Below are 72,089 nucleotides of genomic sequence, written 5' to 3'. Positions count from 1 at the left end.
CTTTCAACTTTCTACCTTTACACACATTCCCAAACTCATCCACTAACCTTTGCAATTTTTCTTTAGAATCTCCCATAAGCACAGTATCATCAGCAAAAAGTAACTGTGTCAATTCCCATTTTGAATTTGATTCCCCAAAATTTAATCCCACCCCTCTCCCGAACACCCTAGCATTTACTTCCTTTACAACCCCATCTATAAATATATTAAACAACCATGGTGACATTACACATCCCTGTCTAAGACCTACTTTTACCGGGAAGTAGTCTCCCTCTCTTCTACACACCCTAACCTGAGCCTCACTATCCTCATAAAAACTCTTTACAGCATTTAATAACTTACCACCTATTCCATATACTTGCAACATCTGCCACATTGCTCCTCTATCCACTCTATCATATGCCTTTTCTAAATCCATAAATGCAATAAAAACTTCCCTACCTTTATCTAAATACTGTTCACATATATGCTTCAATGTAAACACTTGATCTACACATCCCCTACCCACTCTGAAACCTCCTTGCTCATCCGCAATCCTACATTCTGTCTTGCCTCTAATTCTTTCAATTATAACCCTACCGTACACTTTTCCTGGTATACTCAGTAAACTATCTATATCTATCTATCTATATACGTATATATTTTTTAAGTGTACGTATATTTAAAGAGTAGATTGTGGCTATTTGTTTTCAAGAGATACTTGTTAGTTGTACTGAAGATACATGGACATCTGAATCTTGTATTAATGTTGATAGAATAACCAACAATATGTTAGGTAAAAGGACACAAGTTCAACTACTGTGACATTTTATTGTGGTAGTGTTTAGCTCTCCAGGAGCTTTATCAAGCCATTTCAAACAATACATGGACACACAGGGTATATATAGGTTTAGTGAGGTGTAATACTAGTGGTGCTGGTAGTAGTAATATTAGTTGTTGTTGTAATGTTAGTTGTAGTAGTAGTAGTAATACAGTGTGGTAGAACAATCAACTTGCACATGAGTAAAAGGTTATAAAAGCAATTATACTTGGGTAGCTTAATAATAAGTTAGATGTATTGTTTGTAACGGCTTGATAAAGCTCATGGAGAGCGAAATATTGCCACAATAAAATGTCACATTAGTTGCATGTGTCCTTTTACTTAACATTCTGCATCTTGTTTAATTTAATTATTTTAGGTCTTTCACATATGCATTCTGTACAATCCTTGTGCCAAACAAAGAATTGATATTTATATAAACATTCTATAAGATTCTCATCCTCTCAATCATTAACCCTGTGATTGGCCATCACATCGATTTATATAATTGAGGCCAGGATCCCTCATTTAGATCTATGTTTTGAGCACAGCTCCCTCAGATATGCTGTGAGCTTTAAATTTTGGCCTGGATATAAGAGAGTGGGTCTGTGTGGTGAGTGTGCATGAAATAAAACAAATCCTGCCCTGTGTTTTGCATGATTGGCATGATTTGCATGATTGAGGTGTTTTATTGGCTCTTCATATTTGATAGTGGAAGATATACTACTGAAATGGAGACAATTTTGGTTGGTTTCAGAGCTTAAAGTAGCTTGAAATTAGGCTTAATTCGTTTATTTAACTAATTGTTAAAGATGTTTTGATAAATGGTTTGAATCTGTTTAAAATTTAAAGTTGCTCAGTTTATTTTTTTTATTAGGCAAAGTATTAAAAATAAATGGCAAAAGCTGTGCCTCTGCTAATATACAGCTGATGACAGTTCTTTTGGTTGAATCTGGGAGAGGTTGCAACAGTTTGTGGAGGATTATAGGAAGGTATGTAAAACAAGGAAATTAAAAGTTAACAGAAATGAACAAGGTGATGAGAGTAGCAAAAAAGTCTAGGCAGTGAAGGATTAAATTTCAGATTTGAGTATGGAGGAGGTGAATGCATTCAGATATTTGGGAGCGGATATGTCAGATGATGGGTCTCAGATGAAGTGAACAAAGGGGTGAGGCATCTGTGGAGGCAAAAGAGGGATTGTATGAAAGCATAGTAGTACCATCACTTGTATATGGGCACTAAACCCAGAGGGATTGTATTGTGCCTAGGAGATAAAGTATTTAGGCTCGAAGTAAGAAATTGAAGAATAGGCCCAACTTCTTAGATCAAGACCTCCCTTGCCAACTTTGGAGCCTTACAGCTTTTTTCATTTTATGAGGCTATGCAATTTTATTGTTATATAAGACATAAGGGCTCAATGCCCACATCTCCAGATTAAAAAAAAAAAAAAAATTCTATTTCCTTGCACAACATAAGGAATATGATATACTGTACATTAAAATTTTGTGGGTAAAATTTTCCCAAAGAATGCAAGAATTATTTATCTTCTGATTAAAATTTTAAACACCACCTTAACAGTGAGCAAGGAAATTTTTGGTAAAATGTATTTGTATAGTTTCCTTTGTTTCTTTCAGTGTCTTTGGGCTTTAAACTTGTTATCACTGTATATTAAGAGTTCGTTTTCATTCCCTGCAACCACAACTGCATTTTATTCCTTCTCTTATACTTTTTTTCTCAACATGTTGGCCGTCTCTCACCAAGACAGGGTGACTCCAAAAAAGAAACGCTTTCACCATCATTCACACACAATTACTGTCTTTGCAAAGGCACCCAGATAATACACTTCAGATGTCACTCCAAACAGCCAGTATCCCAAACCCCTCCTTTAAAGTGCAAGCGTTGTACTTCTCACCTCCAGGGCTCAAGTCCAGCTAACCAGTTTTCCTGACTCCCTTCACAAAATATTACCCTGCTCACACTTCACTCTTATACTTCTAACAAAAATATTTTATACTGTACTGTACAAAAAATCGTGTCAGCCATAAAAATGGCTAGTTGACATGCATTGTTAAACACTAATTGCCAAAATGTCCTTTCCTCAGTACTTCTCTCTTTACCATCTCTTTCACCACCTGATGTAGCGTTGTGGACAGCCAGTATACTGTACTGAGAAGGGAAAGTAAAATTGCATCTATTTTGAGATAGGTCTCATTTCAGCACTAGGAAAATAAAAATAAAGATTGTTTGCCCAAGGCTACTAGTAGACTTGGAGGGAAGATTTAAAAATAATAGTTGGACAGCCTATTTTAGGTAAAGAAAAATTGAAGGTTTACAGAATGGAAAAATATTTCAGGCATATGAAGTACAGAAAAATGTCAGCTCGTACTTATAATTGCATTTTTATATTCTATAGTGTGCCATCAGGGAAAACAAAGCATTCAGAGATATGTGTAGTATATCAGGTTTAGATTTTTTTTTTAATCTCCATGGCCATCTCCCACGAAGGCAAGGTGATCCAGTGAAAGACTCGTTCATCATCAGTCATTGAATTGGTGTTGTCAGAAGTGTGCTGGTATCACAATCAGGGCTGTGGAATCTGCACATAAAACTTTCGACGCTGACTCCTTTATTCATGGCACCTCCGACTCCTTTAATTATACATTGATATAGGGAATAAATTATAAATACAGCCTCTCCTCACTTAGCAATATACACATACTTGTTTACTGACGACTCTGACTTATGATGGGGGTCTGACCTGTGTGCATTCTTAGATAATGTATATTAGAGCTGATTTTCTCTATTCAGTTTATTACAGTATACAGTACACTACTGTATGAACATTTAAAAACATACTAAAAATGTTATAAATGGTGCAAAGACGACATTCAAACAATATCATTATAGTATGCTCCTTGCTTAGCGATGAATTCCTTTACTGACGTGGTCTTAGGAACGAAACCTCCGTTGTTAAGTGGGGAGAGGCTGTACGTATTAATTATGTATTTCCTATATGGATTGCAAGCATGCCACATACAAGCTCGGTAACCTGTTAAAGCCCGAGTCTAAATGCTGTAGCTATGCCATTCTGGCTTTTTTTTTTTATTTTATTAAAGAAATTACAAACATTCAGTAACCTTATAGTTGAACAAAGGACAAAACTTGAAAACTGGGAACAGTGAGGTTATATTTTTATAAAAAGACTATAAAGTAATAGGATGTAAAAGAAAAACTATAACTACTAGTTCAAAAAATCTGAAGTACATCCTTTGATATTACTAAAAAGAACTCAAAGTTAAAACTACAAAAAAGTAAAAAGCAATTGAACACCTAAAACAACTAATAAATAACCATTTTAAAAGAAATGAACTCAGGTGCATAACCCTTCCTTTTGAGATTAAAGTATTGTTTAATTTATATTCTGTGCCATTTAAATTTATTAGGAGTTGGTACATTTTTACCAACTCGACAACCCAAGAATTGCTTGTGACTCACTCCACAGCAGTGATCACAATACAGGATACCCTCCAACTGCAACATCTCCACCCCTCCTTCAGAGTTAAGGCAGTGCCCTATCAATCTCCAAGACTCGGTGCAGCTAATTGGTTTCCCTTGACTCCTCCATTTACTCCTGTCCAACGCATTCACACAAGCTTGCCGAATGCCCAAGCCCCTAAAAATTAAAGCCTCTTCTACTTGCTTCCTCCAGCAGTTGCTGAGATGACCCTTACCCCTCCTACCTTTCAATCTAGTTTTTTTTTTTTCCATCCTTTCTATATCCATCCTCTGTACATATCTAAACCACCACCATCTTTTAATTTCTTTGCTTGAGTTCTCTGCGTGATATTCAGACAACACATTTCTCAAACAAAACATTTCCACTGTCTGTGGTCTCCTCATTGCAGTGTTTAAACCCTGTGCTTCACACCCATTCAGGCATAGGTATAGCTGTACTCTGGTATATTCCCTTATTTTGCCTCCATAGATAAACTTTCAATAGATGCCTCAACCCCACCCACCTTCACCCCTCCCTTTTATCTGTACTGTGGCTCACCTCATCTTTCATAGACCCATCTGCTGACACATCCATGCTCAGATATCTAAGTACATCCACTTCCAATCTGATATTCTATCATTGTCTGTTCTTTTTTATTATGCTCTTCACTTTGCTCTTCTCGATATTCACTTTCAATGTCCTTTGTTTTATATACCTTCCTGAAATTTGTCCAATAACCTTAGCAACTTGTCTTCAGAATCCCCCAAAAGAACTGTCATCAGCAAAGAGCAGCTCTAATGTACCACTTTTTATCATGTAAAAGGTTTTTTAATCCCACACCTCTAACATAATAGTATTCACTTCATTGTAATTATGTAATAATTTTCTCTTTGCAGTGTTAGCAGAGGATGCCATCAAAGCTGCTTTGAGTGATTACCGTATTAAACAGTCTTCTAAGGAAATGAAGGAAAAAAATTAAGACATTAATCAGGTTTATATCTAAATTTTTTTTAGAGGTTAGAGCTAATTTTTTTTAGACCTTTACTGTAATTATTTTTTTCTCATTATTGGCAAGTGTCTTACCCTTTACCCCCCCCCCCCCCCATCTTCATTCTAAAAATATTTTCTTACGTTAAATATTTTATATAAAGAAATTGTGTTAAATATAAAGATATTATTTTGAAATTTTTCAGTTTTGCTTAAATATATTTGATGTATACTGTACAGTGAAGTCCTGTATGTCTGAAAGTTTATGGACTTAAATTCTCAAATTTTTCTAGTATTTTTTGCTTGACTAAATTAGCTACCCAGTAATCAAATATTGATTAATTCTTTGTGTATTACAAAATCAAATTGAAATTTTGTTAGTATGATCTATGAAATGGAAAACTTTAAATCTGTATGCTTCGAGATTCACCTTGGACCAATTTGTTGCAAGGTATGGAATATGCTGCACCAATTCAGAAGAAAATTCTCCAGTCAACAAAGCATTTCTTGTATTGTGTGACCCATAAAAGTGTGTAGAGTATAGGTTTAATATGATAACCCAGTTATAATCTGTGTGTGGATCTGATCTAGTCCATTCTGGGTTTAGCATTGATTTTATGTATCTGATTTTTCTCTGGATTTTTACCAGAAAATGCCAGGACACACTATTTAAGGGCATATTCTAGTTAAACAAGGTTTTGGTGTAGTAGTTTACACATTTACAAGATACTGTATGATGTATACTGAAAGCTGTAATTACTATTTTTAGCTCGTTGACCATAAGGCTGTCCTCCAAATTCATTTACAGTGAAAAAAACAGAAAGAGCTTACCAACAATAATTAATAGACTGGGCACCTTTGCTGAGTTTTTTGCACCAAGTAATATTTTTAACTTTCTGCATCCTTATTTTCTTGAAAATAGTCTACCTAGATATTCACTACATTATAAGGAGACTAGCAGCATATATCCCATTTTTTTTATGTATCCTAAGGAAAATGCAGCTTGTGGATTTTTTTTTTCTTATTTTGGTTTGGTATGAGTAACCTAACATATAAGTTAAGGATAAGAAGGTATTGAACCTAGATCTTTATAAACTGTTACAAAATTTTGCTTGCTATATAGTCTTCATTTTATTTATATTTTAGATCTGATATACATTCATGTAGTACCAGACGAGTCAGAAAACACTGTCAAGCATAATTTTAATATTGTTTCAGGCTTTGTTTTAATGAATACTGTAATTCTTTAAACACAGTGCTCTACTGAGAATTATTGATAAATTTAGAAAAGTACTGTCTGTTGCTTTTAGGTATCTTCCACAAAGGTATCAACATATGAAAATTTTCATAAAATTACATTGTAATTTTTTAATTTAACAAATTTAACATTATATACCTTTTTTGAAGTAAAAAAAAAAAAAAAAAAGCCAAATTATTTACACTTCATAAATGAAGTGGTTTATCTACCTAATTATGATTAAGTGTCTAGAATTTCAAGAGTTGTAGTGTTATGTACAGTTTCAAGCATTGTACATAAGTTGTATATTGATAATGTATGCACATGTAGAATAAAATAAAAGTAAACAAAGTCTTACCCTCCCTTATTTACATTATTATTATTACAATCAAAACCAAGTGCTAAACCCACAAGGATCATGGTCAAGTTTGTGTGAAAGTCAGATGTACCGAAAGGGTTGGTTGGAACCTCATTACCGGAGTTGGGCAACAAGGTACTATCTGAAGGTATAATCAGGTTCTTGGAAAGATCTGTTGACACCCTGGAGTCATGAGAGGAGCTCATGGATGTCTTTAAGGTGGAGGGGAATGTGGGTGTTATAGCTCTGAAAAGCAGATCGTATATCCCCCTCAGTATCCAAGAGGTCCCTCGGCAAGGCTGGTAGTGCAGATGCTGCAGGGAACCTGTGCATTACCCTACCCTTCATGCCAGTAAACCTGCAATCCAGGATAGCAACCTTGCATCCACCAAGCCATCTTGGCAGACAAAAGAGGGCAGGCAGAAATCCAACACAAGACCACCACCTGAACTCTGATCCACCCTCTGGAATTCCAGGGGTTGGATCAGCACACCCCTAGATAATCCAGATTCCACTTCAAACACCACCACTAAGGGCCTCGACAGAATGGGATGGACAGTTTTACCCCTTGACCCAAGTTGTCATCACTCTAATGCACTTACTTTGTCTTCCCTCCTTGCTGACGGACCCACCTTTGACTTGCTCTCTCCTTGACTTTTTGACAGCAACTGATTTACTACACAAACTTTGATACTGCCTCTTGCACTTCTTACAGCCCTTTCTACCTTGCTACTCTATACCCCTGCTGTGCTGTGCTGTATGACCCTTGCAGGTTTATTTTTTTTTTTTTAAATCCTTGACTCAAGAGCTGTAATTCCTCAGGAAAAATCCCCAAAGGCTGAATGCAGGAATGAGAGGAGTGGCAGAAAGGAAGTGGGATGGGAATGATAGGGTGGGGAAGGGGGGAATGAGGACAGGGGAAATTAGGTTTGGTCTGAAGACAAAGGTCCCGTTCCCTAGATCAAGAACCTCTTTGCCACTTCTAAGAACCCCCAGTTGAAGACACCTTACATACATACTAGGCTGGAGCATGTGGGATAAAGTAGGGGATTTTTATAGTGAAGAGGTCAAGATCATTATTATAATCGAAACCAAGAGCTAAACCCACTAGGGTCACAGCACTGCAGAGCACAGGGAAGAGGATAAAAGGTTGAGTTAGAAAGTGCTGTGAGGAGTGCTCAATGAAGTATTGTCAAAGTTTGTGTATAATCAGTTGCTGTCAAAGAGGGAGTCTGAGTCAAAGGCGAGGCTGTCAGCAAATTGGGAAGATGAAATAAGGGTGTTAGTGGTGATGACGGAGGTAAATTATTCTTGTTCATTGAAAGACGGGGCAGTTCAACAGAATGTGGCAAACTGAAATTGGAACCTGACGATTCTGAGTGGAACAGGGTGCCTCTCTGTGAGATACCCACAAGTAAGACTGGTGTGCCCAATGCAAAGACGGAAGTGTAGTCTTCCAGCCTCAGCATTGATGATAAGAAGGCCAGAAACCTAAATTTAGCCTGACAGAATATTTCGTTAAGAGTCATATCGGACCAACGGTTGCAATGGTGGTTAGAGATTATAACAAAATAGTCTGAGAATGGAATACCTCTATATGAAACTTGGAGGCCATGTACCACTGACCATGCAGCAAAGTCTCCCTGTCCATTGCCCCAAACATCAACATGACCAGGGACCCAGCAGAAAATGATTACTTTGGTTGCGCTGTATTTCTAGCAAAAACAAAGTTGTATGTTAAGAACTAGGGGATGAGGCAAATCTAATGTTTTAATAGCTTACAAAGCACTAGTCTGAGACTACTACAGTTGTTGAGGTAGGCATAAATTCAGTACGAATAATTGCAATGAAAAAAATTGCAGAGTTCAACTGTAAAAATGCTAGCACAACGCTGTCTCGGAACACTGCTGCAAACCCAAGACTGTCAGAGACTGACAAATTGTTTTTCATCAAGCTCGATTAAGTTCCTAACCATCTTTCCCTAGCTGTTGCACATAAGAAGCCACACTCATGATTATGACCCCACAAGGGAGGTTCCTTTATACTGGCGAGGGGCTCTTGATCTAGGAATTGGATCTGTGCTCCAGTTCCCTGAATACCTTCCACCCCTCCCACATGTGCTGTATGATCCTACGGGTTTAGCACTCCCCCATTAGAATAATCCTTGATGCTGGTGAGGGGCTCTTGATCTAGGGAATTGGATCTGTGCTTCAGTTCCCTGAATTAAGCCTGAATACCTTCCAGCCCCCCCACAGGCACTGTAGAATCCTATGGGTTTAGTGCTTCCCCATGATTATAATAATCATGATTACGAATGGCAAACAACTTGCATAAGTACTGCATGAAGAAATGAGTAGTGCCTCTGAGGACTGCCAAATCGAGCTACTGATTTGCTGTATCTCAAAAGACTTCGACTGTGTCTGTTAGACAACACAGAATTCACTTTTGACGTCAAAACCTCACATCTAAAGTACTGTGTGTCCCATTTTAGTTTGATTCTTGTTTTCTGAATAATAAAACTAATATAATCAAGGGGAAGTGCTAAATCCAAAGGGGTCATGTAGAGCTTAGGGAATGGGAGACAATCAGGTTCAATCCAAGGAAAGGAAGAACAGGTCCAGCTCCTTAGTTCAAGTCTCTCTTGCCAGCTCCGAGTAGCACCAAGGCACTCCTTTAGATACTGTTGTAGCTTTTATGTAAATTTTTTTCAACACTTCGGCCGTTTCTCACCAAGGCAGGGTGTCCCAAAAAAGAAAAACCCAAAAAGAAAAAACTTTAATAATCACTCACCATCAACACTTTCACCATCACTCATACATAATCACTGTCTTTGCAGGGGCACTCAGATACGACAGCTTAGACATCCCTCTAAACTGCCAATATCCCAAACCCCTCCTTGAAAGTGCAGGCACTGTACTTCCCATTTCCAGGACTCAAGTCTGGCTAACCAGTTTCCCTGAATCCCATCACAAAATATTACCCTGCTCACACTCCAACAGCTTGTCAGGTTCTAAAAACAATTCGCTTCCATTCACTCCTATCTAACATGCTCACACACACTTGCTGCAATTCCAGGCCCCTCGCCCACAAAACCTCCTTTACTCCCTCCCTTTAACCTTTTCAGTGATGACCCCTACCCCGCCTTCCTTTCCCTACAGATTTATACAATCTCCAAGTCATTCTACTTTGATCCACCTTTCTAAATGGCCAAACCACCTCAACAGCCCCTCTTCAGCCCTCTGACTAATTTCCACACTACGAATTTTCTGCATAATATTAGACACAACATCTCGCACTGCCTCCAGCCACCTTCTCGCTGCAGCATTTACAACCCATGCTTCACACCCATATAAAGAGTGTTGGTACCACTACACTTTCATACATTCCCTTCTTTGCCTCCATGGATAATGTTCTTTGTCTGCACAGATACTTCAATGCACCACTCACCTTTTTTCTTTCGTCAATTGTATGGTTAACTTCATCCTTCATAAATCCATCAGGTGACATGATAGCTCTCAAATATCTGAAAACATTCACTTCTTCCATACTCCTTCCCTCCAATGCAATATCCAATTTTCCTTTATCTAAATCATTTGATACCCTCATCACCTTACTCTGATCTATGTTCACCTTCAACTTTCTACCTTTACACACCCTCCCAAACTTGTCCAATAACCTTTGCAACTTTTTTTTTTTTTCAACAAGTCGGCCGTCTCCCACCAAGGCAGGGTGACCCAAAGAGAAAGAAAATCCCAAAAAAGAAAATACTTTCATCATTCAACACTTTCACCTCACTCACACATAATCACTGTTTTTGCAGAGGTGCCCAGAATACAACAGTTTAGAAGAATATACGTATAAAAATACACAATATATCTCTCCAAACTGCCAATATCCCAAACCCTTCCTTTAGAGTGCAGGCATTGTACTTCCCATTTCCAGGACTCTAAGTCCGGTTATATAAAATAACCGGTTTCCCTGAATCCCTTCACTAAATACTACCCTGCTCACACTCCAACAGATCGTCAGGTCCCAAATACCATTTGTCTCCATTCACTCCTTTCTAACACGCTCACGCACGCTTGCTGGAAGTCCAAACCCCTCGCCCACAACACCTTTACCCCCTCCCTCCAACCTTTTCGAGGACGACCCCTACCCCGCCTTCCTTCCCCTACAGATTTATACGCTCTCCATGTCATTCTACTTTGATCCATTCTCTCTAAATGACCAAACCACCTCAACAAACCCTCTTCAGCCCTCTAATACTTTTATTAACTCCACACCTTCTCCTAATTTCCACACTCCGAATTTTCTGCATAATATTTACACCACACATTGCTCTTAGACAGGACATCTCCACTGCCTCCAACCGCCTCCTTGCTGCAGCATTTACAACCCAAGCTTCACACCCATATAAGAGTGTTGGTACTACTATACTTTCATACATTCCCTTCTTTGCCTTCACAGATAACATTTTTTGCCTCCTCATATACCTCAATGCACCACTCACCTTTTTTCCTTCATCAATTCTATGATTAACCTCATCCTTCATAAATCCATCTGCTGACACATCAACTCCCAAATATCTGAAAACATTCACTTCTTCCATACTATTCTTTAGAATCCTCCAACATCACAGCATCATCAGCAAAAAGTAACTGAGTCAACTCCCATTTAGTATTTGATTCTCCATAATTTAATCCTACTCCTCTCCCCAACACTGTAGCATCTACTTCTTTTACAACCCCATCTATAAACATGTTAAACAACCATGGTGACATTACACATCCCTGTCTAAGACCTACTTTTACTGGGAAGTAATCTCCCCCTCTCCTGCACACCCTAACCTGAGCCTCACTATCCTCATAAAAACTCTTTATAGCATTTAGTATTATTATTATTATAATCATGGGGAAGTGCTTAACCCGTAGGTTTATACAACAGCTGTGGGAAGTGGGGGGGGGGGATGGAAGGTATTTAGGCTTAATTCAGGAAACTGGAGCAGAAATTCAATTCCCTAGATCAAGAGCCCCTCACCAGCATCAAGGAACCTCCTTTGACAGGATAGGATTTAGTAACTTACTACCTATTCCATACACTCTAAATACTGTTCACATATATGCTTCAATGTAAACACCTGATCTACACATCCTCTATCCATTCTAAAGCCTCCTTGCTCATCTGCAATCCTGCTCTCTGTCTTCCCACTAATTTTTTCAATAATAACCCTACTGTACACTTTACCTTGTATACTCTGTAAAAATTATAGGGGAATAAGTTTACTATCTCTTTGTCCCCTTACCTTTATACACTCTCTCTACCAATCCCTAGGTACCTTCCCCTCTTTCATACATTTCTTAAACAAAAATACCAATCACTCCAACACTATCTCCCCCTGCTTTTACCATTTCTGTCATGATCTTGTCAGTTCCAGCTACTTTACCCCCTTTCATTCTATGTAATGCCTCATGCACCTCCCCCACACTCGCATCTTGCTCCTCTTCACTCTTAAAAGATGCTATACCTCCCTGACCAGTGCATGAAATTACTGCCTCCCTTTCTTCATCGACATTTAAAAGTTCCTCAAAATATTCTCGCCATCTACCCAATAAATTTAGTTCCCCAACAATTAATTACCCTACTCTGTTTTTAACTAACAAATCCTTTCATTCTCTAGGTTTTCTTGTTTATCTCACTCCAAAAATTTATCTTATTCTCAGCAAAATTTCTTGACAGTGGCTCTCCCACTTTATCATTTGCTCTCCTGCACTCTTTCACCACTCTCTTCACCTTTCTTTTACTCTCCATATACTCTGCCCTTCTTATATCACCTCTGCTTTGTAAAAACCTCTCATAGGCTACCTTTTTCTATTTTATCGCGCAATTTACCGTATCATTCCACCAATCACTCCTCTTTCCTCCTGCACCCATCCTCCTATAGCCACAGATTTCTGCCCCACATTCTAATACTGTATTTTTAAAACTATCCCAGCTCTCTTCACCCCCCCTCCCCACTACCCATACTTGCACTAGCCACTTTCCTGTCAACAGTTGCTTATATCTCACTGTAACTTCCTCCTCTCTTAAAAGTTACCATTTTCATTTTGTCCCATCTACCTGTAACTGTAGCTACAACTAGATAATGATCTGATATATCAGTTGCCCCTCTACAAACATGTACATCCTGAAGCCTACCCATCAACCTTTAATCCACCAATACATAATCTAACAAACTACTTTCATTACATGCTATATCATATCCTGTATACTTATGTATCCTCTTTTTCATAAAATATGTATTATTACAAAACCTCTTTCCACACATAGTTCAATTAAAGGCTCCCCATTTTCATTTACTCCTGGGACCCCAAATTTAATTACTACTCCCTCTACAACATTTTTACCCACTTTAGCATTGTGATCCTCAACCACAAGTACTCTCTCACTTGGTTCAAAACTTCCCATGCACTCACTCAACATTTCCCAAAATCTCTCTCTCTCGTCTACACCTCAAATCTCCAGGTATATATATATGTACTATAACCCACTTTTCACATCCAACCCTTACTGTACTCCATATAATCCTTGAATTTATACATTTATATTTCTTCTTTTCCTGCCATAACTTGTCCTTCAACATAATTGATACTCCTTCCTTAGCTCTAACTCTATTAGAACCCCCTGACCTAATCCCATTTATTTCTCCCCACTGAAACTCTCCTACCCCTTTCAGCTTTGTTTCACTTAGAGCCAGGACATCCAGCTTTTCATTCATAACATCCACAATCATCTCTTTCTTATCATTCTTACTACAACCACACACATTCAAACATCCCACTTTGATGGTTTTCTTCTTTTTCTTTTTAGTAGGCTATACAGGAAAAGAGGTTACTAACCCATTGCTTCCTGCATTTTAGTTGACTTTTACAATATTTATGGTTTACAGAGGAAAGATTCTTATTCCTCTTCCCCATGGTTATGAAAGGAAAAGCAAAAAGAACAAGAACTATTAAGATAAAATCAATGAAAACTTATTGTAATAAAGTTGGTAGATTTACCGACAATATATAAAGTAAAAGGACACAAGTGCAACTAATGTGACATTTTATTGTGGCAACGTTTCGCTCTCCAGGAGCTTTATCAAGCCATTACAAACAATACATGGACACAGAGGGTATATAAAGGCTCAGAGTGAGGTGCAATACTAATGAGGTACCATTTCGATGTTCACTAGTGGTAGTAGTAGTAGTAGTAGTGACAAAAGTAATACAATATGGTAGAGCAATTAATTCGTACATGAGTAAAAGGATATAAAAACTATTACTTGGGTAACATAAAAATAGGTTGGACAAATATAGACTGGAAAGAGGCAGCTTGTTTCAGTGTTCACTCTCTGTAATGTGCTTTGTGTAGTATAACAGGAGAGACTATGTGATGGCAGGGTTTACTGTTTTCGGGAGGATTCTTGCTAAGACTTCGGAGATGGTGAAGCTGCCATTGTTTTGTTTAATTGTATTCAAAACAGCGATCAGTGCTGATTCGAGGCACTTGCGTCTGTGGAAATTAGTTTCTTTAATCACTAATTGGGCGTCTCTGAATTTCATCGAGATGATTGGTGGAATTTCGGTGTTGTACACAGGCGTTGTTCAAGTTATCATTCCTACATGCGTAAATGTATTCATTGAGGCGGGTGTCGAGGTTTCTTGCTGTTTCACCTACGTAAATCTTGTCACAGCCTCCACAGGGTATAGTGTAAACTCCTGCATTGACTGGTTCGTGATGCTTGGATTTTGTCCTGGTTAGATTTTTTTGGAAGTGCTAGAAGCGATGGCGACTCTGGTGTTAGCTTGTGAAAGTACTTTTGAGACGTTCAGTGCAACCTGGCTGTTGGGAAGAATTATAACTTTGTTGGGAGTGGTGTTGATGTGTGGAGAATTAATGATCTGAAGAGCTCTTTTCTTGCAGTCTTTGATGAAAAAAGAAGGAAAATGTAACTCAGTGAATGTTTGGTGAATGTATGTATATTCCTCATCAAGAAACTGCAAGAAAAGAGCTCTTCAGATCATTAATTCTCCACGCATCAACACCACTCCCAACAAAGTTATAATTCTTCCCAACAGCCAGGTTGCACTGAACGTCTCAAAAGTACTTTCACGAGCCAACACCAGAGTCACCATCGCTTCTAGCACTTCAGTAAAGGATCTTAACCAGGACAAAATCCAAGCACCACGAACCAGTCAATGCAGGAGTTTACACTATACCCTGTGGAGGCTGTGACAAGATTTACGTAGGTGAAACAGCAAGAAACCTCGACACCCGCCTCAATGAACACATTTACGCATGTAGGAACGATAACTTGAACAATGCCTGTGTACAACACCGAAATTCCACCAATCATCTCATGAAATTCAGAGATGCCCAATTAGTGATCAAAGAAACTAATTTCCGCAGACGCAAGTGCCTCGAATCAGCACTGATCGCTGTTTCGAATAAAATTAAACAAAACAACGGCAGCTTCACCATCTCCGAAGTCTTAGCAAGAATCCTCCTGAAAACAGTAAACCCTGCCATCACATAGTCTCTCCTGTTATACTACACAAAGCACATTACAGAGTGAATACTGAAACAAGCTGCCTCTTTCCAGTCTATATTTGTCCAACCTAGTTATATGTTACCCAAGTAATAGCTTTTATATCCTTTTACTCATGTACGAATTAATTGCTCTACCATATTGTATTACTTTTGTCACTACTACTACTACTACTACTACTACTACTACCATTAGTGAACATCGAAATGGTACCTCACTAGTATTGCACCTCACTCTGAGCCTTTATATACCCTGTGTCCATGTATTGTTTGTAATGGCTTAATAAAGCTCCTGGAGAGCGAAACGTTGCCACAATAAAATGTCACATTAGTTGCACTTGTGTCTTTTTACTTTAATGAAAACTTAGATGAGTGTGTATACATAAATGTATACATGCATTTGTAATGTGACCTAAGTGTAAATAGAAGTAGCAAGACATACCTGAAATCTTGCATGTTTATTAAACAGAAAAAAAAGACACCAGAAATCCTACCATCACGTAAAATAAGTACAGGCTTCTGTTTTACACTCACTTCGTAGTACAGTAGTACCTCCCTGGGCAGTTGTCTACCAACCTCCTACCTACTAAAAAAAAAAAACCCTGATGTGTTACCAAAATTTTCATTGATCTTAGCACAAATCTGACAAAAAATATAAGCCAATAACTACTTGACTACAACAATAAAATGAAAAAAATTGGGGGTAGAATGATGCACATTATATTTCGATTAACCCTTACACTGTCCAAACGTAGATATATGTTTGCTTGTGTAGCACTCTGAACGTAGATCAATGTTTTATTTTTCATTCCTTCAAAAATGGGGCGATAGGCTTGAGTCGCCTAGATACGAGAGAATGGGTCTTAACATTTGGTGTGCACAGTATTAAAAAAAAATCTGGGACCACTTAGTATCTTGTGGGAGCACCAGTTCAATTGAGCACCAGCTAGAGCAAATAGAGTGGTAAACACCAGGAATTCACTGATGTCATGTCACATTAACACTCCCCTTTGAAGAGGAAAGTAAAACTAAGTTAGATAAATACATGAGTGGGTGTGAGTTGGACCTGACTAGCTTGTGCTACTAGGTCTGATGCCATGCTCCTTCCTTCAGTGGATGTGACCTGACTAGGACAGGACTCACAGCAATGGTTTTAAATTGGAAAAATTCAGATTCTGGAAGGATATAGGTAAGCACTGGTTTGGTGATAGAGTTGTGGATGAGTGGAACAAACTCCCGAGTACAGTGGAACCTCAAATTTTGAACATATCACTTATCGAACGTTTCAAAAATAGAACCCTTTTCTCGAACCAACTTTGTCCCTATTATTGAACGCACCCCTATTTTCAAACCGCCGGGTACCGGATCTGTCCACCAGCCCGCTCTGTCCGCATCCCTGTGCAGGCGCCTTGAACCAGTCTGGCTTTGTTGATGCTTGAGTGAACACTAACCTGTGCTCTGATTCAAACATTTTACGAATATATTTCATTGTGTTTAATGCTTGTGGAACTGTGAAATAAGCTACCATGGGCCCAAAGAAACTTGCTAGTTGTACCCCTGTGGTAAAGAAAGTGAGAAACACCAAAGATATGAAGAAGGAAATAATACAGAAGTATCAGATTGGTATGAGACTTGCTGAGCTTGCCAGGATGTATGGGAAAAACAAGTCGACCATCGGTTCTATCCTAGCAAAGAAAGAACAAATCAAGGAAGCTGATGTTGCAAAAGGTGTTAATATGCTAACCAAAAAAAAAGTCCACAAATAGTTGAAGAGGTTGAGAAGTTGTTGCTGGTGTGGATTAAGAATAAAGAGATAGCAGGTGATAGTGTTTCAGAGACGATTATTTGCGAAAAGGCAAGGAAGTTGCATGCCAATCTGGTACAGAAAACTCCTGGAACCAGTTCAGTGACAGAACCATGTCCCATTTTAGGGAAATGTTAAAGAGGTGCCAGAAACAGAGGACTGTGGACAGTTATTTTGTGAAACAGGGGTCCAGTGACTCTCAAGCTGGTCCTAGTGGCATTAAAAGACAGAGTAGGGAAGTAACCCCAGAGAGGGCTTTACCTGAAGTCCTCATGGAGGGGGATTCTCCTTCCAAACACTAACCCCAACTCCCTCTCTCCTCCTCCCTATCTTCCAGATGCCATCACCAATCTTCAATAACGGTAAGTAAAAATGTTATTTTATATTTATATACATAATTGAACACTATAGTATTTGTTGTGTATAAGTAAAACTGTAATTAATCTCTATAAAATGTATTTTTTTGTGAATATTTTTGGGTTTCTGGAACGGATTAATTGTATTTCCATTATTTCTTATGGGAAATATTGCTTCGATTTTCAGACTTTTCGAATTTAGAACTAGCTCCTGGAACGGATTAAGTTTGATATTTGAGGTTCCACTGTACTGTCATAGAAGCTAAGACGTTGTGTAGCTTTAAAAATAGGTTGGATAAATACATGAGTGGGTGTGAGTTGGACCTAACTAGCTTGTGCTACTAGGTTGGATGCTGTGCTCCTCCCTTAAGTGGGAGAATTGGACCTGCCTCGCATAGCCCAGTAGGCCTGTTGCAGTGTTCTTTCTGATGTTCTTATGTTTTTAAGCTGGAGGGGTGACATGGACCTGCCTTGTATGGGTCAGTAGGCCTACTGCAGTGTTCCTTCTTTCTTATGTTCTTATGTATTCGCCCGGCTGCCTGGCTTTGGCTGTCTCTGGCTGCCTGTCTGTATATCTCTGTCTGTGTATATATATATATATATATATCTCTCTCTCACATGTACACATTAGTACAGTTTTTATACAAAGTGTAAATTACCTAGGATAACCCAAAATTTACAGGCAAAGTGCTATACTGTGCTTGTAGTTTTTTTTTTTTTTCAACAAGTCGGCCGTCTCCCACCGAGGCAGGGTGACCCAAAAAAGAAAGAAAATCCCCAAAAAGAAAATACTTTCATCATCATTCAACACTTTCACCACACTCGCACATTATCACTGTTTTTGCAGAGGTGCTCAGAATACAACAGTTTAGAAGCATACACATATAAAGATACACAACATATCCCTCCAAACTGCCAATATCCCAAACCCCTCCTTTAAAGTGCAGGCATTGTACTTCCCATTTCCAGGACTCAAGTCCGACTATATGAAAATAACCGGTTTCCCTGAATCTCTTCACTAAATATTACCCTGCTCACACTCCAACAGATCGTCAGGTCCCAAGTACCATTCGTCTCCATTCACTCCTATCTAACACGCTCACGCACGCTTGCTGGAAGGCCAAGCCCCTTGCCCACAAAACCTCCTTTACCTCCTCTCCAACCCTTTCGAGGACGACCCCTACCCCGCCTTCCTTCCCCTATAGATTTATATGCTTTCCATGTCATTCTACTTTGATCCATTCTCTCTAAATGACCAAACCACCTCAACAACCCCTCTTCTGCCCTCTGACTAATACTTTTATTAACTCCACACCTTTTCCTAATTTCCACACTCCAAATTTTCTGCATAATATTTACACCACACATTGCCCTTAAACAGGACATCTCCACTGCCTCCAACCGTCTCCTCGCTGCTGCATTTACCACCCAAGCTTCGCACCCATATAAGAGTGTTGGTACTACTATACTTTCATACATTCCCTTCTTTGCCTCCATAGATAACGTTTTTTGACTCCACATATACCTCAACGCACCACTCACCTTTTTTCCCTCATCAATTCTATGATTAACCTCATCCTTCATAAATCCATCCGCCGACACGTCAACTCCCAAGTATCTGAAAACATTCACTTCTTCCATACTCCTCCCTAATTTGATATCCAATTTTTCTTTATCTAAATCATTTGACACCCTCATCACCTTACTCTTTTCTATGTTCACTTTCAACTTTCTACCTTTACACACATTCCCAAACTCATCCACTAACCTTTGCAATTTTCCTTTAGAATCTCCCATAAGCACAGTATCATCAGCAAAAAGTAACTGTGTCAATTCCCATTTTGAATTTGATTCCCCAAAATTTAATCCCACCCCTCTCCCGAACACTTTACTTCCTTTACAACCCCATCTATAAATATATTAAACAACCATGGTGACATTACACATCCCTGTCTAAGACCTACTTTTACCGGGAAGTAGTCTCCCTCTCTTCTACACACCCTAACTTGAGCCTCACTATCCTCATAAAAACTCTTTACAGCATTTAATAACTTACCACCTATTCCATATACTTGCAACATCTGCCACATTGCTCCTCTATCCACTCTATCATATGCCTTTTCTAAATCCATAAATGCAATAAAAACTTCCCTACCTTTATCTAAATACTGTTCACATATATGCTTCAATGTAAACACTTGATCTACACATCCCCTACCCACTCTGAAACCTCCTTGCTCATCCGCAATCCTACATTCTGTCTTACCTCTAATTCTTTCAATTATAACCCTACCGTACACTTTTCCTGGTATACTCAGTAAACTTATTCCTCTATAATTTTTACAGTCTCTTTTGTCCCCTTTCCCTTTATATAAAGGGACTATACATGCTCTCCGCCAATCCCTAGGTACCTTCCCCTCTTTCATACATTTATTAAACAAAAGTACCAACCACTCCAACACTATATCCCCCCCTGCTTTTAACATTTCTGTCATGATCCCATCAGTTCCAGCTGCTTTACCCCCTTTCATTTTACGTAATGCCTCACGTACCTCCCCCACACTTACATTCTGCTCTTCTTCACTCCTAAAAGATGGTATACCTCCCTGACCAGTGCATGAAATTACTGCCTCTGTTTCTTCCTTAACATTTAAAAGTTCCTCAAAATATTCTCGCCATCTACCTAATACCTCCATCTCCCCATCTACTAACTCCCCTACTCTGTTTTTAACTGACAAATCCATACTTTCCCTAGGCTTTCTTAACTTGTTTAACTCACTCCAAAATTTTTTCTTATTTTCATTAAAATTTCTTGACAGTGCCTCTCCCACTCTATCATCTGCTCTCCTTTTGCATTCTCTCACCACTCTCTTTACCTTTCTTTTACTCTCCATATACTCTGCTCTTCTTATAACACTTCTGCTTTGTAAAAACCTCTCATAAGCTACCTTTTTCTCTTTTATCACACCCTTTACTTCATCATTCCACCAATCACTCCTCTTTCCTCCTGCCCCCACCCTCCTATAACCACAAACTTCTGCCCCACATTCTAATACTGCATTTTTAAAACTATTCCAACCCTCTTCAACACCCCCACTACTCATCTTTGCACTAGCCGACCTTTCTGCCAATAGTCGCTTATATCTCACCCGAACTTCCTCCTCCCTTAGTTTATACACTTTCACCTCCCTCTTACTTGTTGTTGCCTCCTTCCTCTTTTCCCATCTACCTCTTACTCTAACTGTAGCTACAACTAAATAATGATCCGATATATCAGTTGCCCCTCTATAAACATGTACATCCTGGAGCCTACCCATCGACCTTTTATCCACCAATACATAATCTAATAATCTACTTTCATTACGTGCTACATCATACCTTGTATATTTATTTATCCTCTTTTTCATAAAATATGTATTACTTATTACCAAATCTCTTTCTACACATAGCTCAATTAAATCTCCCCATTTACATTTACCCCTGGCACCCCAAATTTACCTACTACTCCCTCCATAACATTTTTACCCACTTTAGCATTGAAATCCCCAACCACCATTACTCTCACACTTGATTCAAAACTCCCCATGCATTCACTCAACATTTCCCAAAATCTCTCTCTCTCCTCTACACTTCTCTCTTCTCCAGGTGCATACACGCTTATTATAACCCACTTTTCACATCCAATCTTTAGATGTAAGACATAGATATAAGACTGTAGATATAAGACATAAATAACTATGATGCAATATGCATTTTTACTTGCTCAGGGATCAGGAAGCGGCTCGTAAAGCAACAGTTTTACAGCCACTCCCTGAGACAGAGACAACAGACAGAAAGACAGACACACACAGGCAGACAGAAAGACAGATATGCACAGCTAGACAGACAGACAGATAGATAGATAGATAGATAGATAGACAAACAGATATGTTTGTGTTCCCTGCAGCAGTGCCCATTTATCAAGTGTCAGTGGGCTGTCAATAGTTTACCGACACTTGTCAAAACACCATTCTTCAAGGAGTTTCATATATACTCCAGGCAGACAGAAAGACAGATAAGTAGAGCTAGACAGACAGATAAGCAGAAACAGACATACAGACAAACATACAGACAGGCAGATAGACAGACATGTTTGTGTGTAACAGTGAAAACAAAAAGCAGAGTTCCCTGAGTGCACATTCATCAGGTGTCACTGCCTGTCAACAGTTTACTGACACTTGTCATAACACCATACTTCAAGGTATACTCCAGGTGTCTAAAACATTGCTGGGACCTATAAATACTTTGTATACATTTCCAGACAATAGTACATGACCCAGGCAGGTGAAAATGTTCACCTGTCAGTGTGATTGTGACTATTTGAGTACTATTTCAGTACCTAATATTAGTGTCAGAACAAAGATTGGCTATGAAATCAGAAGAACTATTATAAATTGTAATTATCAGAACATAAGGGTAAGGGAGGTTTTGTGGGCGAGGGGCTTGGACTTCCAGCAAGCATGCGTGAGCGTGTTAGATAGGAGTGAATGGAGACGAATGGTAATTGGGACCTGATTATCTGTTGGAGTGTGAGCAGGGTAATATTTAGTGAAGGGATTCAGGGAAACCGGTTATTTTCATATAGTCGGACTTGAGTCCTGGAAATGGGAAGTACAATGCCTGCACTTTAAAGGAGGGATTTGGGATATTGGCAGTTTGGAGGGATATGTTGTGTATCTTTATACGTACATGCTTCTAAACTGTTGTATTCTGAGCACCTCTGCAAAAACAGTGATAATTTGTGAGTGTGGTGAAAGTGTTGAATGATGATGAAAGTATTTTCTTTTTGGGGATTTTCTTTCTTTTTTGGGTCACCCTGCCTCGGTGGGAGACGGCCGACTTGTTGAAAAAAAAAAAAAATATATAAATTAAAATAAAACAAGAAAACAAGGTATATCGGCAACACTTCTGCAAGCGGCAGGAGTCGATGTTGCTGTCATGTGAACATCCAGCGCCCACTTCATAGGCTTATATCTAAGTAATTACTGACCCTAAATTTTTTATCCTATAACATATAGAAAAATGCACTCTTCATTTAAAAAAAAAAAAAAAAAAAAATCCAAAATATTCTGAGAGTGAACATGGATCTACATTTGGATAGTTTAAGGGTTAAAAACTGAAATAAGAAAGCTGGCATAATCTTCCACATAAATTTGTATGCATGTTTCTGATGCTGCTCTTCTTCTCTCCTTTCTTGTCTCAAACCATTTAACCCCTGTTCTGCAGGCAATGTATGATCCCTATGAGTTGTAATGCTTCCCCATGACTAATAATTCAGCATGCACCAATTGCATTCTTTGCTAAAATAAAATACTGTATATTAATAAAAGCATATAATTTATTTAAAAGTCTTTATACAAAACCCTAAGAGGCTAAAGGACTAAGCTAAGTACCAACATGAGGCGGGATTTGCACATAGGATAGGGTTGGATCACGGTGAGCTGTCATGACTGTAGTGAGATAGTGCCTCTTCTCTTCCCCACCAAGAATACCAAATTCTGCCAACACTTCATCCACACTAACATTGTGCCAGCCCTCATCATCCACTTCACTGTTGTAGTCCAATGACAACTCCTCCAACACCTAAAACAGGTAAAAAAATTATGGGGGAATAAGCCTGTTGAGTATACCAGGTAAAGTGTATGGTAGAGTTATTATTGAAAGAATTAAGGGCACAATAGAGAGCAGGACTGCAGATGAACAAGGGGGCTTTAGGAAGGGTAAGGGATAAATAGACCAAGTATTTATGTTGAAGTGAACAATATTTAGGTAAATATAAGGAAGGTTTTGTTGCATTCATAGATTTAGAAAAGGCATATGACAGGATGGAAAGGGAAGCAATATGGCAAATGTTGCAAGTGCATGGAATACGTGGTAAGTTACTGAAGGCAGTTAAGAGTTTTTACGAGGATGGTGAGGCTCATGTTAGGGCATGTAAGAGAGAGGAAGATTATTTTACAGTAAAAGTAGGCCTTAGAAGAGAAGTTACAAAGGTTGGTGGACGAATTTGGAAGGGTACGTAAAAGAAGGAAAGAGTAAGGTAATAAGGGTAACAAATGATTTAGGTAATGAAAGATTGGATATCAGACTGGAAGGAAGTGAATGTGTTCAAATATTTGGGAGTGGACTTATTGGCCGACAAGTCTATGAAAAACAAGGTGAACCATATAACTGATGAGGGGGGAAAAGATGTGTGTTGCATTGAGGCATCTGTTTTGAGGCATAGTTTTTCAAGTAGATATTAAATTATTGAAAAATTGGAAGATACAAATGTGAAATTTTTATTGCCATATACATAGTTACCGGTAATTATATGTCTGTATAATGCTTGGACAACATAATACTGGTAGACTCCTATACTAGGAGATCACCCCTATACTAAATAAGCAAAATGCTGAGAGAAAATCATGTTACTAGTGAAGCAGACACTTACTGTTTCATCTTCATGCATAAGAGCAATGTTGTGAAGAATACAAGCAGCCCTTATATACTTTCTGTTGCTTTCAACATGGCGATCCAACCGTTGCATGCGTTTAAACCTTGATTTGAATATGGTCATCACATTAGCTGCTAACTTGAGGGCTTCTCTATGATTATCATTATATAATATCTCCTGGAAGTAAAAAATAAATGTGTACAGAATATTATATAGAGTATACTTTTTATATTCTCATTCTCTCTCTCTCTCTCTCTGTCTTCTTTCAACAAACTGGCAGTAACCCACCGAAGCAGGGTGGCGCCCAAAAAGAAAAACAAAAGTTTCTCTTTTTAACTTTAGTAACGTATACAGGAGAAAGGGTTACTAGCCCCTTGCTCCTGACATTTTAGTCGCCTCTTACGACACGCATAGCTTACAGAGGAAGAATTCTGTTCCACTTCCCCATGGAGACAATAGGAAATAAACAAGAACAAGAACTAGTAAGAAAATGGAAGAAAACCCAGAGGGGTGTGTATATATATGCTTGTACATACATGTTTCTGAGACAGAAAAAAAATGACACCAGCAATGCTACCATCATGTAAAACAATTACAGGCTTCTGTTTTACACAAAAGTTTATCTTATATGGGAGAGGCACAAGTTTTGAATGCTGCAGTGAAGAGGCTAGAGGCAGTAAAACTGTCATATTCAAGAGCATTTTTTTTTTTCAACAAACCGGCCGTATCCCATCAAGGCAGGGTGGCCCAAAAAGAAAAATGAAAGTTTCTCTTTTTAAATTTAGAAATTTATACAGGAGAAGGGGTTACTAGGCTCTTGCTCCCGGCATTTTAGTCGCCTCTTACAACACGCATGGCTTACGGAGGAAGAACTCTGTTCCACTTCCCCATGGAGATAAGAGGAAATAAACAAGAACAAGAACTAGAAAGAAAATAGAGGAAATCCCAGTGGGGTGTGTATATATATGCTTGTACATGTATGTGTGGTGTGACCTAAGTGTAAGTAGAAGTAGCAAGATGTACCTGAAATCTTGCATGTTTAAGAGACAGAAAAAAGACACCAGCAATGCTACCATATTGTAAAACAATTACAGGCTTCTGTTTTACACAAAAGTTTATCTTATATGGGAGAGGCACAAGTTTTGAATGCTGCAGTGAAGAGGCTAGAGGCAGTAAAACTGCCATATTTGAGAGCAATTTGTGGTGTGAATATTATGCAGAGAATTTTGAGCACAAATTAAAAAGTGATGTGGGTTCATCAAGGGCATAATTCATAGGACCAAGGAGGAGTTGTTGAGGTGGTTTGGGCATGTAGAGAGGATAGAGAGGGATAGGATGACATCTGTCTTAATCTGGAGTGGAAGGTAGGAGGGTTAGAAGTTGTCCCATGAATGGTTGGAAAGAGTGGGCTAAAGAGGCTTTGAGTTTTAGGAGCTTGAGCATTTAGCAGGCATATGTGAGCCTGTTAGATAGGAGTGAATAGAGAGGAATGGTTTCTAATGGACATACTTTTGGAGTGTGAGCAAGGTAGCTTTTATAAAGAGATTCAAGGAAATTTGTTGGAATGGCAGTGCATGCACTCTGAATGATGGGTGCGGGAAGTTGTAGCTGAAGGGTAAACTGAACTGTGATGTCAGTACACTTCTGGAAAGGCAGTGACTGAATGATAGTTAATGTGTTTTCTTCTTTGGGTCACCTGCCTTAGTGGACATTGGCTGTTACAGTAAAAAAAAAAAATATGTATACACACATACATTCAGGATATCAATAAAACTCACTCACATGTATATGGTGAAAAAGTTGTATACTACTGTGCATATTATTAGTCAGTTAGCTTTCATTATCAATTTCTGTACTGTTTCTCCAAGATCTGATAAAGTTGGAGCTTTTAATTCCCTAGAGAAAATGGACTCTTACCTGGTATGATAATTCTTCTAGCATATGAGGGGTCATGATGGCTGGTGCCAGTGGATATACACCTGGGGCAACAATGTGTGTTTCTGAACTTGTAAGACTCTGCAGGTGAAACCAAGCACCTGATTCCTGGAAAAAGTACACCAGATGAAGAATTTTTTATTTTAACATTATTCATTTTTTTTTACGTAAGTATTTGCATGTACTTTAAGGTGACACTCAATCCTGTCATTACTACACATTCAAGAAAATGCTATAACAAAAATTTCTGATAACAAAGATGTTTTACAGTTTGCTAAACAGAAGTGTACTGGCCATAGCTAATTTAAGTCGATAAGCGTGAAGATTACCTGAAACACCTGACTGCGTGTGCCAGTGCTGGGAGCATCCAAATGAATATCACGAAAATGTAGCCTATGGTCCACTATGAATTGCATGACAAAAGCACACTTGGACCCTGAAGCAGTTTTAGTATAGCAATACTGCTGTTCCTCCTGACTTAGTGGTGTCCGCATGTGAATAAGAGCTGCATCCATAGCGCCAAAGACCCCGGGGAATCCTGAATCATGCTTGATTACCTCAGCTATTGTTATCCTGGTAACAAAAATATAGGATAACAATGCCATTTTTTTTGTCGCAATACCACAAATAGCTTTACTATTTTGTGAAACAATTATATACTGTGTCAATCAGGTATATAAAGAATATTCAAAGTATATAGAGTAGTGTAAGACACTGATGATCACATCTTACTGTCGAAAAAATGTGCTAAGCAGCTTTGAACGCTAATCTGAGTAGTGATTTCTTTCTCAAGGTATGTATGTATATGTATGCAGAACAACCACTTTGAAAAAATAAGTGAAATTCCAAGTGCTTTTCTGACTTCTCATATTATTAATGTGATAATGTGAGAAGTCATAAAGTGCTTGGAATTTCACTATTTTTTCACAGTGGTTGTTCTGCACATTGTCATATCTCCTGTTTACTGTGATCTTATTGCATGTGTATGTATGTATGTATTTTTTTTTTTCAACAAGCCGGCCGTCTCCCACCAAGGCAGGGTGACCCAAAAAGAAAAAAAATCCCCAAAAAGAAAATACTTTCATCATCATTCAACACTTTCACCTCACTCACACATAATCACTGTATAAATATAATTACACCCACCAAGACAGCCAGGAACAGTAGACCAGCTAGACAAGACCAAGCTGTCCCCCAACGTGGCCACCTAGGTGAGGTTACAAAGTTATCTCTTCTGAGAAACAGCACTCGTTCCTTGCAATGACCTCTTGTACCCCTCGTTTTCCATCTGTTTTACCTGATTTTTCTTTTTAGTAGGCTATACAGGGAAAGGGGTTACTAGCCCATTGTTCCCGGCATTTTAGTTGACTTTTACAACATGCATGGCTTATGGAGGAAAGATTCTTATTGCACTTCCCCATTTATATAAAAGGAAAAGCAATAAAAACAAGAACTATTAAGATAAAATCAAAGAAAACTCAGATTAGTGTGTATACATAAACATGTACATGTATGTGTGGTGTGCTGAAGTGTAAGTAGAAGTAGCAAGACATACCTGAAATCTTGCATGTTTATGAGACAGAAAAAAGACACCAGCAATCCTACCATCATGTAAAACAATTACAGGCTTTCATTTTACACTCACTTGGCAGGACGGTTGTACCTCCCTGGGCGGTTGCTATCTACCAACCTACAACCTATAATGTATGTATGTTTTTTTTTTTTCAACAAACTGGCTGTATCCCACAGAGGCAGGGTGGCCCAAAAAGAAAAACAAAAGTTTCTCTTTTCAAATTTAGTAATTTATACAGGAGAAGGGGTTACTAGCCCCTTGCTCCCAGCATTTTAGTTGTCTCTTACAACATACATGGCTTACAGAGGAAGAATTCTGTTCCACTTCCCCATGGAGATAAGAGGAAATAAACAAGAACAAGAACTAGAAAGAAAATAGCAGAAAACCCAGAGGGGTGTGTATATATATGCTTGTACATGTATGTGTAGTGTGACCTAAGTGTAAGTAGAAGTAGCAAGACGTACCTGAAATCTTGCATGTTTATGAGACAGAAAAAAGACACCAGCAATCCTACCATCATGTAAAACAATTACAGGCTTTCATTTTACACTCACTTGGCAGGACGGTAGTACCTCCCTGGGTGGTTGCTATCTACCAACCTACAACCTATAATGTATGTATGTATGTATCTTTCTTTCAACACACCGGCCGTATCCCACTGAGGCGGGGTGGCCCAAAAGGAAAAACGAAAGTTTCTCCTTTTACATTTAGTAATATATACAGGAGAAGAGGTTACTAGCCCCTTGCTCCCAGCATTTTAGTTGCCTCTTACAACACGCATGGCTTACGGAGGAAGAATTCTGTTCCACTTCCCCATGGAGGTAAGAGGAAATAAACAAGAACAAGAACTAGTAAGAAAAATAGAAGAAAACCCAGAGGGGTGTGCATATACGTATATGCTTGTACATGTATGTGTAGTGTGACCTAAGTGTAAGTAGAAGTAGCAAGACATACCTGAAACCTTGCATGTTTATGAGACAGAAAAATGGACACCAGCAATCCTACCATCATGTAAAACAATTACAGGCTTTCATTTTACACTCACTTGGCAGGACGGTAGTACCTCACTGGGTGGTTGCTATCTACCAACCTACAACCTATAATGTATGTATGTATGTATATATATATATATTTTTTTTTTTCAACAAACTGGCCGTATCCCACCAAGGCAGGGTGGCCCAAAAAGAAAAATGAAAGATGTATATATATAGATACATATACTACATATATTTTTTTTTCAAGCTTATATCTTTTCTTTAATACCTGACATCTCCCATCAAAGCAGGGCGACTCAAAAACAAACATTCACCATCATTCATTCAATGGCAGTCTTGCCAGAAGTGCGCTGACATCACAAGTCAAATGACCCTATGTATTACAATATCCCCACCTCTTCTTCAGAGCACAGGCACTGTGTTTTCCATTTCCAGGACTCAAATACAGCTAACCAGTTTCACCAGATCCCTTCATAAATATTACCTTGCTTGCACTCCAACAGCATGTCATGCCAAAAAGTACTTGTTTCCACTCTGCTCTAATATGTTTACACCCCTATCAAAACTCTTTTTACCATGCCTTCCAACCCTTCCTGGGATGATCCTTTCTCCTCCTTCCACTCGATTTATATACCCTTTTGATCATCCAAGAGGATATACATCTCTTTATTTGAAAATAGAGATTCAATAGTCAGATTTTATCCAGGACTCATGGTTACTATTTTAACAATAGTGAGGATGGGAAAGCTTAATATGCCTACTCTACATCTTGGATGTTATATTAAGTTGAATACAAGGCTATTATTGAAACAAAATTACAGCAATAATGGTGATAAAAAATGAGGCCAACATTAAAAAGTAAGCATGACAAGAATTTTGAGCAGTGAAGTATAGGCAGTACATATGAATATACTATGTATATACACAATGCATAATGCATAATATACCTAGTCTCCTATCCCATTAGATTTTATTATTATTATGATGCATATCTCTCCATATATTTTTTTTGTGTGTGGGGGGGCAAGACAACTACAAGGTAATAAATGGAGTGCATTTGTTATGAATGTATAACATAAGCACAGAATGGTATCATATCATCTGTCAGATATTATCAAGTAAATACTGTACTAGGTAAATTTATCCCAGGTATTCTGATGACGATTGTATAGATCCTCTCTGAAAAGAAGTAAAAATATTTTATGAACATACTGCACATACAGTAAGTGCAGGAGTATGAAATATATACAGGTCTCCCTCAACATTCGCGAGGGTTAGGGGATCAAGAGCCTCGCAAATGTTGAAAAACCGTGAATGTTTGGTGCCCCAATATATTGTAGGGAAATATATTACAATACTGCTTCCTTAACTTGTTGAACCATGAATAATCATAAAATACATGAAAACGTCGTAAATTGTACTAAATATATACATGTTATGCTTTAATAACGTATGTTATTTAATAACATGTATGTTATTAAATACCACAGACTCTACCACTGCCTCCACCACTTCCTCAACCACTGCGAGTCCCTACTACCCTCCCTCCGACCCCCGCAACTGGCAGCCAGCCCTCCCACAACTCAGTGTGGCGAGTGTTTTGTTTGTTCATTATTTGCTATTAAACTACAGTATAAATAATGTAAACCCATTCATGACTGCATATTAGAATGGCTATTAGGAAAGGTATTAGACGGTGACATCATGTGTTTATTCGCTCTCCAGGAGCTTTATCAAGCCACTTGATAAAGCTTGATAAAGCTCCTGGAGAGCGAAACGTTGCCACAATAAATGTCACATTAGTTGCACTTGTGTCCTTTTACTTTACAAATACGATATAATTGAAGAAGGAAATTGTACAAAAATACAAGGGAGTGGTTGACACATCGTCAGTGTGACTTTGTTTATGCTGGAGTGAACATTAGTCTCCCTGCTCTTCCAAACATTTCACAATAATTCAGCAGTTGAGGCAGTGGTATTTAATAACATATATGTTATAAATAATAATAGTACATGTTAATATTAATAACATGTATTATTATTAACATGTATGTATTTAATAACATATATGTTATAAATAATAATAGTACATGTTATTAATAACATGTATTATTATTTGTATTATTATTATTTGCAAGTATATGGAATAGGTGGTAAGTTATTAAATGCTGTAAAGAGTTTTTATGAGGATAGTGAGGCTCAGGTTAGGGTGTGTAGAAGAGAGGGAGACTACTTCCCGGTAAAAGTAGGTCTTAGACAGGGATGTGTAATGTCACCATGGTTGTTTAATATATTTATAGATGGGGTTGTAAAGGAAGTAAATGCTAGGGTGTTTGGGAGAGGGGTGGGATTAAATTATGGGGAATCAAATTCAAAATGGGAATTGACACAGTTACTTTTTGCTGATGATACTGTGCTTATGGGAGATTCTAAAGAAAAATTGCAAAGGTTAGTGGATGAGTTTGGGAATGTGTGTAAAGGTAGAAAGTTGAAAGTGAACATAGAAAAGAGTAAGGTGATGAGGGTGTCAAATGATTTAGATAAAGAAAAATTGGATATCAAATTGGGGAGGAGGAGTATGGAAGAAGTGAATGTTTTCAGATACTTGGGAGTTGACGTGTCGGCGGATGGATTTATGAAGGATGAGGTTAATCATAGAATTGATGAGGGAAAAAAGGTGAGTGGTGCGTTGAGGTATATGTGGAGTCAAAAAACGTTATCTATGGAGGCAAAGAAGGGAATGTATGAAAGTATAGTAGTACCAACACTCTTATATGGGTGTGAAGATTGGGTGGTAAATGCAGCAGCGAGGAGACGGTTGGAGGCAGTGGAGATGTCCTGTTTAAGGGCAATGTGTGGTGTAAATATTATGCAGAAAATTCGGAGTGTGGAAATTAGGAGAAGGTGTGGAGTTAATAAAAGTATTAGTCAGAGGGCAGAAGAGGGGTTGTTGAGGTGGTTTGGTCATTTAGAGAGAATGGATCAAAGTAGAATGACATGGAAAGCATATAAATCTATAGGGGAAGGAAGGCGGGGTAGGGGTCGTCCTCGAAAGGGTTGGAGAGAGGGGGTAAAGGAGGTTTTGTGGGTAAGGGGCTTGGACTTCCAGCAAGCGTGCATGAGCGTGTTAGATAGGAGTGAATGGAGACGAATGGTACTTGGGACCTGACGATCTGTTGGAGTGTGAGCAGGGTAATATTTAGTGAAGGGATTCAGGGAAACCGGTTATTTTCATATAGTCGGACTTGAGTCCTGGAAATGGGAAGTACAATGCCTGCACTTTAAAGGAGGGGTTTGGGATATTGGCAGTTTGGAGGGATATGTTGTGTATCTTTATATGTGTATGCTTCTAGACTGTTGTATTCTGAACACCTCTGCAAAAACAGTGATAATGTGCGAGTGTGGTGAAAGTGTTGAATGATGATGAAAGTATTTTCTTTTTGGGGATTTTCTTTCTTTTTTGGGTCACCCTGCCTCGGTGGGAGACGGCCGACTTGTTGAAAAAAAAAAAAAAAAAAATTATTAACATGTATGTTATTAATACCATTGCCTCAATCACTGCCTCTACCACTCCAGTCACACTCAATCTACAAGCACCAAACAATGACTTATTGTGAAATGTTTGGAAGAGCAGGGAGACTAATGTTCACTCCAGCATAAACAAAGTCACACTGACGATGTGTCAACCACTCCCTCGTATTTTTGTACAATTTCCTTCTTCAATTATATCATATTTATTATTATTATTATTATTATTATTATTATTATTATTATTATTATTATTACTATTGTTATTATTAGCTGTAGCAGAAATGTTTAATTCTTTGCAGTGTTCAAGAGTAAACACATGATGTCACCGTCTAATACCTGTCCGAATAGCCATTCCAATATGCAGTCATGAATGGGTTTACATTATTTATACTGTAGTTTAATAGCAAATAATGAACAAACAAAACACTCACCACACTGAGTGGTGGGAGGGCTGGCTGCCAGTTGCGGGGGTCGGAGGGAGGGTAGTAGGGACTCGCAGGTGGTGGGAAACTTAAATATGATTTGGCGGCTGGAAATTTGGTGGCTGGGAATTTGGCGGTTGAGAATTCGCGAATGTGTGAAGCCCGTGAAAGTTGAAAACGTGAATGTTGAGGGAGACCTGTAATTCAGAAGACTGGGCATTTTTCTTTTTTGAGATGGTTGGATCATTTAGGAGGATTGAGCAGAATAGGTTGACCAAGAGGATATATAAATCCAAAGTGGATGGGAGGGGAAGCAGGGGTCATCCCAGGAAGGATTGAAGGGAGGGGGGTGAAAGAGGTTAGAGCAGTGGTCATTGAGCATCCACCAGGCTTTTGCAAGCATGTTTGTTAGGAGTGAGTGGAGACAAGTATACTTTTTATTTAGCGTGTTGTTAAAGTATAAGCACGATAATATTTATGAAGGGTTTCAGAAAACATTTTTTTTTAACGAACCAGCCATAACCAACCAAAGAAGGGTATCTGGAGGTGGTTTCAGGAGCCAATGCCCCTGCAGCCCAGTCCATGACCAAGTCTTGTGGTTGATCAGGGACTGATTAACCAGGCTGTTACTGCTGGTTGCATGAAAACCAATATACAAGCCACAGTCTGGCTGGTCAGGAACTGACTTCAGGTACCTGTCCATTGCTTTCTTTAAGGCAGTCAGGGATTTATTGGTAATCCCCCTTATGTATGCTGGGAGGCAGCTGAACTGTCTTTGGCCCCTGACACTTATTGTGTTTTCTCTTAGCATACACTTGGGGGATGTTGCATCTCCTGCTGAATCTTTTGCTTTCTTAAGGAGTGATTTTCGTGTGCAGATTTGGGACTAGTTCCTCTAGGATTTTCCAAGTGTATATTGTATCTTTCTCACCTGTGTTTCAGGGAGTACAAATCAAGGGACTTCAAATATTCCCAGTAATTTAGGCCTTTTATTGTACTTATACATGCCATGAAAGTTCTCTGTATATTCTCCAGGTCTGCAATTTTGCTTGCATTGAAAGTGTCCACTAGTGAACAGCAATATTCCAGCCTAGAGAGAACAAGCAATTTGAAAAGAATCATCATGGGAATGGCATACCTAGTTTTGAAGGTTCTCATTATCCATCCTATCATGTTGTGATCTTCGAAAGTGAGATCCTCTGACATTATCGCTCCCAGGTCCTTCACATCAGTTTTTTGTTCTATTGTGTGGTAGGAATTTGTTTTAAACTCTGATACAGTTTTGATTTCCTAGAATTTTTCATGGCAAAGTAATTGAAATTTGTCTTCAATGAACTTCATATTGTTTTCTGCGGCCCATTTAAAGATTTGGTTGATGTCCACTTGGAGACTTGCGTTGTCTGACAGATGACACTGTTATGCAAATTCGGGTGTCATCTGCAAAGGATGACACAGTACTGTGGTTTACATTTCTGTCTATGTCAGATATGAGGATGAGGAACAGGATGGGAGTGAGTACTGTAACTTGTGGGACAGAGCTCCTCACTGTAGCTGCCTCCGACTTTATTTACTATTACTCTTTGTGTTCTATTTGTTTGGAAGTTGTAGCTCCATCTACTAATTTTTCCCGTTATCCCTTTATCGCGCATTTTGTGTGCTATTACACCATGATCGCACTTGTCGAAAGCTTTCGCAAAGTCTGTATACTACATCTGTATTTTGTTTGTCCTCCAGTGCATTCAAGACCATGTCACAGTGGTCCAAAAGTTGGGACAGGCAGAAGCAACCTGCTCTAAACCCATGCTGACCTGGATTGTGTAACTGATGGGTATCTAAGTGGGTGGCGATCTTGCTTCTTAGAACCCACTGAAAGATTTTTATGATGTGAAACGTTAATGCTATTGGTCTGTAATTCTTTGCAATTGCTTTACTACCTCCTTTGTGGAGTGGGGCTATGTCTGTTGTTTTTAGTGACTGTGGGATGACCCCTGTGTCCATGCTCCCTCTCTATAGAATGTTTAAGGCATGTGAAAGGAGCTTCTTGCAGTTCTTTATGAACATGGGGCTGCAGGAGTCTGGACCTGGGGCAGAGTGCATGGGCATGTCATTTTTCAAAGTGTTGTGGTCTTAGGATATCAAAAATTTTTTAATTAACCAAGTTTTGAGACTCGATCATAAAAAATTCCATTTAGATTGTCGACTCAGTCTGAATGCTGAGTCATACTGGGACTTCAGTATCTCACTCGTTTCTTTGCTGTCATCTGTGTAAGTCCCTTCTTGTCTAAGCAAGGGTCCAATACTGGATATTGATTTTGCCCTAGATTTGGCATACAACAAGAAGTATGTATTTTGGGTTTTCTTTCAATTTCATTTATAGCTTCAAGTTGTCCTTGTGTTTCTTGCCTCCTATATGATTCCTTAAGCTGAAGTTCGATATTTGCTATTTCTCTGATCAGGGCCTCCTTTCCTATTTCTGATATACTGGCCCCTTTCAGCAGCTCTGTGATTCTTTGCCTTCGCGTGTATAGGGAGCATCTCTCTCTCTTTCTACTTAACATCATCTCTCCTTTTTTCTTAACCCCTTCAGGGTCCAAGGCCCAAATCTGAAGTGGTGCCCCAGTGTCCAAGAATTTTCCAAAAAAAAATTTGTTATTTTTTCTTATGAAATGGTAGAGAATCTTTTTGCGAAGGTAATAAAACAAAAAGTACGAAATTTGATGGAAAATTGACGAAATTATGCTCTCGCGAATTTTGATGTGTCAGCGATATTTACGAATCGGCGATTTTGCCGACTTTGACTTCCATTTTAGGCCAATTACATCATTCCAGTCGACCAAATTCTTAGCTATTTTACTAGTACTACTTCTATTCTATCGATTGAGCACAAGAAATCACCAAGTCAACTGTTTCAACTACAAAATAAAGTGATCGGAAATTGGTAATTTGGCCAATTTAACACAAAGTTCAAAATATTCCAATTTCAAAATAGCATCCAGAATAAACAATGTAGGCATTCCTGGCACTAAACTAACATTTCCTTGGTTCATTAGTTATGTTTTGAGGCTTTACAAATAAATCCCATTTTTATTTTTTATTTACATAATGAATTTTTATTCACACCAAAAAATAGAAGATTTACTGTTATGCAATATTGTAATAATTGTATAAATATCATCACCACATTTGTGAATGTGTATTAGATCCACCAGCTGGCGTGTATTAGACGTGTGAGGTCGTTTGTTTACTCTTGAACATCGACAAAAATTTAACATTTCTGCTACTTTGAGCTCAGTTTCAAGCCATTTCCGGTGCTAAAACAAATCAAAATCATCTCTATTTCTGTAATATGTCTTCCATTCTATCAAATGAGACCAAGAAATTGCAAATACAACTATAAAAACATACGAAAAAACACTGCAAAGTTGCTGTTTTAATCGAAAATCTTGGTTTCAGTTTTTTTTCTCTCATTATACACAGTGTGCTGCAGGATTTGTTTTATGTGGTGCACACATACCACATAGATGTATTCTCTCATATCTAGGCCCAAGTGTACCACTCACAGTTTATCAGAGTGAGCTGAGCTCATGACGTAGATCTACGGTTTGGACACTGAACGCAAAGCCGTAGATCTACGGGAAGGACCCTGAAAGGGTTAAAGGACCTAAAAAGAAAAACAATTTTTTTTTTTACTAAACTTAAACAGAAACACAAACGTTTTTCTTTTTAAGTTTAGTAATTTATACAGAGGAAGGAGTTACCAGACCCTTGCTCCCAGCATTTCAGTCGTGTCTTATGACAAGCATGGAGAAAACCCATTTATCTGGAATTAAATCCTTTAAAGAATGGGTAGGCATGTTGCATTTCTGGGGTTCACAAAATTATCTGTGATGTCTATGCACTTCTGGTGAAATGAATGAATGATGGTTATTTGTTTCCTTTGGGTGATCCTATACTGGTGGGAGATGAATGATATGGTAAGAAACGGCTGACCTGTTAAAAATAAATAAATGAAGTTTTAAGTATACGTGAAGCAGCACATTCAGTATAATGTCAAGTAATGCAGCAACAGAGCTAAACTATTAAGTATATTCATAAATGATCCACAGTTTAGTGAGGGTACTTTAGATCAAATTGCAGTCTATCCTGAACCATTATTGTTATAATGGGTTAGGACAGACCTATATGTTGTCTAAAGTTTCTTCTCCAAATTGCTGGTCAGTTGCAGATTGTTGCAGTCATGTTATTGTGACATTCTATCTGTATTAAGTACTGTATCTCTACTACAGGGTGTCTCAAAGGTCTCCATACATATGGACATTTAGCAATTTTAGCATAATGTAACTTTATTTACAGAATATTTTCTATATGATCACCATTTCTTTGTAAACACACATGGATGCACCTCTCCCACTCGTAGTGAACTCATGTTAACACATTTGGTCTACAACACTTCCAGCCTTTTTGAATTTTGCAATAACTAAGATGGCAAACACATTACATATGACACTGTTGTCAAGCTTATTGAAAAATGTGTTAAAACAAGTTTACTATGAGTGGGAGAAGCACATCTGCATGTGCTTACAAAGAAATGGGAATCGTGTAGAGAATAATCTGTAAATAAAGTTACATTTTGCTAAAACTGTTGACAGTCCCTATGTATGGAGACCTTTGGGACATCCTGTATAATATCTAACACAGAAGTATTAGTTTTATAAAACTCCTCTATTTGTTGCAGCTTATACTCTGCAATGAATTCTGCCTACCTTTCATGAGAGTATATAGATGCTAAAGAGCTCTTAGTCCAAGGAACTGAGACTTTTGTTTACTTCCTCAGATCAAACCTAATTTCCTCGTATTCTCCATGCGCTGTATGACTGATTAATTTTGTGGCTTCCCATGAATATAATAATACAGTGGTCCCTTAAGTTATGATATTAATCCATTCCAGAAGACGTATTGTACCTCAAAACTTTTTTAACTCATACCTCAAAACATATGGTTTTTATGGTAATTCATTCCAAAATACCAGAAGACAGCCAACCTGCTCTTGTTTTTTAACCCTCTTGGATTTTCTGAGTGGTAAACAAGCACAGACTCTAGCTTGCAATCTCCAGAGGCACTGACAGAGCAGGCAGGCACTGTAGGCAAGGCAGGATGGGGCATGTAGTGCAGGCAGGGCAGGGAAGAGATTCATAAAGGTACCATCTCCCTTCTTCCTCAGCCTGCCTTCCTCCCTCCCATTTACCTCCAACACTCCCTCCACTTTCACTTCATTTAAGACCTTTTCATCCTCTCTTGTCTCTGGGTTGATGCCCACCCACACCAGTCCGGTCATCGAATATATATTGTATCTCATCAAATTTTCCATCTTAACTCAAAACTAAATTCCTTTATGAGAGTATATCATAACTCAAGGGACTACTGTATTAGGTAATGTATCTAATGTATCCAAAGGTAACAGGTGATAAAATTCAAATTCAGTATCAACTTCAATACATATATGAAAATTACATACAACATATTAGGAGCATGGATTATGACACTATAGTACATTTATGACAGAGATTTACAAACAGTACAATTATAAATAGGATACAGTTTCACTGGTATTTCTTACTAACCTCTCCTCTAGTGTTGGCAAGCTCAGATACTTTTCTTGTTGTCTTATGAGAAAGTCGGAAAATTTGAGAACAGTATCCAGGAAATCAATAGTCTTCATCTTGAACCTGTTAAAAAAAATTAGCATTATTAAAAAACCTAAGATGGCAAAAAGGGTTTTAATGGCTAGACCAACATAATTATGACATCACTGAAAGTTAGTGTTTTGATTATCCAAGTGTTTGGCCCAGAATATCTAATTCAGTCCAATACCTGGAAATTTTAGCCTAAGACATCCTCTTGTATAGTGTATACTATATATACACTAGACCATATATGTATATTTTTTTTTTTCAACAAACCGGCCATATCCCACCGAAGCAGGGTGGCTCACAAAGAAAAACAAAAGTCTCTCTTTATAACTTTGGTAATGTATACAGGAGAAAGGGTTACTAGCCCCTTGCTCCCAGCATGTTAGTTGCTTCTTACAACATACATAGAGATAAGAGGAAATAAACAAGAACAAAAACTGGTAAGACAGAAGAAAACCCAGAGGGGGTGCATATATATACTTGTACATGCATGTGCAGTGTGATCTAAGTGTAAGTAGAAGTAGCAGGACGTACCTGAAATCTTGCATGTTTGTGAGACAGAAAAAAAGACACCAGTAATCCTACCATCATGTAAAACGATTACAGGCTTCCATTTTACACTCACTTGGTAGGACGGTAGTACCTCCCTGGGTGGCTGCTGTCTACCAACCTACTACCTAAATAAATATACACACCATTAATAATTTTGCAACAGCAAAAAATTATGACAGAAAACTACTATTAACAAAGACCTGCATCAGTGTGCTTAAACATGTGGCCCCTTCAGCTAGAATTAGTCAAGAAAAGAGAAGCGTCACCAAGGTGCCACCAAGGTGCCACCTAGGTGCCACCTAGTGAATTAAGTGGTGTTGCTGGGTTTGAGGAGGTAGAGAGAATGAAACAGCATCTTGTTGACCCAGCTTTAGGAGAACTAAGCCCACAGATGGCAGCACCCAGCCTAGGCAGCATGACAAGAAATACAATACCTGACAGGGGTCACATAGAGACCTGCCCTACAAATGATTGTAGATTAACAAGTATAACTTGGCACCAAGTGTTTTGTGGAGATTACTACAGGCTGGGTGCACTTAGGTCAATAGCAATCAATGCAAAGCACTTGGAAGTTAGGTCACTCTTGAAAATCAAGTTTCAATTAGAGTTCAATTCCTGACACACCTTGATGGCACATTGCTAGTCTGATCATTCCAGCTCAAGAAAACAAAGAACATGGTGCAATGATATTAGGGTCAGATCTGTGCTAACAGTAGCTTTCTAGAGACTCATAAGTATACTATAATCTGTCACAACTCACCTTGAAGATGATGTGGCTAAATTTTCACTAGAGCCAAAATAGTACAATGAAGCCAAAACATATTGTTCATACTGCTTTAGCTCAGCCACAGGCAGTCCAGCTTCCACCATCTTCTCTACAACTTCCTTCTGCCACTCTCCTACTAAAAACTATTAAAAACAAATATTAATAACATGATGTTTAAGACTGCAGGTAAGTTTTTTTTTTTTTTTACATGGCTGTCCAGCACCTATTAAGCCTTTATGTTGTTAGATCTTTTGTTCCTCTTTGGAATTAATTGACTGATACCACCTTCTTCTAGACTGCAAAGCTCATTGTATAGCTGTTTCGTATCTATCCTTTGCAATATTCTAATTCAGTTCTCTGGAATACTGTCTCAGTATCCACAAAGAAACCCATCATTGGAACCAATTAATTACTTATGAACAAGTTACATACTCTTCTGATAATTGGACCACTATATTTCTTCTTTCTTTCTTTCAACGCACCAGCCGTATCCCACCGAGGTGGGGTGGCCCAAAAGGACAAACGAAAGTTTCTCCTTTTAAATTTAGTAATATATACAGGAGAAGGGGTTACTAGCCCCTTGCTCCAGGCATTTTAGTCGCCTCTTATGACACACATGGCTTACGGAGGAAGAATTCTGTTCCATTTCCCCATGGAAAACCACTATATTTACCTACTGTTTTTTCATAAGAAAGATATTTTCTCATTAGTTTCTTACTATATGCATTCAGATTATTCATTTATGTATAGGGCTCATAACTGCTTGGCAGTGACTGGTAAAAAACTGTGGATTTACTATGTTCAATGGTAGTTGCTACCACTACTAATGTGTGTGAGGTACATCAGCAGGTGAGGTGTGAGGGCAGCTGGAGCTCTCCCCTGTACATCTTTCACTCCACACCACATTCAATCACAACAGAGAGGAAGTGGAGAGAAAATGAAAAGAGTATTGAGCATTGTAGCTCTGCTCTGTTTAATTAATATGATTTGTTCTTTAGGTAGTAGGTTGGTAGACAGCAACCACCCAGGAAGATACTACTGTCCTGCCAAGTAAGTGTAAAACAGAAGCCTGTAATTGTTGTACATAATGGGACTGCTGGTGTTTTCTTCTTGTTTAATAAACATGCAAGATTTCAGGTACATCTTGCTACTTCTACTTAGGTCACACTACACTTGGATGCACAAGCATATATATATACACACCTCTCTGGGTTTTCTTCTATTTTCTTAATAGTTCTTGTTCTTGTTTATTGCCTCTTATCTCCATGGGGAAGTGGAACAGAATTCTTCCTCCGTAAGCCATGTGTGTAGTACGAGGCAACTAAAATGCCGGGAGCAAGGGGCTAGTAACCCCTTCTCCTGTATACATTACTAAATTTAAAAAGATAACTTTTGTTTTTCTTTTTGGGCCACCTTGCTTCAGTGGAATATGGCCAGTTTGTTGAAAGAAGAAGAATTGTATCCATTAATTAAACAATTTAAGTCACAAAGAACAGTGCTGAATGTAAAATATCAAATAAAAAGCCTTTGGGAAAAAGACTGTTTACTTGGAATCAATTTTCCCATAGGTTTCTAGGGTAAAATCAGTTCCAAGCACTGAATTTTCAGGAACACATTAACATTATATGCTGGGGCTCCAACTGTATGTTTTTTTTTTTTTTCAACAAGTCGGCCGTCTCCCACCGAGGCAGGGTGACCCAAAAAAGAAAGAAAATCCCCAAAAAGAAAATACTTTCATCATCATTGAACACTTTCACCACACTCACACATTATCACTGCTTTTGCAGAGGTGCTCAGAATACAACAATTTAGAAGCATATACATATAAAGATACACAACATATCCCTCCAAACTGCCAATATCCCAAACCCCTCCTGTATGTATATTTTTTTATTACTACTGGTCTTTTCATACCTGTATTTGTCACCCCTACCTGTCTGATTAATTATTTTTATGATAGTAAATGTCAGATTGATACTTAACTCTCAGGTCTGGCTTTACCTGGAGTTTACCTGGAGAGAGTTCCGGGGGTCAACGCCCCCGCGGCCCGGTCTGAGACCAGGCCTCCTGGTGGATCAGAGCCTGATCAACCAGGCTGTTGCTGCTGGCTGCACGCAAACCAACATACGAGCCACAGCCCGGCTGATCCGGAACTGACTTTAGGTGCTTGTCCAGTGCCAGCTTGAAGACTGCCAGGGGTCTGTTGGTAATCCCCCTTATGTGTGCTGGGAGGCAGTTGAACAGTCTCGGGCCCCTGACACTTATTGTATGGTCTCTTAACGTGCTAGTGACACCCCTGCTTTTCATTGGGGGGATGGTGCATCGTCTGCCAAGTCTTTTGCTTTCGTAGTGGGTGATTTTCGTGTGCAAGTTCGGTACTAGTCCCTCTAGGATTTTCCAGGTGTATATAATCATGTATCTCTCCCTCCTGCGTTCCAGGGAATACAGGTTTAGGAACCTCAAGCGCTCCCAATAATTGAGGTGTTTTATCTCCGTTATGCGCGCCGTGAAAGTTCTCTGTACATTTTCTAGGTCGGCAATTTCACCTGCCTTGAAAGGTGCTGTTAGTGTGCAGCAATATTCCAGCCTAGATAGAACAAGTGACCTGAAGAGTGTCATCATGGGCTTGGCCTCCCTAGTTTTGAAGGTTCTCATTATCCATCCTGTCATTTTTCTAGCAGATGCGATTGATACAATGTTATGGTCCTTGAAGGTGAGATCCTCCGACATGATCACTCCCAGGTCTTTGACGTTGGTGTTTCGCTCTATTTTGTGGCCAGAATTTGTTTTGTACTCTGATGAAGATTTAATTTCCTCATGTTTACCATATCTGAGTAATTGAAATTTCTCATCGTTGAACTTCATATTGTTTTCTGCAGCCCACTGAAAGATTTGGTTGATGTCTGCCTGGAGCTTTGCAGTGTCTGCAATGGAAGACACTGTCATGCAGATTCGGGTGTCATCTGCAAAGGAAGACACGGTGCTGTGGCTGACATCCTTGTCTATGTCGGATATAAGGATGAGGAACAAGATGGGAGCGAGTACTGTGCCTTGTGGAACAGAGCTTTTCACCGTAGCTGCCTCGGACTTTACTCTGTTGACGACTACTCTCTGTGTTCTGTTAGTGAGGAAATTATAGATCCATCGACCGACTTTTCCTGTTATTCCTTTAGCACGCATTTTGTGCGCTATTACGCCATGGTCACACTTGTCGAAGGCTTTTGCAAAGTCTGTATATATTACATCTGCATTCTTTTTGTCTTCTAGTGCATTTAGGACCTTGTCGTAGTGGTCCAATAGTTGAGACAGACAGGAGCGACCTGTTCTAAACCCATGTTGCCCTGGGTTGTGTAACTGATGGGTTTCTAGATGGGTGGTGATCTTGCTTCTTAGGACCCTTTCAAAGATTTTTATGATATGGGATGTTAGTGCTATTGGTCTGTAGTTCTTTGCTGTTGCTTTACTGCCCCCTTTGTGGAGTGGGGCTATGTCTGTTGTTTTTAGTAACTGTGGGACGACCCCCGTGTCCATGCTCCCTCTCCATAGGATGGAAAAGGCTCGTGATAGGGGCTTCTTGCAGTTCTTGATGAACACAGAGTTCCATGAGTCTGGCCCTGGGGCAGAGTGCATGGGCATGTCATTTATCGCCTGTTCGAAGTCATTTGGCGTCAGGATAACATCGGATAGGCTTGTGTTAATCAAATTTTGTGGCTCTCTCATAAAAAATTCATTTTGATCTTCGACTCTCAGTCTGGTTAGCGGCTTCCTAAAAACTGAGTCATATTGGGACTTGAGTAGCTCACTCATTTCCTTGTTGTCATCTGTGTAGGACCCATCTTGTTTAAGTAGGGGCCCAATACTGGACGTTGTTCTCGATTTTGATTTGGCATAGGAGAAGAAATACTTTGGGTTTCTTTCGATTTCATTTATGGCTTTTAGTTCTTCCCGCGATTCCTGACTCCTAAAGGATTCTTTTAGCTTAAGTTCGATGCTTGCTATTTCTCTGACCAGTGTCTCCCTACGCATTTCAGATATATTGACCTCTTTTAGCCGCTCTGTTATTCTTTTCCGTCGCCTGTAAAGGGAGCGCCTGTCTCTTTCTGTTTTACATCTACTCCTCCTTTTTCTTAGAGGAATAAGCCTTGTGCATACATCGAGTGCTACCGAGTTAATCTGTTCTAGGCATAAGTTGGGGTCTGTGTTGCTTAGTATATCTTCCCAGCTTATATCGGTTAGGACTTGGTTTACTTGGTCCCACTTTATGTTTTTGTTATTGAAGTTGAATTTGGTGAATGCTCCCTCGTGACTAATCTCATTATGTCGGTCTGGGGCTCCGCGCATACATGACTGAACCTCAATTATGTTGTGATCTGAGTATATTGTTTTTGATATGGTGATATTTCTTATCAGATCATCATTGTTAGTGAAGATGAGGTCTAGTGTATTCTCCAGTCTAGTAGGCTCTATTATTTGCTGGTTTAAATTGAATTTTGTGCAGAGATTTAAAAGCTCGCGTGAGTGTGAGTTTTCATCAGAGGTGCCTCCTGGTGTTATTACTGCAACAATATTATTTGCTATATTCCTCCATTTTAGGTGCCTTAAGTTGAAATCCCCCAGGAGCAAGATGTTGGGTGCAGGAGCTGGAAGGTTTTCCAGACAGTGGTCAATTTTTAACAGCTGTTCCTGGAATTGCTGGGATGTTGCATCCGGAGGCTTGTAGACTATCACAATGACTAGGTTTTGGTTCTCGACCTTTACTGCTAAAACTTCCACTACATCATTTGAGGCATTTAGCAGTTCTGTGCAAACAAGTGACTCTGCAATGTACAGGCCAACCCCCCCCCTTTTGCCTGTTCACTCTGTCACATCTGTATAGGTTGTAACCTGGGATCCATATTTCGTTGTCCAAGTGATCCTTTATGTGGGTCTCAGTGAAAGCCGCGAACATTGCCTTTGCCTCTGCAAGCAGTCCACGGATGAAAGGTATTTTGTTGTTTGTTGCTGGCTTTAGACCCTGTATATTTGCAAAGAAGAATGTTATCGGACTGGTGGTATTGTTGGTACTGGGGGGGGATTTTTTTTCCGGCATTAGTATCTGTATCTGTTGGTTTGGAGTGGAGGCCATCGACTGTGGTTCCACTCCAGGAATGACTGGATTTGGTGTACGATTTCTGCCATTTCCTGCCAGTTTTTTTTCCTTCCTGGCACTAAAAAAACTCTCCCTCTTGAGTGGCTGTGGCTACCCAGGTTTTCCCATGGCCTGGATGTTTTGTATCTTTTTGTCCCCTTTAGATGGTATGCCTGGCAATTTAAGTTATAGCATAGTCTTTCCTGTACTGAAGAGGTACACAGTTCAGGGTGAAAAAGCTTACAGGAAGGGAGTTTGCATTTTCCTGTTGTCATATGGGCATGGCATTTCCTAGGGTGGTCATAGTTGCACGTCCCATCAGTTTTTCCAGATTTCCCATGCCAGCAGATACCGAGTGCATAGTATGTGCACAGGCTTGGTTTCCGTTTGCCTTGGGTTTCTGTGACTGTATTCCCTGTTGGTGCATGTTTCCCTGTCTTACTTCTATCCTCCCTAGCACCAACAATGGAGCTCCCACCATTTGTTTTTGGTAATATATCCTCACTATTGCTAGTGGAGTCCTCTTGTTTGCTATTTCCTGCGGTATTTCTAGTTTGCAATATTGGTTTTATCTTATCTTTGACTACACTTGTTTCCCTACTATGGCTCCTGTCCCCTATGAGGTCATTCATATGTATTCCTTCCTGCGTATAATTCCCGACTACCTGGACAAAATCTCCAGCTTCACCATTACTGTCTCCCAGGACAGCATCTCCAGCTTCCCCATTACTGTCTCCCAGGACAGCATCTCCAGCTTCACCATTACTGTCTCCCAGGACAGCACCTCCAGCTTCACCATTACTGTCTCCCAGGACAGCACCTCCAGCTTCCCCATTACTGTCTCCCAGGACAGCACTATCAGCCCCCCATTTACTGACTACCAGGACATCATCTCCAGCCTTACAGTTTGTGACTTCATGGCCAGTATCAAGGGCAGTACCATTCAGCCCGGACTTTTTATGTTCCCATCTGTTGTAGAAAGCTTCCAGGTTTTCTATGAAAGCAGCTTTGATGTTGACCTCTTTTAATACCCTTGTGATTTTAGTCCACAGATTTATCTCATTTGGGCATACCCAAAAACACTTCCCTGTTTTAATACTGCTTGTAGCTAGTTCTTGGATATCTGCACAAGGGGCGTGACACCAATTTCCACAGAAATGACAATTTATGCATGTGGAAGCCCGTTTGTTTGACTGACCACAGACTACACACAGCTTCATAATGATTTGAATGGTTGATTTACTGCAATTCTACTAGCAACCTCTTGAATATTCTATTAATAACCTGCTAGGTGGTGCACAACGAAACCGTTTGAAACCAGTCCAGGGTTCGGACCAGTCAAGGGTTCGGACCAGTCAAGGGTTCGGACCAGTCAAGGGTTCGGACCAGTCAAGGGTTCGGACCAGTCTATCTGATCTGATCAGTGGGTCACTTATTTAAACCATACTGGTCGGTGAATTGAGCTAACACATGAAGGATCTACTGGAAATTATCTACCCGAGTAATATGTGATTTGATTGATACAAAAGTATAACTTGCGTGTTGAAGAGCCGGTGACTGCTGGCACTCCTACAATGACGAACGGTCGAGCCTCCACCTTTGTTTATCAATCGCTGTATCTAGCTTCTCTATTTTTTTTTTTTTTCGGCTCCACCACAATAAATGCTATATTATCACTATAGTTGACTGGTGCAAATTTTGGAGGAAGGGCGCTTTTTCTGTAGTAATAATTGCTTCTCGTTGTGTATATTGCGACCGCTGGTAACTACAGGTTATATGAAATTCACAGTAACGTCTGGTATTTCAAGAAAAAGAAACTAATGAAAGTCACTCCACTCCACTAAGTACCATTATAATACTGGTTAGTTGCTACTACAACACTGTATTCTGCTATTCACTGGTATCACTAGATTATATGCGAGTACACTAGCAGGCCAGGAAGATTTTAATTAAAAACAGCTGACCTGTGGTAAGTTTCTGGCGACTTCTGGCACCTGCCTCTATAGGCTTATCACTTCATTTACAAATTCACCTGTTTTCAAATGACACTTTAGCCTTTATCATCAATATACTAGGGAGCCACTGTAGTATACACTATACACTATGTATACTCAATGCTTTCAGGGAGACTTTCTTTCCTCTGACACAAAGTTCAATATTATTATTTTTCCACACGGGACAGGCCTATGCTTTAGATTTGCAACCTTTTATTTTTAATGTTGCAGTGCAGGTAACTAAGGTTTGCAGGTTTTTAAGTTCCTTACTATTAATAATAATCTGATATATTCACTGAACCATCCATAGGAATATACCAAAAGATGAGTTGCATGAATACCAAAGCCATGAACAATTAAGTTTACCTGTACAGCACCTCAATACATTTTAACATCTTCCATATACAGTAGTGTAGTATAATACTTTAACAAACAGGTAGTAAAACCTTACCTGATACAGAGATTTTGTGACTCTGAAGGTTTGAGTAAACTGAGAGTCGCTCAACTCTGTATTTAATTCAAGAGGAGGCTCGGTCTTGGAATTATCTTTCAATTTTCTTAGTCTCCGAGGTCTCTTGCTATTCTAAAATTGAAAATAATAATGAATTTAAGAGAGTAACACAGTATGAATAGCATGTATGAATTTGGAAGTAAACATCATTAAGCTGACTTACTAAGGTGGATGCATGCTTCCTCTCCTAATTAGAGAAAGAATGAAATTTTCTACCTGTTTTGGTAGAGGGAATAGAGTAATATGCCTCATGGTGTCTCCTAACATATAAGAGAGACACTAGATTCCTGAGTTGAGGAATCTTTATATGGACTTTGAGGCAAAACGGTAAAACAAACAACAGGGTCTTTGTTTACATAACTAAACACCTGTCAAAGAATTTAAATGCCTTCACACTAAACAACAACAAAGAGAAAATGAGTGAATTGATAAAGAGAAAGACAAAATTAAAACAAAATTAGACAAGACAGGAAAGACTGAAAGACAAACTGAAAAAAAAGAAAATTAAATCTGAAGGGTGAAATAGACATTAATATAGAGTTCTCAACATACAGAAAACACTACAAAAAGTTAGCTGATATTATAAACAAAATACAGATGAACGAAGACTCGGTAAAGAATGCAGTTAATTTTTTTTTTTAACACACCGACCATCTTCCACTAAGGCAGGGTGACCCCAAAAAGAAACACTTTCACCATCATTCATTTTACTGTATACAGCATTCTGCATTTTTGTTATTTATAAAAACATGAACACCTTCAAAATGTATATTCAACAAAGTAATGCAAATGACCTGCCTATAGTGGGTCAGCAGGTTTGCTGTAGTGTTCCTCTACTCTATGCTTATGATCTTGTGTATACCTGACTATAATGTGCTACATTCCTCTATCCTGCCTATATATTGTACTATCACCAGGAAGGATCTATTAGACCTGAAAAGGCCTGATGTGCAGACAAAACATTGTCTAAATAGTTTCCAATTACTGCTTGTGTGTCTTTGTCATCTGCAACATGTAAGGTTATAGAAAGATATGAAAGAATAAATAGAGATGTTTTAGTACCTTCAACATGGTTAACAAGAGGTCACAGATATAAATTAAAAAAATAAAGTTGAAGAGATACTAGGAAACATTTTTTTACAAATACAGTGGACCCCCGGTTAACGAACTTTTTTCATTCCAGTAGTATGTTCAGGTGCCAGTACTGACCGAATTTTTTCCCATAAGGAATATTGTGAAGTAGATTAGTCCATTTCAGACCCCCAAACATACACGTACAAACGCACTTACATAAATACACTTACATAATTGGTCGCATTTGGAGGTGATCGTTAAGCGGGGGTCCACTGTAGTGGTGGAAGAACGGAATAACTTGAAATAGTAGGTAGTAAGTGCTACAACCACTGAAAATTTTCAAAAATTATATTCAATTCAATTCAATTCAATTCAATTCAATTCAATTCAATTCAAAGTTTATGCTCTATAAGGATTACAATGCCAAGTTTACAGAATTTGGATATTGTGTGGTTTACATGTAGTAAAATAATAATTACAGAGTGTACCACTAGAACACCTAGCATGGCTAGGCATTTCGGGCAGACTTAAATTAAATCTTAAGTTTAAAATATTACAAAATTATGAGGTAAGTTGGTATTATGGCTAAGTGACTGAATACTAGTTTGTGAGTTTAGCAATGTGAATGCTTTTGTTTTGGCACTATACATAGTTTCAGTATTGGAGTATCACAGGCCAACTTATGACTAGTTAAGATTCATTATTTTGAGATTGAGATTGATATTTCTGTTTATGGTCAAATGGGTGAGTGAGTGTAAGTGTTAACCACCAGGTGGTATTCGTGTAATTAGTTGACAGGGTGTATCAGAGAGATAAGATGTTTTCTGATGGTAGTTTTGAAGGTGATGAATGTGTCTGCAGTTTTAGAATTTTCAGGTAGGGTGTTCCAGATTTTAGGGCCTTTGACATACATTGAATTTTTGTAAAGGTTTAGTCGGACACGGGGAATGTCATAGAGATGTTTGTGTCTGGTGTTGTGCCTGTGGGTTCTGTCGCAACTATCAAGAAAGCGTTTTAGGTCAAGGTTAATATTGGAATTTAAGGTCCTGTAGATGTAGATTGCACAGTAGTAAGTGTGGATGTACTGAACAGGGAGTAAGTTTAGATCTATGAAGAGTGGGGGGGTGTGTTGCCAGGGATGGGATTTAGTGATTATTCTTACTGCGGCTTTTTGTTGGGTTATTATTGGCTTTAGGTGTGTTGCTGCAGTTGAACCCCAAGCACAGATAGCATAGGTGAGGTATGGATATATAAGTGAATGGTATAGTGAGAGAAGGGCAGTTTGCAGCACGTAGTATCGTATCTTGGAGAGGATCCCAACCGTTTTGGATACTTTTTTGGTTATGTGTTGGATATGGGTGCTGAAGTTCAGGTTGTTGTCGAGGTATAGGCCTAGGAATTTGCCCTCATTATGCCTGGCAATTAGAGTGTTGTCGATCTTAATGTTAATTTGCGCATCTCCTGCTCTGCTACCAAACATAATGTAGTAGGTTTTGTCAGTGTTAAGCGTAAGTTTATTGGCTGTCATCCAAGTCGATATTTTGATCAGCTCCTCATTAACAATGGTGTTGAGGGTGGCAAGATTAGGGTGAGAGATGACATAAGTGGTTTACTAATGTTTGTCAAGAGGAAGGTAGGGTAGTGGTCTGTAGTGCTATCTGTGATTATCCCTGATTTAAGGGGGGCTAGTATATTGGTCCATATGTGGTCTATTATGGTTGCACTTGTTTCAGTGAGCCTGGTTGGTTTAGTTATTGTTGGTATGAGAAGTGTGTTGTTCATATTGTTGATGAAATCAGTTACAGGCTGATCATCTAGTAGGCCAAGGTTGATGTTGAAGTCTTCAGCTAAGAGTAGGTGGTGCTTATTCATTTGTCTGTTTGTTATTATTGCCTTTAGTTTCTCACTGAAATTTGGGATGTTTGTGTGGGGTATCCGGTAAATGGCACCGATTGTTATAGGCGTCTTAAGGTTTTTTACAGTAAAATTAGCAAAAATGTATTCTCCATATTCATCACTAAAGCAAGTGGTGCTAATACAAGATAATTGGTTAGAGTAATAGATTGCAATACCACCCCCAAGATGGGACACCACAAACATAGCTCTGCTCCTGTAGCTATAAATAGGTAAAGGAAATAAGTAAAACAATGTATAATTACTATGCTATGAAATCTGACCATTTTCCACAGCTGGGAAATGAGAAAAAACTTTTGTTAATAAAGTATGCAGTACAGGATTCTATTTTTCAGGAACACATCTCCAGTTTTATAATGGGAAATGCATTTCAATATATGACCTTTAATTTTGATTAAACAGCTGGTTACTGTTAAATGTATCTCCATTGTTAAGCAGGGAAACCTCTAGTCTCATTATGCATTAGGCACTGAATTAAAATAGAATAATTTTTAATGAAAGCATTCATAAATATTAACTCTCAAAATTGATTAGTGTAAATATTTATACCTGGAGAGGGTTTTGGGGATCAATGCTGATCATCACTACTGAAAAGATATTTTAAATAAAAATAAGCAAAGTAGAGGATGATATATGCAATTTATTATTATGCTATGGATTATATAAATTAAATTATATTATATAATGAATCTTAAAATTCTTCATGTACGTGGTTTTGTTTAGGACAATGACATTCCAACTGGTTAATCTAAAGAATACAGTAGTATTTGAAAACTGTATTTAAAGAGGAAACGATTTTATCTGGGAGTGCATATTCACTGGAAAGAGAGAGAGAGAACTCTTTCACAGAGATATATCTTATGCCATCATCTCTAGGTTCACTTATGACAAGACTCAGGATAGCAATAAAATATGTAATTACATTAACAAATTTATCTTCCTTTAGACAAGTTAGTATGTTTCTGTAAAAACATGTCAATTAAAATGTTATACGTATAAGAAACATACTGGATTCTTATGATGATTGCAATGATCTGAATCCTCTGGTAGCTGGATGTATATCCTACGCTCTCCCTCAGTACGATTTTCCTTAAGAGCAAGACGAAGAAGTAGGGACTTGATTCTTCTTGCATTCACTGTATGTTTATCTACCTGAAATAAACAACTCATTGCAATAGTGTAGCTTTAAATGCTTTCTTATTACAAAGTAATAACAGTATTCAGTTAAAAAAAAAAAACTGTGGTAATATTTTTTTAAAGAATAGGCCTTACACAAAGCATAAATAAGAAGAAATATAGAAGAACAGTCTCATATACAGTGGACCCCCAGTTCGTGAAGCCATCGTTATCCGATAAATCCGGTATCCGAAGCATTATATCGCAAAATATGTGCCTCGGTTCCTGTTACAAAACCCGGTATGCGATACGATTCATACGAGACGTGTCCAGTGTTTACAAGCCAGCCAGTGTGCGCGCATCTAAGGATACATTCGGTACATTCTATATTATCCATATTATCACTATTTTTGGTGCTTGTTTCTGCAAAATAAGTCACCATGGGCCCCAAGAAAGCTTCTAGTGCCAACCCATCGAGACCAAGGGTGCTAATGACTATTGAAATTAAGGAAATGTGTGCAAAGTGGCTTGAAGTGCAAACCTTTTTTCATGAAAATCACCCTGACAGCTACTGCAAGCCATGTTGGCAACCTGTACACTGACAATGTTGTGAACCACTTTAGGAAAGTCATAAAGGAATGAGAGGTACAGGCCTCTATGGACAGATATGTCGTGTGACAGAAGTCCAGTGACTCTCAAGCTGGTCCTAGTGGCATTAAAAGAAGAAGGGAAGTAACCCCGGAAAAGGACTTGCTACTTCAAGTCCTAATGGAGGGGGATTCCCCTTATAACTGCTAACACCATCCACACTCTCCCCTCCTCCCATCCCATCAATCATCACCAGATCTTCATTAAAGCTAAGTGTCAATTATTCTATTGTGATTATTCTATTGTTATTATCTGAATGTATTCAGATATTTGGGAGTGGACGTGTCAGCGGATGGGTCTATGAAAGATGAGGTGAATCATAGAATTGATGAGGGGAAAAGGGTGAGTGGTGCACTTAGGAGTCTGTGGAGACAAAGAACTTTGTCCTTGGAGGCAAAGACGGGAATGTATGAGAGTATAGTTTTACCAACGCTCTTATATGGGTGTGAAGCATGGGTGATGAATGTTGCAGTGAGGAGAAGGCTGGAAGCAGTGGAGATGTCATGTCTGAGGGCAATGTGTGGTGTGAATATAATGCAGAGAATTCATAGTTTGGAAGTTAGGAGGAGGTGCGGGATTACCAAAACTGTTGTCCAGAGGGCTGAGGAAGGGTTGTTGAGGTGATTCGGACACGTAGAGAGAATGGAGTGAAACAGAATGACTTCAAGAGTGTATCAGTCTGTAGTGGAAGGAAGGCGGGGTAGGGGTCGGCCTAGGAAAGGTTGGAGGGAGGGGGTAAAGGAGGTTTTGTGTGCGAGGGGCTTGGACTTCCAGCGGGCATGCGTGAGTGTGTTTGATAGGAGTGAATGGAGACAAATGATTTTTAATACCTGACGTGCTGTTGGAGTGTGAGCAAAGTAACATTTATGAAGGAATTCAGGGAAACTGGCAGGCCGGACTTGAGTCCTGGAGATGGGAAGTACAGTGCCTGCACTCTGAAGGAGGGGTGTTAATGTTGCAGTTTAAAAACTGTAGTGTATAGCACCCTTCTGGCAAGACAGTGATGGAGTGAATGATGGTGAAAGTTTTTCTTTTTCGGGCCACCCTGCCTTGGTGGGAATCGGCCAGTATGTTAATAAAAAAAATAAATATATTGCATTAAACTTAATATATCATGTGGTAAAAGTTTTTTTTCATACTTTTGGGTGTCTTGCACGGATTAATTTGATTTCCATTATTTCTTATGGGGAATATTGATTCGCTTTCCGATAATTTTGGTTTACGATGAGCTCTCAGGAACGGATTAATATCGTGAACCCGGGGTCCACTGTATTGCACATTAACATTTCAAGTTTTCAACCTCCTTAACTGTGGGTGACATACACAAAGGACCTCTCTGTGGATAACATATCAATACAAATTTTTGTAGGCCTTAAACTTACTGATAGTTGCTATGTTATTCCTCAGATCAACTGTTTAGGCATCCTACCACCTTGCCATGCCTAGGAAAAAGAATGTAGGTTTACATGGGTCCATGCAGTGGATTCCTTGGAAGAATTTTAAATCAACTGGGTTGTGTAAACTTCATCCCTTGTAATAGATGTGATACCTTTTATTTAGGGCAAACTGGCAAATCTCTTGAGACCAAAGTTTAACATAAATATGCAATATCTGATGAACAAGAATCCAGTGCTTTGTTCATTCATGTAAGGGAAAACGGTCCACTGTGAAGAATGAACTAATACCAATGAATTACTTCCCTATACGTTTAACAAGCCGATGTGTTTGATGTACATATACTCAAAAATTCTAGGGGCTTCAAATCAAGCAGGAGAAAGCTAGTAGGCCCACATGTGAGAGAATGGGTCTGTGTGGTCAGTGTGCGCTGTATAAAAAAAATCCTGCAGCAAGCAGTGCATAATGAGAAAAAAAAAAACGACTGTGTTTTTGGATTAAAACACCAATTTTGAGGTGTATTTTCGTATAGTTTTTATGGTTATGTTCTCGTTTTCGTAGTTACATTTGATAGAATGGAAAACATATAGAAATGGAGGCGATTTTGATTGGTTTTACTATGAAAAGGACCTTGAAATGGAGCTCAAAGTAGGGGAAATGTTTGATTTTTGCCGATGTTCAAGAGTAAACAAATGACGTTATTGTGCAATAAATGTCCAACTAGCCATTCTAATATTAGGTCATGAATGGGTTGACATTATTAATACAATTATTACAATACTGCAGTAGTCCACATAATAGTAAATCTTCTATTTTTTGTCTGAATAAAAATTCAAAATAAAAAGCAAGAGTAATATCAGAGGGAAATTTAGACATGACTGATGAACAAAGAAAATGGTATTTTAGAGGCAGGAATGTCTGCATTGTTTATTCTGGACCCTATTTTGAAATTGGCATATTTTTTAATTTGCGTGAAATTGGCCAAATTGCAAATTTCTGACCACGTTATTGGGTAGTTGAAATCGGTAAATGGGCAGATTCTTGTACTCAATCGATAGAACAAATGGAGTTCTAAAGAAATAGCTATGAGTTTGGTCGACTGGAACAATGGAGACACCTCAGGATTTGAGGTTGCGACAGTCAAAGAGTTAACACATCGGCCGATTCCCACCAAGGCAGGGTGGCCCGAAAAAGAAAAACTTTCATCATCATTAATTCCTTCACTGTCTTGCCAGTGGGGTGCTTTACACTACAGTTATGAAACTGCAACATTAACACCCCTTCTTCAGAGTGTAAACACTGTACTTCCCATCTCCTGGACTCAAGTCCAGCCTGCCGGTTTCCCTGAATAGCACGTCATGTATTAAAAACCATTCGTCTCCATTCACTCCTATCAAATATGCTCATGCATGCTTGCTGGAAGTCCAAGCCCCTCGCACACAAAACCTCCTTTACCCCCTCCCTCTAACCCTTCCTAGGCTGACCCCTACCCTGCCTTCCCTCCACTACAGATTTATACACTCTTGAAGTCATTCTGTTTTGTTCCATTCTCTCTACATGTCCGAACCACCTCAACAACCCCTCTTCAGTGCTCTGGATAATAGTTTTGGTAATCCCACACCTTCTAATTTCCAAACTACGAATTCTCTGAATTATATTCACACCACACATTGCCCTCAGATATGACATCTCCACTGCCTCCAGCCTCCTCCTCATTGCAACATTCATCACCCATGCTTCACACCCATACAAGAGTGTTGGTACAACTATACTCTCATACATTCCCCTCTTTGCTTTCACAGACAAAATTCTTTGTCTCCACAGACTCCTAAGTGCACTACTCACCCTTTTTCCCTCATCAATTCTATGATTCACCTCATCCTTCACAGACCCATCTGCTGACATGTCCACTCCTAAATATCTGAATACATTCACCTCCTCCATACTCTCTCCCTCCAATCTGATATCAAGTCTTTTGTCACCTAATCTTTTTGTTATCCTCATCACCTTACTCTTTCCTATATTCACTTTTAATTTTCTTCTTTTACATACCCTACCAAATTCATCCACCAACCTCTGCAGCTTCTCTTCAGAATCTCCCAAAAGCACAGTGTCATCAGCAAAGAGCAACTGTGGCAACTCCCACTTTGTATTTGATTCTTTATCTTTTAACTCCACACCTCTTGCCAAGACCCTCACATTCACTTCTCTTACAACCCCATCTATAAATATATTGAACAACCACGGTGACATCACACATCCTTGTCTAAGACCTACTTTTGCTGTGAAATAATCTCCTTCTCTCCTACATACTCTAACCTGAGCCTCACTATCCTCATAAAAACTCTTCATTGCTTTCAGTAACCTACCTCCTATACTATACACCTGCAACATCTGCCACATTGCCCCCCTATCCATCCTGTCATATGCCTTTTCCAAATCCATAAATGCCACAAAAACCTCTTAATCCTTATCTAATTACTGTTCACTTATATGTTTCACTGTAAACACCTGGTCCACACACCCCCTACCTTTCCTAAAGCCTCCTTGTTCATCTGCTATCCTATTCTCCGTCTTACTCTTAATTCTTTCAATAATAACTCTACCATACACTTTACCAGGTATACTCAACAGACTTATTCCCCTATAATTTCTGCACTCTCTTTTATCCCCTTTACCTTTAAAGGTAAAAATATTTTTCACAAAAATACAGTGAGTGTTCTTTGTGAAATGAACAATTTGTTTTGATGTTAGACAAATGTATGAGTAGCACAGGCTTTTGTGAGGTATTACCTCACTGGATGATGTCACCTTCTCTGAGTGAGGTGTCACCTTAGGGTTTAACATTTAAAATGTGCTTCTCTTGCCTCTTCTTCCTAGTCCTCTGAAGATGTGCATCAGCACACGAAAGCACTCAGGTTTTATTTTATGTTTTCACTGTGGTATTTTTACGTACGTATTTGCAATCACACGTTTTATTGTAATTTCTTCCATTGTATACTGTATTTTATGACTTTGAAGATGCTATTTCCCCCCCCCCCCAAAAAAAAAAAGTCTTGAAAATTTATTTAGTCTTGGAAGCCAAAGTACCATTTATCTTTTTTTTTTTTAATTTAGCCAGTCAAAATTGGGAGGAGTGGGGGGGGGGGGGGGGTAATGTCCTCGACACCGGAGTGTCTTGTTCACTGTAAAATACTGTATTCCATGTGGGGCTATGCCAGGCTAAACTGTTTCCTAAGTTTTGAGTACTAAAACACTTGAGAAACATCTCGTATCATAAGAAACTAGTGCACATAGTGTCAGACACTGAATTTAAAAAAAAAGACTTCAGCTATTTGCCTTAGAAACAAACTTTGTGTACCATGACAATGTTGCTGGCAGCATGTTGTATTCTGCCAACCTCAACGTACCATAAAATGGTAAGTTATTATCACATTTTATTTATCTTTGTTTTATCCTACTTAGAAAAATGTGTTCTTTTAACCTATAATAAAAATAGTTTTTCACAATTTTCCTACACATAGAGCACTGAGAAACCATAGAAATTGTCCAGATTATCTGCACCATTAAGTCTGAGGAAGCTATGCCTCTTTGAAAATATCTGGAGTTGATAGATATGCTTACATGTGATGATAAGGTCATGGAAATGGGACATGTGTTTGGTGTTAGAGAATGAACTATTCATTCAATTTGAGACAATGAGGTGAAGATAAATGAGCATGCAATGAGTAACCCTGATTGTGACCTGCTGAATTGAATCTCTAAATGGTTAATACAGATAAATAATATAGAAAAATTACCATGTTTAGTGAACAGACAACAAAGTAATGTGCTCCACTTAATGCCCTTATGATCAGGTTAATAAAAGGCAAAAAAAAAGAAAAGTAGTACTATAAAAAAAGTGTGCGAACAGGAAGGTAAGCCTGCACAAGAGTATTTACTTACTTATGGATGGTTAAACATTTTAAATTGTGTAGCTCTCTGCACAATATAAAATTTAACATAAAAAATGTGTATGCCACCCATGCTACTGCTGGGAATTTTCCTGCCCTGGAACTATGACTATTAATAACAACACTGGAACCATCTACTGCAGCCCAATAGGGCCACAGTAACTCTCTCCAATGACATCAAGATCAATATGAAAGACCAACCATATTTAAGCTATGAAAAAATTATTTTATATAGCTTTTTAGCAATACATACCATATGTACTTATTAACATGCACTGTGCTAATCCATTACACTACGTCAACAAACAATGATAACTACAATGTAAGATAACAAAAACTTTATTACTTCTGATGAGATAAATTAAAAAATATGGTTTAGTGTTGTAGAGGTGTCAAGAATGCAACTCTACTTTATCCAGAATATTCTTCACTTAACATATCAAGGTTTTATATATAATGTCAATGTCAAGAACATAACCCATGCGATATGTAAGAATCTACTGTAATGTATTTTTTTTTTTTTTCAACAAGTCGGCCGTCTCCCACCGAGGCAGGGTGACCCAAAAAAAAGAAAGAAAATCCCCAAAAAGAAAATACTTTCATCATCATTCAACACTTTCACCACACTCACACATTATCACTGTTTTTGCAGAGGTGCTCAGAATACAACAGTTTAGAAGCATACACATATAAAGATACACAACATATCCCTCCAAACTGCCAATATCCCAAACCCCTCCTTTAAAGTGCAGGCATTGTACTTCCCATTTCCAGAACTCAAGTCCGACTATATGAAAATAACCAGTTTCCCTGAATCCCTTCACTAAATGTTACCCTGCTCACACTCCAACAGATCGTCAGGTCCCAAGTACCATTCGTCTCCATTCACTCCTATCTAACACGCTCACGCACGTTTGCTGGAAGTCCAAGCCCCTCGCCCACAAAACCTCCTTTACCCCCTCTCTCCAACCCTTTCGAGGACGACCCCTACCCCGCCTTCCTTCCCCTATAGATTTATATGCTTTCCATGTCATTCTACTTTGATCCATTCTCTCTAAACGACCAAACCACCTCAACAACCCCTCTTCTGCCCTCTGACTAATACTTTGTATGTCTTTATAAAAATTTCAAGTTATAACATTCTTCAAGTAAAAAATTTTTTTTTTAACAAACCGGCCATATCCCACCGAGGCAGGGTGATTTAAATAGAAAAACTAAAGTTCCTCTTTTCAAATTTCTTAATGTATACAGAAGGGGTAAAACTTGTAATGATTAAATTAAATTAGCAGTTGTGTTACAAAATAAATTGGCATCACTCAATGTTGAGTATAGGTACAGTATTTTATATTTATAAGCAAACAAAATTAAAACTATTATGTACTTCATTAATACATCTTGGCATCACTATAACATAATATAGCTGAATTAAAAGATGTACTGTACGTATTAGATTAAGTTGAACAACACAAGACAAAACAGAAATTTAAGTTATTAGGGATTGTGAATCCCTAAAACCACTCCAAAAATGTATTCTGTAATACCTTAAACATAGGAAACTTTACAACATCCTTCATTACTATTTTTGCCGGACAATTAACTTTCTTGGAGACAGGGAGCCGGCGGTATTTAATCTTCAGCAACTCTACCTGAAAAGGATAATCAGTGTTTAATATTTTAAAGCACTTCAAAGAATTTACATATTTAACCCTTTCACTGCATAAGTTGCAGGTCACTGAATTTTGCTATATTGATTTGTGGAGCCTTGTCTATTTAACCCAACTGTAATTAGGATCTTACGAGATGGTGGATGGAAATTGTGTAAATATGTATTAACCAAATGTGCCTTTAGCATTTGTGATAGTCTGAGCACAGGGAGTATGATTATGCTTTATTGCAATTATATTTTATGCCATTTCTTACATCCATTAAAAAAATTCTTAACTCATTTTGAGGTGTGATAAATGGTTTAAAACCAACACGTTGAAGATTGAGACACTAATGGGAATCTTTATTGAAGAAACATTTTGCCACACAGTGGCTTCATCAGTCCAATACAAATCAGAAGGGTGTAAGGATAGGAGGTGTTTGAGGTAATCAATCCCTCACCCTGGAGTCGATGTGTTCAGTCCATCAATCTTGTGGAAAGTACAACATAGGGCCATAGAAGAGGCTTATATACTGTAGTCAGGTGAGGCAAAGCAGGAAGAGGCCTCACCTGACTACAGTATATAAACCTCTTCTACGGCCCTATGTTGTACTTTCTACAAGATTGATGGACTGAACACATTGACTCCAGGCTGAGGGACTAATTACCTCAAACTCCTCCTACCCTGACACCCTTCTGATTTGTACTGGACTGATGAAGCCACTGTGTGGCGAAAAGTTTCTTCATTTTGAGGTTATTTGTGCACAGAGTTAGGAATCCATTAATGATGTTCAAAAAGACTGAACAATTCTACCTGTTAGGATGTACAATGTGAAAATCATCAAGTGTCTTATCAGCTATGTTGTGATGACAATGTAGGCCTGCAGACTACATATAGTAATTATAATTCAAAACAGTGTTACACTCACTGGTACATGTTACTGTGTTCAAGATAATTGAATAAATAAATACATCAATAAATGAATAAATAAATATACTTCTTCTTTCAATAAACTGGCCATATCCCACTGAGGCAGGGTGCCCCCCCCAAAAAAAAAAGTTTCTCTTTATAAATTTAGTAATATATACAGGAGAAAGGGCTTACTAGCCCCTTGCTCCCGGCATTTTAGTTGCCTCTTACGACATGCATGGCTTATGGAGGAAGAATTCTGTTCCACTTCCCCGTAGAGATAAGAGGAAATACAGTGGTACCTCGGGATATGAACAACTCAAAACTCGAACAATTATGTAAGTGCTTTTGTAAGTGCATTTTTTGGGGTCTGAAACAGATTAATCTAATTTACATTATTCCTTACGGGAACAAATTCGTTTGGTATCGGCACTCAAACAGCCTTCTGGAACGAATTAATTTCGTATCCTAAGGTACCACTGTAAACAAGAACTAGTAAGGAAACCCAGAGGGGTATGCAGAGGCGTCGCTAGGGTTGGTGTGACCCGGGATGGAATCATTGGTATCACCCAGGGCAGCATCTTTGGTGTCATCCCCATGAAATCCAAGGGCGGGGGATAGGGGTAGTAAACTCCAGTTACATAACTGCTGCATGACCAGTGAGTAATGTTTAGTAATGAGAACTTTATTAATTGTTATTATTAATTTTGTTTTATTAACAAAAAGCCGATTCCCACCAAGGCAGGGTGGCCCGAAAAAGAAAAACTTTCATCATCATTCACTGTCTTGCCAGAAGGGTGTTTTACACTACAGTTTTTTAAACTGCAACATTAACACTCCTCCTTCAGAGTGCAGGCACTGTACTTCCCATCTCCAGGACTCAAGTCCAGCCTGCCGGTTTCCCTGAATCCCTTCATAAATGTTACTTTGCTCACACTCCAACAGCACATCAAGTATTAAAAACCATTTGTCTCCATTCACTCCTATCAAACACGCTCACACATGCCCGCTGGAAGTCCAAGCCCCTCGCACACAAAACCTCCTTTACCCCCTCCCTCCAACCTTTCCTAGGCCGACCCCTACCCCGCCTTCCTTCCGCTACAGACTGATACATTCTTGAAGTCATTCTGTTTCGCTCCATTCTCTCTACATGTTCGAACCACCTCAACAACCCTTAATGATAAAATAAATAATCGTAGTAATATTGAGGAAACATAAACTCAAATACCACTTTGAGTATAGGCAACAGATCCTACATGTTTTCATCTTCAACAATGAAAAAAAAGCTTGAAGAATAAAGAAAAACACTAGTTCCGATTTAATCCTGAGTACAGGTAACATCTCAAAGAATCTGACATTTCATTTCCTTGCCTTCAATCCTGCAAAATCATCTATCATATCATCAAAATCAATGATTTTCCCTATATAGGCCTATTTGTACTGTGTAATCCTATAAAAGACTATATAGAAACAGAATTTTTCTCTTAGGTTGGTGCAGCATGGTTTTGGTCATTAGTGTTACCTTCTTTAGAGGCTCTATGGTGTCACCCCCTAAATGGTGTCACCCGGGGCGGTCCGCCCCCCACCCCCGCCTTACGACGCCTCTGGGGATATGTGTATATATATGCTGGTACATGCATGTGTAGCATGACCTAAGCGTAAGCAGAAGTAGCAAGACATACCTGAAATCTTGCATGTTTATGAGTCAGAAAAAAGACACTAGCAATCCTACCATCATGTAAAACAATTACATACAGGCTTCTGTTTTACACTCACTTGGCAGGATGGTAGTATCTCCCTGGGTGGTTGCTGTCTACCAGCCTACTACCTAGGAAATAAATATACATAATGTAAATATGTGTGTACTCACCTAATTGTACTCGCCTGAGTGTGATTGCAGGGGTTGAGCCACAGCTCCTGTCCCCACCTCTTCACTGGTCATTACCAGGTCACTCCCCCTGCTCCATGAGCTTTATCATACCTGTGTGTATGTGAGTGTGCATGAGCACACAAGTGCGTGTGCAGAAGTGTATGAGTGTGTGTGCACACATGACAGAGGAGATTTAAGTTCGTACTGCAGGCCATGCTAGATGCCATTAGGGAAGAAGAGCTTCTGAAATGTTCTGAGAAGTGGCAAAGGTGATAGGATCAGTGTACAGTGTAGAGTCTCCCAAAGAGAGTACAGGTGCTGTACTTCAAGGGAGACAACTTCAACTAGTTGATCAGGCAAGCCTATACACTTTTTTTTTTCATGGCAGTCCAGGAACTTTTTGATAGCACTTCATAAGTCAGGTCTCCTCCCACCAAGGCAGGGTAACCAAAACACATTCAGCATAACTTGTCTATCTGACTTTCCAGAAGTACATTAATGTTACATTCAAATGACCTTCCAAATAGCAACATCCCCCACCTATGCTTCAGAGTGTAACCACTGTGCTTCCCACTTCCAGAACTCAAGTCTAGTTAACTGGTTTCCCTGTAACCCTTCATAAATGGTATATTGCTGCTCACTCCAAGACTGAAAATTAGGAAACTCCATGCTTACATTTCTTTTTGCGTAGTGCTTCTGTTTCTGGTAAACATTTCTATCAATTCCATATTGACATTCTAATAGTTTGCTGCCAAGGAGAATGTATGGGATGCCATCATACATTGGAGTGTAGTTTTCAGTTTTAATCTTTTGTTCATCTTGATGCCAGAGAATTTTATGGTTATCTGCACACCAATCTGAAAAAAATTCTTGATTATGTTAAGCAGTTTAATAGTAGACATTATAGCTATTATATAAAATATAAATTTGCTTTGACTGAAATAGCTTGTTTTAACAAATAACCATATTAAAATTCAACACATATCCTCTAAGATCAATCTGAATGGCCATACAGTGATATTTCTTTTAAACCTTAATCTGCATATAGGAAAGTCAACTCACACTATTACAAAAATCACAAAATTCTGCATAGCGCTAAAATGTACAGCATGTTATATATATAGTATTTGTTGTTTTTCCTCACAGGTATTGAAGTATTTATGGTATTTACACTGTGTTTATAGACTGATTATAATTTTTAAATGCATTTCAGTGTCTGGTACATCCTGTAGTCTCACCATGAAGCAAATCTCCCAATGTGGCTAAATTTTACAATGTGTACTTTATACCTTCCTTGGGGTGCAAGGTAAAATTGCTAAACATGGATAATGCTGTATTAAATAATATGTTAAATATTAAGACTGACCTACTGTACATATTTACCATAAACCTTATTGTAAGAATAAATATCAAAGATCAAATGCAATGGGGATATGTACAGTACATATTTAGTGCCTATGGGAAAAGACTTTATTTTTTAATATAACCTATGTTATATTATGTTAATAGCTTAACATAATATAAACCTGTATTCCCTGGAACGCAGGAGGGAGAGATACATGATTATATACACCTGGAAAATCCTAGAGGGACTAGTACCGAACTTGCACACGAAAATCACTCACTACGAAAGCAAAAGACTTGGCATACGATGCACCATCCCCCCAATGAAAAGCAGGGGTGTCACTAGCACGTTAAGAGACCATACAATAAGTGTCAGGGGCCCGAGACTGTTCAACTGCCTCCCAGCACACATAAGGGGGATTACCAACAGACCCCTGGCAGTCTTCAAGCTGGCACTGGACAAGCACCTAAAGTCAGTTCCTGATCAGCCGGGCTGTGGCTCGTACGTTGGTTTGCGTGCAGCCAGCAGCAACAGCCTGGTTGATCAGGCGCTGATCCACCAGGAGGCCTGGTCACAGGCCTCTCTCCAGGTAAACTCCAGGTAACCTGATGTTACCCAGCTTAACCTAACCAACCTTAACCAACCAATAAGTCACTCTGTCTGACTTTTTTGGGTTATCCTAGGTTCTCTACACATATGCTGCTATGTATGATAATTCTATCTAACTGTATTTGTGTATACCTGAATAAACTTACTTACTTACTTACTTACTTACTAGGTTAGGTTAGGTTTGGTTGGGTTGGGCCACATTACATTATTTTTACTTATCAAGATAAAGCTTCTTTCCTATTTGTTAAAAACATAACTGACAACTTTGCACAATATACTTACATATTTACAAAGATTTACCTACCTGGAGTTTACCTGGAGAGAGTTCCGGGGGTCAATGCCCCCGCAGCCCGGTCTGTGACCAGGCCTCCTGGTGGATCAGAGCCTGATCAACCAGGCTGTTGCTGCTGGCTGCACGCAAACCAACGTACGAGCCACAGCCCGGCTGGTCAGGAACCGACTTTAGGTGCTTGTCTAGTGCCAGCTTGAAGACTGCTAGGGGTCTGTTGGTAATCCCCCTTATGTATGCTGGGAGGCAGTTGAACAGTCTCGGGCCCCTGACACTTATTGTATGGTCTCTTAACGTGCTAGTGACACCCCTGCTTTTCATTGGGGGATGTTGCATCGTCTGCCAAGTCTTTTGCTTTCGTAGTGAGTGATTTTCGTGTGCAAGTTCGGTACTAGTCCCTCTAGGATTTTCCAGGTGTATATAATCATGTATCTCTCCTGTCTGCATTCCAGGGAATACAGGTTCAGGAACTTCAAGCGCTCCCAGTAATTGAGGTGTTTTATCTCTGTTATGCGCGCCGTGAAGGTTCTCTGTACATTTTCTAGGTCAGCAATTTCACCTGCCTTGAAAGGTGCTGTTAGTGTGCAGCAATATTCCAGCCTAGATAGAACAAGTGACTTGAAGAGTGTCATCATGGGCTTGGCCTCCCTAGTTTTGAAGGTTCTCATTATCCATCCTGTCATTTTTCTAGCAGATGCAATTGATACAATGTTATGGTCCTTGAAGGTGAGATCCTCCGACATGATCACTCCCAGGTCTTTGACGTTGGTGTTTCGCTCTATTTTGTGGCCAGAATTTGTTTTGTACTCTGATGAAGATTTAATTTCCTCGTGTTTACCATATCTGAGTAATTGAAATTTCTCATCGTTGAACTTCATATTGTTTTCTGCAGCCCACTGAAAGATTTGGTTGATGTCCGCCTGGAGCCTTGCAGTGTCTGCAATGGAAGACACTGTCATGCAGATTCAGGTGTCATCTGCAAAGGAAGACACGGTGCTGTGGCTGACATCCTTGTCTATGTCGGATATGAGGATGAGGAACAAGATGGGAGCGAGTACTGTGCCTTGTGGAACAGAGCTTTTCACCGTAGCTGCCTCGGACTTTACTCTGTTTACGACTACTCTCTGTGTTCTGTTAGTGAGGAAATTATAGATCCATCGACCGACTTTTCCTGTTATTCCTTTAGCACGCATTTTGTGCGCTATTACGCCATGGTCACACTTGTCGAAGGCTTTTGCAAAGTCTATATATATTACATCTGCATTCTTTTTATCTTCTAGTGCATTTAGGACCTTGTCATAGTGATCCAATAGTAGAGACAGACAGGAGCGACCTGTTCTAAACCCATGTTGCCCTGGGTTGTGTAACTGATGGGTTTCTAGATGGGTGGTGATCTTGCTTCTTAGGACCCTTTCAAAGATTTTTATGATATGGGATGTTAGTGCTATCGGTCTGTAGTTCTTTGCTGTTGCTTTACTGCCCCCTTTGTGGAGTGGGGCTATGTCTGTTGTTTTTAGTAACTGTGGGACGACCCCCATGTCCATACTCCCTCTCCATAGGATGGAAAAGGCTCGTGATAGGGGCTTCTTGCAGTTCTTGATGAACACGGAGTTCCATGAGTCTGGCCCTGGGGCAGAGTGCATGGGCATGTCATTTATCGCTTGTTCGAAGTCATTTGGCATCAGGATAACATCGGATAGGCTTGTGTTAACCAAATTTTGTGGCTCTCTCATAAAAAAATTCATTTTGATCTTCGACTCTCAGTCTGGTTAGCAGCTTGCTAAAAACTGAGTCATATTGGGACTTGAGTAGCTCACTCATTTCCTTGCTGTCATCTGTGTAGGACCCATCTTGTTTAAGTAGGGACCCAATACTGGATGTTGTTCTCGACTTTGATTTGGCATAGGAGAAGAAATACTTTGGGTTTCTTTCGATTTCATTTATGGCTTTTAGTTCTTCCCGCGATTCCTGACTCCTATAAGATTCTTTTAGCTTGAGTTCGATGCTTGCTATTTCTCTGACCAGTGTCTCCCTACGCATTTCAGATATATTGACCTCTTTTAGCCGCTCTGTTATTCTTTTCCATCGCCTGTAAAGGGAGCGCCTGTCTCTTTCTATTTTACATCTACTCCTCCTTTTTCTTAGAGGAATAAGCCTTGTGCATACATCGAGTGCCACCAAGTTAATCTGTTCTAGGCATACGTTGGGGTCTGTGTTGCTTAGTATATCTTCCCAGCTTATATCGGTTAGGACTTGGTTTACTTGGTCCCACTTTATGTTTTTGTTATTGAAGTTGAATTTGGTGAATGCTCCCTCGTGACTAGTCTCATTATGTCGGTCTGGGGCTCCACGCATACATGTCTGAACCTCAATTATGTTGTGATCTGAGTATATTGTTTTTGATATGGTGACATTTCTTATCAGCTCATCATTGTTAGTGAAGATGAGGTCTAGTGTATTCTCCAGTCTAGTAGGCTCTATTATTTGCTGGTTTAAATTGAATTTTGTGCAGAGATTTAAAAGCTCGTGTGAGTGTGAGTTTTCATCAGAGCTGCCTCCTGGTGTTGTTACTGCAACAATATTATTTGCTATATTCCTCCATTTTAGGTGCCTTAAGTTGAAATCCCCCAGGAGCAAGATGTTGGGTGCAGGAGCTGGAAGATTTTCCAGACAGTGGTCAATTTTTAACAGCTGTTCCTGGAATTGCTGGGATGTTGCATCCGGAGGCTTGTAGACTACCACAATGACTAGGTTTTGGTTCTCGACCTTTACTGCTAAAACTTCCACTACATCATTTGAGGCATTTAGCAGTTCTGTGCAAACAAGTGACTCTGCAATGTACAGGCCAACCCCCCCCTTTTGCCTGTTCACTCTGTCACATCTGTATAGGTTGTAACCTGGGATCCATATTTCGTTGTCCAAGTGATCCTTTATGTGGGTCTCAGTGAAAGCCGCGAACATTGCCTTTGCCTCTGCAAGCAGTCCACGGATGAAAGGTATTTTGTTGTTTGTTGCTGGCTTTAGACCCTGTATATTTGCAAAGGAGAATGTCATCTGACTGGTGGTATTGTTGGTACTGGGGGGGGATTTTTTTTTCTGGCATTAGTATCTGTATCTGTTGGTTTGGAGTGGAGGCCATCGACTGTGGTTCCACTCCAGGAATGACTGGATTTTGTGTACGATTTCTGCCATTTCCTGCCAGTTTTTTTTCCTTCCTGGCACTAAAAAACCTCTCCCTCTTGAGTGGCTGTGGCTACCCAGGTTTTCCCATGGCCTGGATGTTTTGTATCTTTTTGTACCCTTTAGATGGTGCGCCTGGCAATTTAAGTTATAGCACAGTCTTTCCTGTACTGAAGAGGTACACATTTCAGGGTGAAAAAGCTTACAGGAAGGGAATTTGCATTTTCCTGTTGTCATATGGGCATGGCATTTTCTAGGGTGGTCATAGTTGCACGTCCCATCTGTTTTTCCAGATTTCCCATGTCTGCAGATACCAAGTGCATAGTATGTGCACAGGCTTGGTTTCCATTTGCCTTGGGTTTCTGTGACTGTATTCCCTGTTGGTGCATGTTTCCCTGTCTTATTCCTATCCTCCCTAGCACCAACAATTGAGCTCCCACCAGTTGTTTTTGGTAATATATCCTCACTATAGCTAGTGGAGTCCTCTTGTTTGCTATTTCCTGTGGTATTTCTAGTTTGCAATATTGGTTTTATCTTATATTTGACTACACTTGTTTCCCCACTATGGTTCCTGTCCCCTATGAGGTCATTTATATGTATTCTTTCCTGTGTATAATTCCCGACTACCTGGACAAAATCTCCAGCTTCACCATTACTGTCTCCCAGGACAGCACCTCCAGCTTCACCATTACTGTCTCCCAGGACAGCACCTCCAGCTTCACCATTACTGTCTCCCAGGACAGCACCTCCAGCTTCACCATTACTGTCTCCCACGACAGCACCTCCAGCTTCACCATTACTGTTTCCCAGGACAGCACCTCCAGCTTCACCCTTACTGTCTCCCAGGACAGCACCTCCAGCTTCACCATTACTGTCTCCCAGGACAGCACCTCCAGCTTCACCATTACTGTCTCCCAACCCTAATGAATGGTATTTTTATTTAGCCTCTTATTACCTACATAAAACAATTTCCAAAACAAATAACTATTTTTCCCATGCAACAACAATATGGTTGTTAATTATAACATAAAATGTTAACAGATTTCTGGCCCAGGAACTGTACATGACCTATTATAGGAATAAATAATTCATAAATACACTATAAAAACCAATTAAATTAATAAAATGACAAGAGTACATACTTGCTGGTGCTAGTTACATACAGAACCCTCCACTGAAGGATAATATCAAGCTTTCTCTAGACCCATCAGTGACTTGAGGAATGTCAGCAAGATCATTAACATTAAGATTTTGTTCAGATTTTTAACCTTGAGAATTAACCACAATGGAAAACCCCATATAGTCCATGTATCATTGGGGGACTGTCAGCCTCATTTCCACTGGGGTCCTTTAATTTTCTCACCTACGATGCAACCCATAATAGTCAACTAACACCCAAGTACCTATTTACCACTAGGTAAATGAGCTGTAGGTGCAAAGAAACATGCCCAACATTTCACCTATACCAGTTCTATCTCTATCAGTGTGCGAGATGAGGATGCTACCAACTGAGCCACTAGGCAGTCATACAAATACCTTATTTCTTTTATGCAGTATAATGTATGTACTAGTTATATGAAGTAAAATACTGTTAGGAACAAAAGAAAGCCTCTAGCATGCTGTGAATTTTGGGCGAACTAATCCGAATGTTTAAAGACTACATAAGAACTAGACATAGATTATTGAGTAATTCTTAAATGTACAAAAAAAAAAAAATAGAGAGAGGGGTAGCTAAATGAGCAAGACACTTGTATCTTAGACCTGATTTACAATATACACTAATTTTAGCATAATGTATTTTAGGAGTTGTTATGTCTCGAATTTTAAAAAGGTTTCACATATTGTGCAACATTATCAATTCCTAGCAGATACAACTGGAAATAAGTCACTTACATTTTTTGGAGGGAGGGGGGGGGTTATTCTAGGTAATTTACACTATGTATGATAATTGTACTTATGTGTACCTGTACCTAAATAAACTTATAATTGTGGGCTTTTGATTGTACATAAAATACAATAACTTACCATTTCTTCCAAAACTCCTTTGCACTTTGTAACAAACAAATCGAGACATTGTACGTTCCTGAAATAGCGTTAACGTTTCATTCGCTTTTTCCACTGAATTAACATACCCAAAAGTAGGCTTCAGCATAGTGTCAAAATAATCGTTATAGGAATGTGTTGAGGCACTGCACTCTATGTCACACACGTTTCCCGGAGCAGTCATCTCTAGGTCGTTATTAACAGTGATCTCTGCATTAATAACAGCTTCCTCAGGAGTGTGTGGATCTTCCACTTTGATAGTGATAGACTCTTCCATGATGGAGTATATGAAGCACTCTTCCACCTCCTATGTTTACCTCCTCTACTCTACTAGTCTCCACGCTAATATCACCGTAATAAACTAATAACTCATGAATACACTCACTAACTAAAAAAAATTAATAGCAGATGTAAGCATGTATAATAATATTAAAAATACATACATTAGCAGCCAATAAAAAATAAAAATATTGAAGTATAAGCAGTTTTATAACAAGATAATATTATATCGGTGAGGCTGGGTTAGAAAGGTTGACACTGCCACCGTTACTATCTACAACACGTTCTACTATACCTTCTTAATATATTAATTAAATTGCAATGTAGAATTTTTTTGTTATACAAAAATGACAGGAAAATCACAGCTTTTGATGGATTATGACAGGAAAACCATCCCGTGTGATGGAGTATGGCCCATAATGCCTAGGCATAATAGAGGCTCTCTGCACTGCAACCCATTGTTGTAAATACATAATCTCAATGTACCATTTGCAAAGACATAAATAAATAAATAAATAAATAAATAAATAAATAAATAAATAAATAAATAAATAAAAATCATCTCAGGTGATGGAGACTGGCAGGAAAACCATCCCGGGATTTTAGATTTTTAGATTTTGCCACCGAAGTGGCTAGTTTATTGTGCACCCCATATCCATCCTGTGGACGGTAGCGCAAGAGCATATGGATGGCCGGGCCACCACTTGGACAAGGCCCGGGCCGGGAGAATACCGGCGAATCTTTAATAATAATAAATAAGCATATGGATACACAAAAGGCCTATGAACTAGGCCCCAAAGGGTTAACAGGAATACATATGGATTTATATCTACATATCTATAGTTCACTTATCTGTTACAAGCAAATTTAGGAAATTTGCTTAGTATATCTGGTATCTTATTTTCATTAATAAGATATCTTGACATGTCACATAGGTTATTATACTGTCTGTCTCTGTATTCCTCAATAAGTGGACAATTAAGCACATAGTGTTCAAGAGAGTGACCATATGCCTGATCACATAATTTACATTTAGTTTGATCATCATCTGTGTGTCTCCCAAACTGCCAGAAGTACTTGTAACCAAGCCTAAGCCTGGCCACTACAACATCAGTCAGTCTGTTCACATTGCAAGTTGCTCCATAAACATACTTATCTACGTTCATGTTATCATAGTGGGTTATAGATCTACTCAGGCTTCTAACTGCATTCCTATAACAATCATTTTCATTATTTACTTCTCTCCTAATATTATTCCTAATGCTAGACACAGTTATACCAAAGTTATATTCTACATTCTCCTTCTGGATACTCTTCTTGGCTAACATATCACTTTATCATGAAGGAGTAATCCAATGTGTGATGAGATCCATAGCAATTGTACATTAATTCCTTTGTCCCTAATTTTTGAGTATCTATACCTGGCTTCCCCAATGAGCATGTTGAGTATGACAGGAAAACCATCCCGGGAGATGGAGTATGACAGGAAAACCACCCAGGGTGATGGAGTATGACAGGAAAACCATCCCGGGTGATGGAGTATAGCAGAAAAACCATCACGGGTGATGGAGTATGGCAGAAAAGCCATCCAGGGTGATGGAGTATGACAGGAAAACCATCCCGGGTGATGGAGTATGGCAGAAAAACCATCACGGGTGATGGAGTATGGCAGAAAAACCATCCCGGGTGATGGATTTTGACAAGAAAATCATCCCGGGTGATGGAGTATGGCAGGAAAACCATCACGGGTGATGAAGTATGGTAGAAAAACCATCCCGGGTGATGGAGTATGACAGGAAAACCATCCCGGGTGATGGAGTATGACAGGAAAACCATCCCGGGTGATGGAGTATGGAAGGAAAACCATCCCGGGTGATGGAGTATGGCAGGAAAACCATCTCGGGTGGAGTATAGCAGGAAAAGAAAACAATATGAAGTTCAACGATGAGAAATTTCAATTACTCAGATATGGTAAACACAAGGAAATTAAATCTTCATCAGAGTACAAAAATTCTGGCCACAAAATAGAGCGAAACACCAACGTCAAAGACCTGGGAGTGATCATGTCGGAGAATCTCACCTTCAAGGACCATCACATTGTATCAATCGCAGCTGCTAGAAAAATGACAGGATGGATAATGAGAACCTTCAAAACTAGGGATGCCAAGCCCATGATGACACTCTTCAGGTCACTTGTTCTATCTAGGCTGGAATATTGCTGCACACTAACAGCACCTTTCAAGGCAGGTGAAATTGCTGACCTAGAAAATGTACAGAGAACCTTCACGGCACGCATAATGGAGATAAAACACCTCAATTACTGGGAGCGCTTGAAGTTCCTGAACCTGTATTCCCTGGAATGCAGGCGGGAGAGATGCATGATTATATACACCTGGAAAATCCTAGAGGGACTAGTACCGAACTTGCACACGAAAATCACTCACAACGAAAGCAAAAGACTTGGCAGACGATGCAACATCCCCCCAATGAAAAGCAGGGGTGTCACTAGCACGTTAAGAGACCATACAATAAGTGTCAGGGGCCCGAGACTGTTCAACTGCCTCCCAGCATACATAAGGGGGATTACCAATAGACCCCTGGCAGTCTTCAAGCTGGCACTG

At 39.1% G+C, this 72,089-nt stretch overlaps 2 protein-coding genes across 4 annotated transcripts in view; one reads left to right on the top strand and one right to left on the bottom strand.

Moving 5' to 3' along the window:
• Positions 1 to 6,873, top strand: part of IscU (Iron-sulfur cluster assembly enzyme) — a 15,216-nt gene extending 8,343 nt beyond the window's left edge. Inside the window, exon 4 of the mRNA XM_053789113.2 lies at positions 5,192 to 6,873. Coding sequence (XP_053645088.1) covers positions 5,192 to 5,274 — 83 coding nt within the window. The 3' untranslated portion in view covers positions 5,275 to 6,873. The remainder of the gene's footprint in view (positions 1 to 5,191) is intronic.
• Positions 6,874 to 22,983: 16,110 nt separating this feature from the next.
• On the bottom strand, positions 22,984 to 69,898 carry LOC128697447 (uncharacterized). Of its 3 annotated transcripts, none has more exons than XM_053789116.2 (11): positions 69,764 to 69,898; positions 62,399 to 62,580; positions 58,840 to 58,944; positions 51,195 to 51,338; positions 47,139 to 47,270; positions 39,560 to 39,708; positions 38,179 to 38,283; positions 26,366 to 26,609; positions 26,019 to 26,144; positions 24,099 to 24,278; positions 22,984 to 23,248 (listed from the first exon to the last, which is right to left on the bottom strand). In XM_053789116.2, exons 2-11 carry the CDS (start codon positions 62,504 to 62,506, stop codon positions 23,051 to 23,053), a joined length of 1,491 nt encoding a protein of 496 aa, XP_053645091.1. In that variant the 5' UTR covers positions 62,507 to 62,580; positions 69,764 to 69,898; the 3' UTR covers positions 22,984 to 23,050. The 3 variants fall into 3 exon arrangements, with proteins under 3 accessions (XP_053645091.1, XP_053645092.1, XP_053645089.1); XM_053789117.2 differs by lacking the exon at positions 69,764 to 69,898 and adding an exon at positions 69,633 to 69,727; XM_053789114.2 differs by lacking the exon at positions 69,764 to 69,898 and adding an exon at positions 69,172 to 69,565.
• Positions 69,899 to 72,089: the final 2,191 nt, after the last annotated feature.

The sequence above is a fragment of the Cherax quadricarinatus genome, chromosome 44 (assembly GCF_038502225.1).
Source record: "Cherax quadricarinatus isolate ZL_2023a chromosome 44, ASM3850222v1, whole genome shotgun sequence".
Taxonomy (NCBI): domain Eukaryota; kingdom Metazoa; phylum Arthropoda; class Malacostraca; order Decapoda; family Parastacidae; genus Cherax; species Cherax quadricarinatus.
The sequence above is the reverse complement of the archived record's forward strand: the minus strand, read 5'-3'. Positions and strand labels throughout refer to the sequence as shown.

Coding starts and splice junctions, on each gene's coding strand:
- LOC128697447 (XM_053789114.2), bottom strand. CDS start 69,466: ATGGAAGAGTCTATCACTATCAAAGTGGAAGATCCACACACTCCTGAG. Junction 62,581..69,171: donor AAGGAGTTTTGGAAGAAATG/GTAAGTTATTGT, acceptor AATTTTTTTCAG/ATTGGTGTGCAGATAACCAT. Junction 51,339..58,839: donor TAAAGTTTCCTATGTTTAAG/GTATTACAGAAT, acceptor TGTTTATTTCAG/GTAGATAAACATACAGTGAA.